The sequence below is a fragment of the Saccoglossus kowalevskii genome, chromosome 3, assembly GCF_978046115.1.
Source record: "Saccoglossus kowalevskii chromosome 3, keSacKowa6.1, whole genome shotgun sequence".
Classification (NCBI taxonomy): domain Eukaryota; kingdom Metazoa; phylum Hemichordata; class Enteropneusta; family Harrimaniidae; genus Saccoglossus; species Saccoglossus kowalevskii.
In genome coordinates, this window is record NC_140643.1 from 20860823 (window position 1) to 20925393 (window position 64571).

A 64571-nucleotide genomic window follows, 5' to 3' on the forward strand; every position below is an offset into this window, starting at 1 on the left:
TGTCAAACAAATACATCTGTATAATCTATGCGGATGAACGATTCAGAGAGCACGTGTTATTAACACTTTGGTCATTCTGTTATGGTACGTTGAATATTAAATGTTATTTATGGAAACCCTAAGCCATAACATTGTGCGTGTGCTTTCAATAATTAGGCAGTTGAGGCTTCACACTATTCAGAGCTCTGTCACAAGTGAAAAGTATTTAGAGAAATTTGTATATAATAGAGCGTTTGATTCATGTGCCAACTATAAAACACCTATTATAATTGCAGTGTAAATTGTGCAAACGTTCATAATAAAATGGCTGAAACAATATTGAAATATTAATTACAGAACTTTCGAAGAAATACTTTGATAATTTGAGTGATTTTCTACACTAAATTTAACTATTAAATATGACATTTTAACAAAACGTTTTACAAGGTTCTGGTGCTCACGAAACTCCTGGTATAAAATATGATTAAAATGAAACACCGAAAGCAATTAAAATTGCTAGTTGCATTTTGGGATATAATCTCTCATTAACTTATTACTAAAAACAGCAAAAAGATAATTAATAAATGGTTACTATTCATGTAGGCAGTACGGGGTCACCGTGCTGCTTTCGTGCATACTGTGCGGTATGTTTGAGAAAACAGCGTGTTATTTGTACATATTTGGTATGTGCATGTCTGTGCGAGGAAAGCGTGTCAGCACTAGTAACTGAACATTCCCGCAATGCGCCAATTATATTCATAAACTGAAACAGTGTTTGTATCTTGCCGAACAGTGCAGTACGCACTAATACTGACAACTATTAAATACATAATATATGATTGTACATTTAACATTTACTACGTATAAATAAACAATTGAATTAGACTTATGTATAGGGCATTAAATCACATCCGAATGGGAATGTATGTACATTTATACAAGAAGGTTTTACGTTTTGGTACAGGTTATCTAGAATCTGCTCTGTTACTTCGGGATTTTAAACTAGAAAAACTGTCTCATAATCCAATGAACTATGGGTAACCCAGAATAAAAAAAAATGATTACTTTATTTCACCAACAGTTCCAGATGTTATTACTTTGGTGAGTCTTTAAATTGTTAGGGTGTAGTAAAATTTTATCACCAGACTTGCACCCACCTCCTTTAGCGATGCGGGGGTCCCTCAATCACACAACTGAGATTAAGGCGATGTTCCACACGATGTATATTGTTACCATTTATTTGTGTAACAACTTAGGAATATTGCACAAAACTTTAAACACATTTTAAAGATTACATGGAGATTATGAACATTGGTTTGTTATTATGTATTTAAATTTGCAACTTATAAATAAACTCACATTTTGTGTTTTGAGTAATTTGGTTATATTTTGTAATTATTAGTAAGTATTAAGAATGGAACGATCTTTTCAGGTTGCGTAGTGTATAACAAATCCACCTTGATATATATGTTGTTAGTTCAACTGTCACGTCCCGTCACAATAAAATTCTCAAAAACAGTCAATTACGATCATTTGGAAGATACCGACATTAGCAATCCCTGAATTCGAAATGTCAAAATACGAGATGCGTTAGTCAAAATTCAATAGGTGATTTTCCGAACAATTGCGAGATCTCGCGAGATGCATGAAAGACGCGCGTCGAACGTCTGCCGCAAAAATCGAACGATTTGATTTTGAATTAGAATTTCTTTATTTCGCAGCTTACATTGACCGGCCGATCTTCGACAGAGGAATATTGCTTCCGAATACCCTTACTTAATCGAAATTGCCTATCATCAAATGTGGACAGCACATTATTAAGCATGGAAATGTCCCCGAAATACTTTCGCGTTTGTCGAATCCCACGCGATGTTTGACGCGACTACGACGCTATGACCTTTGTTTGTCCTGTTTTTACGTTCGATTTCACGCATAACGCGTGATACTCGCAGTGAACGGAAAATGGTCTATTGATTTATTTATATATATTATATTTACATATATATGTAAATATAATATATATAAATAAATTATATATATATATATATATATATATATATATATATATATATATATATATATATATATATATATATATATATATATATATATATATATACGTGGACAGAGAAATTAATTAATTTCTCTGTCCACGTATGTAAATCTGCTCTACAAACTCATCGTTTAGTATCGAGCACTACCACCTGGAATAATCGACTACCTTCATATATATATATATATATATATATATATATATATATATATATATATATATAAATCAATTGAATTGTGACTAACGCATCTCGTATGCAAAAGTCGAATATGTCATGAAACAAATGTACTCAACATATTCTTAACTCCTGCAAACTCCAAACATGGATTAGAACTTTGTATAAATAATCGCATAATACATATTAATAAAACTATATATATCCCATCACCCTATCTAGACTGTCACCTAATCTACCCTACAACAAATGTGGCAGACGGGCGTAGCGGACTCGAAAGACGAAGGTTTATTCGTCCATGGTGGATGACATTCATTATTTTGAACCACTCCTACCCCCGCACGCTCCTCAAACTGCAAACATGTGTATACCGTAAATATACATGGGAATACGTCCATGTACTTCTACGAACTTAGTAAAGAAAGTATTGAAGCCAGGAAATACGATAATAGCGAAATCTGGTTAAAAGTGCAACTCGGTTAAACAATTTATGATTTGTTCGTTCAGTAATAAATTTATGATTCGCGGGTACTACGTTTAATATGTCAATAAAATCATTTGATCTAATTTCTAATGTACGTCAAACGGAAATCAGAAATCAATGTGTTTGACACTGCAGATAGTTCATAAAAATCGTCATTATTTTCACACCATCTTCGCAAACACTTCAATAGTGTGAAAGTCCATCAGGTCTTAGATTTTAGGTGCGGCATACGTTTTATGTCGTAATCCTATCGCGATTTTAATAACACACTCACATACATTTCCGAACAGAACCTATGCGAGACGGGGTTGGTTTAACGACGTTGAAAGTAAATCCGTGGGAATGTTGACTTGGTATCGGCAAGTCAAGTAGAAGACGTACATAAACTTTAAGAAGTGTACAATAAATGTTATACGGGGTATTTCGCCTCGAGTTATCTCACTGATGTCTGGCTAGCGACGATCGGAAAGTGAACTCCCGCAAAGTTAGACGATCCATGACGAGATCTGAATGTAATGTGGCATATATATATATAGCCTTGCATTGGTAACATTACTGGATCGAATTATCAAGTGGTTGATGGGGTAGATAATTCATTGATTCTAATTGGGTTAAAAATTGAAGATTCGAAGGAATTATATTATTATTTAATTTCCTGAATAGATTTATCTAGAAAATAGAAACCTGTAGTAGCTTAACCTTCAATCAGGAGTATGGAGGTAGACGGAACCACACATGTTACTTTTTCTTGTTAACGATATATGATTGATGTCCGTTATGTAATAGTAAATGAGCATGATTTCTAGATGTGTAACACGTCATCGTAAGAGAGGGGCACATGCAGAACAAGAAATAGAACAAATAATGATGATACAATTGCACACGTGGTGTGGGAGATTCCGGTTACGTAATAACATATGTCCACTTAGTGTGTGCATGAATTAACTGTTTTGCTGCGACAGTTATTTCATGGCCACACACTAGAGCTTGTTGCATCGGCTACCTCTAATAAAGTACAAACACTGACGACTGCAATATTGTGCAATATTGTTTCAACTGGAAGTACTTGAATCAAGTTAACAGCACTACTGACTATAACGCCACAATTAACACCGCAAACGTGCATATTCGGTCTGCGAAGCTCGTTATTTTAGTACCAAGCACCCACTTGAACGCATAATGCCACCTCGCAAGTTAAATTTATGTAAGATAATAATACATTACATATGCGGAGTAATTTTCATCGTGAACATTCGTGTGTTCAAACACATGAAAATAAAAGACAAAGATACTATTTACAGTTAATAAATATGGAATAATGACACTTGAATTTACCGAACGTATTCGTACATAAATAATAAATATCGAGTCATGATTCAGAAAGCACTAAAACCGCGTGATCAATTGGATCTTAATTCAGTCACAGTGGTAATTACTTTGAAACATCGATCATAAGAATCCTTATGGCAAAACTCCATATGCTCGATATATACTTCATGTACGCCGTCATCCAATTAGTATTGTACAACACAACTTACCGTACATTGACTTCACTGGCGGTCGCTACATCTATACGCAACAGAAGGCAGATAATAAGCAATAGATTGGATTGAATTGAGTTCATCATTTCACATCGGTATCTAGTACACACGCGGGGTTACAACATCAAAGTCAACAGTTCATTTTCACCCAAATGGTAAATTCTACGAAAATGTGCTAAACAAAGATGTTATGCCTATGAACGTAAAGACGACTGAATCACTGCATTTGGTATTGCCAACTAGGCACTAATGAATATGGAAATTACAAGACTGAGCTTTTTTATACTGCAGTGTTCGGGATGGCCATCCCAAATTACGTTATAAAAAAATGGTTCCTTAGCAATGCCGCCTACGTCGCCTGCTCCCAAGGTTGAGCACTGCCGTAATGGTCACCCACCACGTCATTCGACGTGACCGGTCACATTTTACGACACCAAACAAATACTTTGGTTTTGTGCGTGCGATTCAAAATTTAACGATGTGTCCTGTAACTCCTAGTATTACATGATTATCAGTATTGCAATGGTTGCATGATAAAAAGTTCCATAATGAATGAATAAAAAAGGACGTAGAAACTCGTTGTTTAACGCCACTCTAACATTAGTATATAACAATGTAACCTAATTATGCTTAATAATTTAGTACTATTATGGTTTAAATTTATTTTTTCTATAAAGTGTCCTTGGGGAGACCTTGAAATTGTTAAAGAGTATTGTTTATAATAAGTTTTATGTTAAGTATATGTTTTAAAACACGGGCCTAACGGTTTAATATCTACCTTCTTAATAAAACATGTTGTCTTTGGAATATATGATACTTGTATACACACATACACACTGATACATTTGCCGTCTCAAAGCAGTCATTTATCCAGAAAGAACTGTTGAAAAGAATGAGAATGAACCGATTAACGAAAAACGTACAATGCCAGTCACCATATGAATGAAAAAAACATGGTAAAATATAATTCTTAAATAAGTCAACTGTAAAATTAGCCTAGTTTGACCCTTTCTTATTAGAATCCATCAAATCTCTCGTACTGTAATTATCATCCTGTGCTTATCAATTTTGTTTTTTTTTCGAAAAAGGTGCATCCATAGTTCGTCTCGATTAATGTAAGATTAAGTTAAATATCGATATAAATCGGCTACCTTAAGCTAACTGTGATAGATTTGTCGCCAAATGTCACCGAACTGCAGAACCTACCACAATTCAGAACGTGAATTCATTTTATTATCACTCGGTTGTCCTGGGATGGGACAGTTCAGTTATACGTCTAGTACGTGGGAAGACACACATCATGAGGTCATAACCGTTCAGTACATATGTTTCTATTTATATAATGGTATCAGTTCGTCTAAAGCTATATTGATATTACATTGACAGAGAAAAATCGCGGTGATTAATATATTGCCGAAAATTTCCATGAGGATGGAATCAAATCTATACCATCAGTCTATCGGTGCATAAGCACGTACTCGTTAACTACGAACATACTAGTTCCGGTTCAGAAAGATTTATTATCTTCTGGTGAAATGAACTCCACTGTTGTATGTTTCACACGTGGGCCAAGTTGATATATTTCTGTCTAGTAATTGAACGTATTTGGTGATCATCATGATATGCTGACCTTTACCGTAATTAAAGATAAGATGTATGCATCCTAAATTACAAACGTTCAAGTTGTAACGACTTTCCAAAATTCTCAAACAAGTCTGCCGAACGAAAAAATCAACTTGGGATGCGTGTGCAGTCGCTGGCGGTTTGTTGTCTACTGACCCCAGTTCGCCAGAATAATTACATATTAGTTTTACGACTTTTTTAAAGTGCGCCACGTACCAGATTTTTGCTGGTATGTGTATCTGCGTGCATAATATTAAGTCGTGGCGTAGAAAAGAAGTGTTGGTGATGAATTATCGGTTTGGGACTAACATAAAAATGTTAAAATGCAAGCCAACCATACTAATGGGCAGCAAATATTCATTTTGTATTGTAATCTGAATATCTCGTTTCTCCGTTACACGCTGACATATCAAATGATATGGATTTACGTGTCACTCTTGCATCAACGACAATGCTAGTGTTATTTTGCATTTGGTTTAAATATGTATGCCCTTCAACTTGTATACACGTGTATCCTTTTCCTTGGATTGTCATTACAAATTGTCCAATATAGTAATTATTCTCCTGATTCACAACTATGACACATGTTTCTGAACTTCTGCATAACTATTTAGTAGGATTGTAAACCGCCTATATTAAAAATGAACATAAAAATGGCCCAGACCATATAAGAACCCCCATTTCAAATCCAAAAACACGAAAACGTTTACAAAATTCAAAAATAATTTTCAACGTTACATTCAAAATATCATCTAGGCCATCAGCTTGGGGGAAATGTAGGATGTGTCTCCCTTATAATTTATGAACTTTAAGTCTGTTAATGTAATTTCACGGAATATTCCAAATACATTAACTTAATATCCATAACTGAGCCTGTACGATGAATGTCACACATGGATGTCACTTCAAACGTCAAATAAAGCTTAGATTTGAGGTGCAATCGACTAGTTCTAATTGATATAATGACGATTGACGTGGTATTAGAAACTTAACAACGAGGTATTGATGATGGGAATATTATTCATGAATATGAATAATGGGAATTGTATTTCATAACAAAAAACTAACACAATATTTTGGTCATTTTCTTGTTTGAACGTTAAAACGGCAGTAAACAATCTCCTACGATAAACCCAGCATTACCGAATCAGAAACTTCCCATCCGGCTTCCAGATTTGCAACATTAATCGGCATTCTTGAAAGAAACAGTCTAATTTAAAGTTTATTAAATATTTTCCAATGCATTTTTTTTAATTATTTTCGTCAACGATTTCTTGCCAATTCAAATAATTATTTGTTTATATTGATACAATACAAACATATTATATTAACCAAGATATATTGACCATATTTTTTTAATTAGTCAAATCTAAGATTTAAAAAAGATGCACTGGTAAGAAGATATTTCTTTATTAAATACTATAGATCAACAATTAATATTTTAAATTAGTACTTCCCAAAATATTCATCATATTAACCCAGTATGTCATAGTAATTATGTATGAGTTGATGCTTGTCAATTTAACATATCAGTAATAAGTTGAGGTTACCTATCTTGTATAACGCTCTGACAAATACTGAAACACAAACGCTAGTAAATCTATCTAAAAAGTATGCTTGACTGGAAAAAACGCTGTACTACTTACGAGTCAATATATTCTGATTGCCTTGGTTTGCCATATCAGCTATGACATAAAAACTCTCATTGCACACCGCACTGATGCTTGGACTGACATGCGCCACCAAGTGGTAAAAAAGCTAAAACATGACATTTGTGAATGAATGTAGTCCTGGACGCTCTATAAACTTAAAAATGAATTAGTTCTTGGGCGTCTTACCGATTTTTTTATTTTTTTTGCAACGCGTATATTTAGTTCTACGTCTTTTTTTTAACATATTCCGTTCGGCAAGAATGGCATAGTTCCTTTTACAATTCGCCAAGTACTGCTTTTCGTCAAAAGAATTAGGTGTACCTCAAAAGTATGACACATGTATACAGTTTGCTGTCACAGTAAATTTAAGTCTATAATATCCCCGCACTCGAGTTTTTGGTGGCAAATACAGTTTTCCGCTATAACTTGTGGTGCACTAGTTTTTTTGTTTTCACTTTTGGGGAAAGAGATCATATAAGTCTAGTTACACAACATATTTTCGTTATGTTTTTGTCATGTTCGTACGTCCAGTATTTCTGACGTTCTTGATCGTTTTCTTAAGCGAGTCAACAACTTAAGGGTCACGTGATCAAGTGGCTGCTTTCGTCCATAGAAACGAAAAATTTTCACTTACATATAATGCTAGTTCTATTAAAAATCACATGTTCTTGATGTATATGCTGTACAAAAACGCCTCTGGTTTGTTTGAACAGTACTGCTTTTACCAAGTGTCTGTCATGCGATGCCTTGAGCTACGAACAGTGGCATGAAGGTGTAAGAGCTATGTCAATAAAAACTACTTTGTAATTTGCAGTAACGCGATCAACGTTTTCTGTAGATTTTTTTTCTGGCATGTCAATAGCCCATTTTCCGTTCACTGTGAGATCCCGCGTTGTGCGTGAAAATGAATGAATAACCAGGACAAACAAAGATCATAGCAACAAAACATCGCGTGGGACAAACGCGAATTTTTTTTGGAATATTTCTACGCGTTTTAAAGAGCGGTGGTCGTCGCGCAGAGCGTGTTCAAATTTCATGTAAATAAACAATGTATTTTACACGCGTTGTATACGTCGCTATGAGTCCAATATCGAACAGGACACGGTGCGACGACCACCGCCCTTTAATGTACTATACACATTGGATTATGAAGTAAAGTTATTTCAATACAATTTTCCCATTTTCAAAGATCAGCTTTTCGAAATTGGGCCCTAAAAACAGCCATGGCATGTCGTTGCTTACAGACAATCGCTAACTCATGAGCCTCTGGGTTTCAGCGTGCGGTTTTCCTCGTCGTTTAAGGTCTCAGGCCACTAATTAGTCTATCACATCTTATGGTTATTGTTAGCCAATGGATTTTCTATCACCGCGTTTAATCTGAACCGCGATGTATGAGGGCGTACTCCAATTTTGTCAGACATGTGTGTGTAGCTTTGTTAATTGACAAGTATCAGTGACCTGTGGATCTGGGCAACTCGCCATTAGACACTTCCAAACTGGGTGCGTTTCTTAGAATATTGAAATTAGAAAGACTGACAAATCTGTATGTTTTGTTTACATCCATTTAGTAGGAGTTTGAGCTGGCCAAAACGTGTTTTACTGGCAAGAATTCTATTACATACATGTGGTTTCAAAAAATTAAAACAATAATTTGATCTTTGTAACTCTTTTTCGTGGGGAAATTCACCCAAACGTTAACATTGTCGACTATGGAGTTCTAATTAGTGGTGTGAGACCTTAAATCTTAATTCCCGTGCTTCCGCAGATGAGAACCTCGCCGCTTCAAAATCAAAAGGCTTGATTTTTGCAGCAGACGTTCGGTCTGCGCCTGTCACGCAATATGCGATATCTCGCAGTGGACGTAAAGTCACCTATACTTTGGAGAGATTATAGGTCCATTGTGGAATTATGAACTAGTCTAGGGAAATCCTATATAGGCTTGATCAGAACATAGCATAATAGCCTATAACAAAAAGGACTACAATGCGCACCACCCAGACCTACTTCGGCATTTCAACGGAGTTGTATGCATGGTGTGTACTACCATGGAGAACATTACATACAGATCATTGTTCTGGTGGCACATAAGAATTAGTCGATTGTTTTATTAAAACTTTGATACATAAATGTTACTTTGTTTTCACATATCTTGCCATCTAATTACTGAGAATAACAACATGCTGAATACAATAAATATGCAGCCGAATTTACGGTTTTATTGGTTCTCTGTGAAACTTCCTGCTCATGAAAGGTTCTCGGGTCGTCTACACAAAGATGGTCTATAGTCTAATATTAGATTAGATATACTTATATTGAAAGTCCCACTATTTCAACAAATGATAGACTGTTCCATTTTTTTCGCCATTCCAATGTACATACCTTCTAACAACAAAATGGTTAATAATTTCATAAGATAATATAAAATATTATACATCAATATTCCATTATTATATCCTGCCCGACAACACTATGAAACACCTTATTTCCATCGACGTCACACGTAATGCATATTGGTTTATATCATTGGAATATACACCAACTGCGTTTTGAAAAAATAGCATCAAACAACGTTACAAACCTTACACTTTTATAATAACAAAGACCACCTTATACGAATGCATTTGAAGTTTTATTTACGATTGGATACGTGAGAATTTGTACTCGACATTTCATCCATTTTGTTATAATCAAAATATACGAGTTGAGTTGAGTTGTTCCTCTTTAACCAGGCCAATCATCAACTAACTTTACCCTGGGTATTCACTTTTGGTTTGCCTTAGCTCATTAAATTAATGAGTGTATTTCCACAGTGTACATGTGGTTTGTCCATTAATATAATGCGTTGAATTCAGCTTACAGCCCACACCCACATAAGCATAATTGTTTACGTACAAACAAAATACCATTATTAGTCAGAATCGGTACATTTGAAGTAGATGTATAGAGTAAGAGTGGATTAAAATGTAAAACGCGTACGGGTTCATACGTAGTCACGTTCTTTGCATTTATTTTTATTTATCATATTCTGTAAACTGAGAATAAATAATGTTTGAATTGATTCATTGCATTAGAGTTTGTTTAAAAAACCAACCAGTTATCATTCGCCGCCTAATACCGGAAAAGGGTCGCAGACAATGCTCTTTGTAAAGATAATTGTTATTACAAAGTCATTGGATCGCCGACATGATAATCCACGATCTCACGTTTAGTTAGATGTGCTTCTATATAATTCAAAATAACAAATGGTTAGAACGTTGTCGGTTTCCAATTCCAGTGTACACCGTACCGTCTAACAACGAAAAGTTGTCCATTGGAATTCTGAAATGAAAAATGTAAATTATAATATACATATTGCCAAAATATATTTAAACAAATATTGAACATTTTATACTGTTAATTTAATTTCCTATTCCGGGTTAAAATATACTTATCACTGAAAAGCGTTTTTAATCAAGATAGACGATCAGAGTTACTACATATGTTTATATTTCTACTATAACCAGGTCGGTCGTTAACTCACTTTACCCTGGGTATTCACATTAGGTTTGCCTTATCTGATTATATTAATGATTGTAATTACACATTACACAGTGTTAATATTGGATAATGTATATGTACATGTGTTATATACATTAATTTAATGTGTTGAGTGCAGTGTATTCTACTGTATCCATCCGCCGACACATTGTTTACTGACAAACTACTTACCAATTTTTTCATAATCGGTATATTTGAAGCAGACTTTAAGTTGAATATAATGTGAAACTGATTAGTGTTCTTTTCAGTTTTTTTTATTTACCACACACTATAAAAACAGTTCGAAAGTAGACGTCTATCACTGGTATCCGCAGACGAGTTTCAGTAGGTACGTAGCTCTCTAATTAATATTTTCATGTTTTTGTTTTTTCAAGATTCATTTCTAGTTATAACGGTATTTCCCTACGAAATACTCAGTTAGATACTGTCGTTTCTTTCCCAAATAATCACTATGACAACCTGGCACGCCGTGCAAAGCCAACAAGTCATATACGTTAGTTGGCGGGTGAATAATGAAGTATATCACAGCTTGTTTTTTCCACAACGTACGACGTAGCCAATTATGATTTTATTTCCATGTATTACCTTTAATTTTCATAGCTATGGAGCTGATACCATTTCTATGTTTGCTGTTCACAAGCATCATATTAGGTAGGTTTATATACGTGTTCTGTAGCCTGAGCTTTTGTAATAAGCACCTGCACGCTGATTTGCATGTCAGTGAGTTTAATGCAACTTTCGGATTCTGGATAGAAACATTCACAGATAGCACATTTCGGACTATCACGTACATCCTTATTTTCGTTTTATTATGATAAGCTTTTATCTACCAATCACATTCTTGTAACGTGAAACTTTACCACCTGAACTTGGTCAATTTAAGTTTATGTCGTTATTCTTGTACCAGTAGTAGATATAAAGTTGTATGCAGCCTGTTTAGCCATATTGAACCCTAACCCACAACAGGAGTGCCAGAGAAAGAGCGTAGTCTATTCAATATATTATTACTAGAAACTAGTATCGATAAATAATGCCAGTACTATTTATGTTACCCATTTAGCATACGCGACTCAGAATGACTGTGACCTCAATATCGACGGCACATGCTTCTTTATGCCCGATGAAACACGGGGATGGAATGAAGCTCGTGCTGAATGTCAGCAACGCGGTGGTGACTTGGCTGTCCTGGAGAAGGTGAATGTACAGAGAGCCGTCAACAAACTTGCCAGAAGGTAATCACCTAGAAATATCATAACTCCTGTCAACCATTTCGATCCAGTGTTCTATAGTTAGTGTATATGCCATGTAATTACAACATTGTGATATTGTTTTAAAAGATTCCCTATTGGTTGAACAGTAAAACGCGATATGTCACTGGTCACTACATACCTAGATCCATTCTAGTTCGAACAAGATAAGCTTTTGCTAGAAAAATGTTGACTACTGTAACCAGAACAATAATGGCCATAAACATCCACAAATCTATATATTCGTAGAATGCATTTGTCCTGACATTTTCGCTAACAGAGTTTTATCAATAGTTGTTTGAATTTGACAAACATAGAAGCAAATTCTCTTTAAAACCAACTCGTGCCTATTTGTAATAATAAGTAATAATGAAGCCGTTCTTACACAGTGTACAGTGAGAGTAAAAAATCGTGTCATTGTTTTGTTTTTTAAAAAAAGCCAAAAATTGTGTGTTTCTTATCATTTCAGAGATGTGGAAATTTGGATCGGTTTACGGGACCTGGCACTTGATGGTCAGCCATGTTGGATTGATTCAGAAATAATTTATAACATCAATAAAGCTTATCCTTGGGCAGCATCTGACGGAAACACGGATGACAAGGACTGCGTTTTAGCTGCGAAAAGCCCAAAACACGTGCTTGAGTGGCGGTATGAAAGCTGTGATGATGAACACAATTACTTGTGCGAAATTATGGGATCGGGTAAGTAACAACCCTTAAAAAAATCCGTTCTCGTTTAGCGGTTAATTGCAGTTTACAGGTATAATTTTTATTTAATTTTCAGACGATAACTATGCATTGAACTTGATTAACGAAGAAAAAAATAAAATCGAGTCTGCAAGACAGGTTGAGTTAGAAAGACCAGTGACGAAGATTTTAGAAATCAATACCGGTTTAGGTATGTGTTAAGTTAAATCGTAAGAAAAATATAATTGAAAATCGTATTGAAATATATTTGCCGTCCGTTATGTCCATGATAAATAACACATTATTATCCATATTGTACATACCAGATCTATTCGAAGCTGACATCAAACTGAACGACGATGAGAGGCGAAGGAGAGACGAAGGATTGTCAATCATGGATGAGTAATTAATTTTCAAGTTTTTCGAACCAATTTGCATGAATGCAGCATGGAAATGGACACCCCCACTAACAATCTGTTTAATTGTTTGTCTTTAGAAAACGTGGTGCGACGTTGAACAGTAACAGGTATTGGCCTGCTGCAACTGTTCACTATGTGTTCGACGATAACTACTATAATCCTCTCAGTAAGTTGTTATCAAAACAAATTTATTGCGATGACGTAGTTTTGAGCTCTGTATCATGCATCTTGTGATTCTAACCAATTACCAACTGTTATTATTCAACAGGCTATGCCAGTAAACAGGAAGTGAGGGCCGCCCTGGCTGATTTGGAATCTGTAACATGCTTGAACTTCGTTGAGGGGTATGCGTATGACCACATACGCGTCGTCAATGAAAACGGGTAAGTGCAAATATTGGACTGACGTATCATTGAATGATTCGCGGTTATCTATTTTCTGTACGGGCGTGTATAGAGACTGAATGTTTGGTTTATTATCATATAAATATAATATTATTATACATCAGTCACCGTAACGCCGTAAGTTACAACGTGCTGCAATTTTGCGGTATCTTACGGAGTATTTTCATCCTACCATATAAGGAAATGCGAATTCCAAATATGGAATGATTACGCGAGTAATCGTACTCTCATGATAATGAAAATAAACGTGGCTGCTACCAGGGTTTGACCATTCTCGCCGCCAGAGTTTATTTTCGCTTCGAGACTCAACGAAATATCTCTCTGTGTAGGCTTGCCGTAAAAGAGGCCGTGGCGTACGACGATGGGTTTGACCAGACTCCGAACAAAGAAGTTTGCTGATTCTGTTCTAAACTTTTTGGATTTCGCCATTCCCAAGATGTATCATTGGAGGAAAAGATGTATAATAATAAGGTTATTACGAAGACACCTCTAGGTATGCACTCAGACAGTACACCGTCGATTACGTCGCACGCGTCGGTCGATACTGCCGCTGTACTGCCTTCGTGCATACTTCGAGGTATCCTCGTAATAACGTCATAGTATTTTGTATGGCATATAGGGCACAATACTGAACAGTGAAATGCGGACAATATGTTTTTTTTATTAGTAATCATGTAATAAGCACCCATAAATGGCTAAGTAAATTCCAGCTCTGCCAGATGACGTGTTTTATTATTGTACGATGTTTATTTTGGATTCTCATCTCTGTATATTTGTTCATTGCATTTAGATGCTGGTCATATATCGGCAGGCAAGGAGGAACACAATATTTGTCACTACAAGATTCCTACTCTGCATCGTGTATATTCAGTGGTATTATTCAACACGAGTTTTTGCACGCTATTGGTTTTTGGCATGAACAATCTAGACCAGATCGCGCTAGCTTCGTTACAATAAACTGGGCAAACATTTTGCCAGGTAAAAAAAATACGAGAATGAACTGCTCGGAAATAGTAAAACTAGTACTACTGTGCACATATAGGATTTCTTTTTTATTCTGCCTCCGCTTTAAATTTAAATGTTTATTTAATTTTCTTGAGCAGGAGCCGAACACAATTTCAACACGGAGGCAATGACAGTTCAGAACACGTATTACGACTTCGGCTCTGTGATGCACTACAGTTTATACGCTTTTGCTATCGATAGTAATATTAAAACAATAATTCCAAATCAAACACCAGTCATCACTCCAGGCCAGATAGTTAGCGTTAGTGTTACAGACGTCGCGGAAGTAATCGGACTTTATAATTGTTGTAAGTATACATAGTACAAATGTGTAGTTATATTTCTACTGAAACGTTTTTTTAAAAAGCGTAGTACGTACGTACGTACTATGTATTTCTATTGTTCGCGTCGTATTTACTTCGCACCGCCACGTGTGGATAATCGTCCTGTGCCCTTGCCTGTAGATATGGTAGTTCACGGAGGATGGTCTACTTGGAGTTCTTGGTCGAACTGTCCAGTAACATGCGATGGTGGCCTACAGACGAGAACACGGCAGTGCAACTACCCTCCACCCTCAGTTAATCCACCCGGACTACCGTGCATTGGAGACAGCTTGGAATATCGAGATTGCATGACAATACTGTGTCCATTGGAAATCGGCAAGTAATTTATTCTTACATGTTTTCGGACTCCCCGAATATTACTTGTCCTGTTTTAGAAGCTGTGCAATTAAAATTAAGATCCTAACACCATCCAACTATGAAGAAATAATTTCTCCATGGAAAACGTGCAAAAATACATATTATGACTATAACCCATTTTTAACTCTTATTTCTCGTAAAATAGTATGGTAACCACCATTATGTTTCATAATCACATTTGCATCAAACTATACTACTAAAAACATGCAAACCTGCGTGAAGTACCCATGAACATTGAAGTACCATGTGTTACGTGTTATTTGATAAAACTCATTGATTAAACTTCGAACTATGTTTGTGTATTACACATTAGATTACCAACATCGAGGTTGCTGGTCTGACATGTATTTTCCATCGCTGTTGGTAACACTTGAATTGACAGGAAATCCATATTTAGACGGGAACTATTGGTCGAGAAGCGAACCAGGCAGGGTAAGTGTTGTGTAAAACTATGGTTATTTGCATCCCTTTATTACTCTAGACATAATAACATATATATTTTCATTGCAATACAAGTAAATAACCTTTATGATTTGTTTGTATATACAGAAATGTGCGAGAGCAGCGGTACATGCTAACTATCAATACTTTGCTATGAGATTTGACGGGAGATGTTATGCCACCTCGAGTGCATGGCTGTATCAATCCCAGGGTGCATCAACGGACTGTGTGGAAGGATTTGGAACGACCAATGCTATCGATGTATACGAAATTGAAGGTAATAATAGTGGCATCATAAAAAGTAAATGTTTAGAAACTGTAATAATGTTCAATTTGTACAAACTTGAACAACAATTCTATAGGTGTCGACTGGTTAATGCAGTGGGTGGAATAAACAGTCCTGCTTTGATTTTCGTTGGATAAAATTCCACACAAGGCAACCACCATTTCACATCACCGTTCTATGTATTTGTACTGTTCTGTTCTGATATTTAGATATCCAAAAACTGTTGTGGTCAAAGTCATTTTAGTATTTGTTCTAATTTTATTATTTTTATAGATTGGGTGTGTCCCGATGGTTCGACTTACTACGGTTTCTGTTACTTGCCGCTCTCATTTACCCCACACGTCACCAGCTACTGTCCCTCGAGCCACTATTGTGTGACTATTGGAGGCACTTCATACGCCCCCGTGTCGATATGCTGTAAACAGGGTAAGCTAGAATAGATATATATACGGACAAGACATAGTTGTTGAGTTGTCATGATTCCTATAATGTTCATGTTGACTTTCTTTTGCAGAAATGTGTATCGACAACTGTGACGATTACATATATTCACGCGATTGCTGGTGTGACACCGCATGCGTATACTACGGAGACTGTTGTTTTGAATATGCAGATCAATGTTCAGGTAAAAAAGCCTCAAGATATTATATTTGACAATTGCATAAATGGGTAGCTCGATGTTGATTTATTTTTTACTTGTATAAGCTATGTGTTGTGACATGCATTATTATATCACAATATTTTACACTGTAGGTCAGGACATCTGCTGGGCGTCAGGTGATCCACATTATTATACACTTGATAATCTCTACTACGACTACCAAGGCGATTGTGACTACATCCTAACAAAAAGCAACAACAACGATTTTTCAGTTACTGTGAACAACGAGTTTCACAATTCCTACCCGCTTTCATGGACTAATGATATAAAACTGAATATTTATAATCACGTAAGATGTTAAAATATAATTATCATAAATCGAAACTGCAACTGTTAGGGATGACGTCAAAAGACCGATGTCTGATAAAAAAAACTTGCTTTTAAATTAGTTTGGGGGTGGGGGGGGTTGACCTCAAAAATTACCATCCTACAAAAACGATTTTATTTTTTAATGAAGTCAAAAAAATCTTGGAGTATTTGTAGTTCGTTTCTTTTTCTATCCATGCATGTACAAAAATAACAGAAAATGAAAAGAAAAAAAACACCCAAGACGAGAAAATGGTTTAGTCAGAGTCTAAATATGTGCGTCAAATGAGGTAAATTTCAGGGCATGGACCTAGAACCAACTGCTATGCCATACTACTGTCCGATTATCAATTTGTATTTAATGGTGAATATAGTCTGACATCATGATAAATATTTATCAATTAAGTTTCAGTGGGGGTGGGGTGGGGGCGGTGAAAAAACTGAAGGAATTAAGTTTTTTTTATCCTACATTGAACTTTTGATGTTGTCCCTATAGCTACATCAACAAGCCATGTATTTCTGCGCCATGTGTATATTTATTCGCATTTTCATTTTTACAGGAAATACGATTGCTGCCATATAAATATGCTACGGTTGATGGGTCGTTTGTCAATCCACCTGTGACTGTCACTCAGTTTTTGAAAATTGAATTTGCTGGGTATTGGTTGGTGAGACACATTTAATTACAACTCGTCTTTTGATACTTTGATCGTAGTTTGATACTTTCAAGTAATTGTATTTATATATGGTCATGTACTATCATTGTTTCCCATGTTTTAAGATTGTAAGAACAGGTCATGGAATGATTATATATTGGAACGGATATTCCACTGTCTATGTATATTTGTCAAACACACTACAAGGAGATGTAAGTGGTCTGTGTGGTAACTTCAATGGCAATCCTTCTGATGATTGGACCAAAGCAAACGGAGTATTGGTAATTATGATACGATCAGGTTAAACCAATCCGATTTACGAACGTAACGTATTCACCATACGTGTTTAATTTATGAATAATGCTTTAATTTCCACAGACATCATCTGTTAACGATTTTGGCGACAGTTGGGCAGTGAGTGCAAACTGTGCCCCAGCACCGTCTAAGCGGTCAATTGAAGAACATTTTCAACGGAACACTGCCCAGGCAGAAGAAATCTGCAATGAGCTTTTTAACTCTGGTATTGTAAATTTAATAATATATCTCAGGCCTTTATTTTCCTGAAAACTGACTTATAACAATTTAACATAATTTGTAAGGTCAGATGTAATACAACATTTCAACTACTACTTTCATATATTTTTTTTCAGATAATATACCGAGCTGTTCCGTTACACTTCCTGGTTACGAAGATGTTTTCAAACCCGCTTGTGAAATGGATGTGGCAGCCGCTTTACCTGATGATGACACTGGTGGATGTGACCTTGTCGCCAGCTATGTTGATATGTGTCGAGGTGCTGGGGGAGAAATTGGTAACTGGCGATCTGGAACAGTGTGTGGTATGAGTGTACATATTTCTTATTTGTTGACACATTTCCTAGAATAAGTGACACTATAATAGTATGCATCTTCAAACATTCCACAAATGAATTAGGTAAAATTGTTGTTATGCAGAAATTTCATGCGAAGACGGCAAAGTCTACAAGGCATGTGGCTCTGCTTGCCCTCCAACATGCGAGACCCCTGAACCGTTTGGTCCCTGTACGGAAGATTGTGTAGAAGGTTGTTTCTGTGCAAATGGTACTATCATGGACGAAGGTGGGATATGCAAGGCCCAAGAACAATGTGGGTGCTATTGGCTAGGCGTACTTTATAGGGTATGTGATATGTTGGTCTATGTTTAGACATATTCTCGAAAAATGGTTGTGTTGTTATAAATACTGACGCTAATTATGATTTTACGTAAATATGAGTTTGTAGGTTACATTATTATTCTGTGCTTCCAATGTTTACTTTATTTGTTATATGTTTACTTTTTTAGTTTGGTGAAGAGATGCCCAATAACGAAATATGTGCATGTGATGATAGTAAGTACACGATTCAGTCATGTTTCACAAATAGGTTACATAACATTGCTAAACAAAATCAGATTATTTTGATTTGACCTATTTATAAAGTATGAAATGGTGCCTGTTCATTTGTGCTTGAAACACGAGGAAATGATGTACATTTTGTCAGAATCTCGGTAGTAAAGAAATTAGATATCAAAGCAAAAGCTGCTCTGCTGTCTCCCACATGATCAGCTTATTAGCAGTGCGCACTACAGTGGCAGTGAAACTTCCATTTGATAATAACAAATTTATTTTCTGAATTAGTATTTGTCTATGCATTTGGTTTTTACATTTGTGCTGATTATTTTGATTTGTGTTTTATGTATGCAAGATGCAAGATTCAATTTTATGGACTTCTATTACCAGTGATTAGGGTGATTTGTTTAGACGGTTTAACGCTTGCGGTGTGGATCGTTGGATCGTTGCTCCCGGGATTCCATCGAGATATACTTACATAACTCAGTGAATCACAAGTCCTTATTGTGCTTCTGTTTTGTATTATGCAGTTCCTGATACTGTGTGTATTGGTTGCCGACATTTTGAAATAAACACCGATGAAGTGAATTTTGCGAAAGCAAAGACTATCTGTCAATCCCGAGGTGGGAGGCTGGCTAAGCTGGACACACAACCTGTCTTCAAGGAAGTACGCCAATTTATGTTTGCGAATAACTATGAGGATGAGGTGTTTACTGGCTTCTGGTTCGGTCTGGATGATATCGACTCTGAAGGAGAATACGTCTGGTGTGATGGTACTTCTCTGGACGAGCAACTATTTACGAAGTGGGGTAACGGTCAACCGAACAACAACGTACAGAAAAACCCGGATGGTCAGGACTGCGCTCAGTTGTGGTAAGCCCCATTTAAGCATGTTCGTCTCATGATATTTTATTATATAAATAGGATCCCAGATCGAATATTAAGCTCAAACCAGCCATATTACAACCAGCTATATTACTACCAGCTATATTATTTTCAATTGGGTGTCTAAAGCGTGTTTTTGTTTTCAAATTTAAGGGCACACCATTTATTGACTTGGGACGATGAGTACTGTGGTGATAAGAAGGGATATATCTGTGAATATGGTAAGTGATACTATGCTGTATGTTCTCGTAATATATGGAATTTCTAATAGTACACTCAGAGCATATTTGGAACAAACACAAAACAGTCAGTGCTTTGGGATTAAGTGTAAGTGATTTTAAACAGTCTTCATGGAGCTGATATCATGTTTAGTTTGCATGAGCAGATGGTAATTGGGTAATTTGCATAATGATGCTAATTCAGATTGTCTATATTTTTCAGATTACTGTCTGGATGAACAATAACAATGAGTATACTACATTAATAACTCGGAAACTCACTTGCATGCTAAATATATTATATAAATCACATTGTAACACTTAAATCAGGTAACCCTATTCATCAGGGTTATTTATCATGTAAAATGTTCGCTCTATAATAAAGCTGTGTCATGAATTCTCGTGTGTATTTTCATTCATTTCCGGCAAGGTATTCTAAAAATGGTGGAGTGGACAAATTGCAATACACGAATGTCATCGGTTTTTACCCTGATACGACAATGTATATTTATCAGTGACATACATGTTACGATGGACGTATAAACACTGAATCCAACACATTGACTTAGAATCGTATCAGATACTGAATATATTTCTTCAAACGACAGTTTTATGACAGGGGCAGTAAAATTCAGATTACTGTGTCTGACATTGCATTGCCCTTTGTTTAATCTCATTATGGCATATAAAAGTGGTTGTGTAACCGAACAACTTCAACTCTGTAACTATCAAGAACATTTCAAAAAAAGCTGCTGGGAAAATGTTTAATTGTGTGTTATAATCGTGTGTCATACCTCATGTTTCAAATATGCTTGAAAGCCATGGATGAATCGAGTACGCTCAAGACGACAACATTTTTTGTATTTTATCATTCATAATATACAACGTACGTACATCTATACACTCCCTATAGCATGTCTTCTTCATCCACATGGGAATAATATTAGAAAGGAAATTTGGCTCAGTTTAGTACTCGTTTGGAAAAATAACTGTCCGTTATTACAATGGCCTAACAAATACTTAAAGCTTGCTAAAATGGTCGCAAATCTTAAAAATTGTGGTCAAATAAACAGATTGGTTGCTCGACCGTGAAAATGGGGGGGGGGCGCATACCTGTATAATTCTACTATGACGTAACCCCAGCATCGATGGTTTCTAAAGCCAGAAACTTCGAGGGAGAGATAGTTCTCAAACCACGGTATGTGTGAGGCGTTGTCATTTAGATTGACTACAGAATTATTACTGTCACTTGCACCTCCAATTGGTAAAGTGTGAGAAGCGCACACTGTTCGCAGTTTGGCAAAACTTCATGTTCTCATTGGTATTTGTGATATTATTTGTTTCTGCCATGTAGATAATTTTTTTGTTGACCTTTGATAGTTCTCACTACTTGTCAGTGGGAATTTGGGTTCACGTCATTAAACTGTTTTATTTCAAAATTCCACACCACCACCACGTCGAAAAATATCTGTTATTGGCGAGGATGATATCAAGTGTAGATGAGCTGCGAGAAAGTGTCAGTTTCTCGCTCTAGTATACATTTGTTTGCAATTCATACTTTTCGGTGTAGCGATACTTTACGAACAATATTCCTGTACACTATATTTTGTTCACAAATTTATGTACAGCTCAATAAATTAATAGAAAATTACTTGTATATTTTGTATATGCAAACAAGATTCAACAGCATTTTACAATTTGTGTCATTATAGTGCATATGTTTTCATTTCCAACAAATGTGTACTCTTGCACACTGAGCATAATTAACTAAAAATGAAAACAACGAATAAGTAAATCATAATGATTATGACAGTGTAAACAGCTTTAGTAAACAATGCAACATTCAAATCCCAAACTGATTTTAAATTGTATGACGGTCCACCGACACACGGCGAGCTGAATATTCACTTGGAGCAAACAAATATTTTCTAATCAATTGTGATGTGTTCCAAATAAGAAGAAATATTTTATTTCTGCTTAATTACAGTAACTTAAGAGTTATTGTGCATTATGTTGATACATAGTGATGTATACTTACAGCTATGGCTTCAATATATACCGTGGACGATTTTGGCCCGATCGTCACCCGCACAAGCAACCGGAAAAAAGTTACCGGTGTTCGGTCGAACCGGGGTCGAACCCGGCCGTTAGAAAAAAATCGTCACTCCCGGAATAACCACTCAAAATAACGACCAAAACTGGAACTATTTAAGCCATAATATAATCATAAAAATCATAGATGATTTTTGTTGCACATGACAATGATAAACTTACCAAAAAGCGGTGTTTTTCCGGTCGTTTCCATTGGTGTAATCTGCCATTTTATTTGAGTGTGTTCATGACCTGACGCTGACCGGTGACGTCATCAGGAGCGCTATAGAAGGAGGTCTGTGATTCGTTGACTAAACAAGTCAAATTGAAGGAGGTCTTGTTGAAATCTCGTTTATGGAAGGCCAATTGTTGTATTATTCATTAAAAATATGTGCAAGAATTTACATTCATATTTAAACATTACATAGTTATATTCATAAAACCTTCATTTGTATTCGTAGAATCTCCATTTGTATTTGTAAAATCTCAATTTTAAACGCTCCATTTGTATTCGTAATAAAATTTGCATTTTGTTTTGTGAAATTTGCATTTATATTCATAAAATCTAAATTTGTGTTCATGACTCACCTATTTGTATTTGTAACAGAGGTGCTAAGTGGGCATAGAGGGCGCTGTTTGGTAGAAATGTATATTTGTGTTTGTAAAAACTACATCTTATATTCGTCAAACTCCATTAGTGTTTGTAGAATCATCTACGTATGCAACAAGTGAACACATATGGCGCTCTTAGTTAATACGCGTGGATTCAACTAGACTTTTTTTTTGTGTAAAACAAAAAAGAAGTCCCAACTTTGCCAGTCTAGAATTCAACCTGTAGGTTTCAACATTTCGACGACCCATCCTGGTTTCCCAATTTTCAGGCGCAACAGGTTTTAGCCGTGGTTTGGCGTCATTTTTAATCCGAATAAGTCTTGAGCTTCGTTTGTCAGAGTACACTGCAGCGTATAGAGTATAGACCGGACCAACGGTACAGTGCAACCCTATAAAATAATCGTTTCTCTTTACGACGGCAACCATGAGTTTGCTTGATCGAATGTTATGAACTTATGGCAAAGTCCCTTTATCGATATTACGGTGACTCAGTTAAAAAATGATCAGGAAATACTGGATGTACGAACACATTGATGTGTGTGATTTCGTGCTATCAAGTTAGAACCCGACTCATGAATGCAAATACCCAGAATTTATTTATTTTTGCAATAAATTGTACTTTCGGGCAATATTAGTTTGAATGGGGTCACCTGTCTAATTTTTGGAAATGATGGTTGTATTTTAGTGTCTAGTTGCCATTTGACAGTATTATATCGCCTTGGTGACATAGGCTGAACAAAAATCATACAATGTGAATGATGGGGTACTTTTTTGACCTCAACTATTTCAAAAATTTGGGTTTTAAATCGTATCAAAACAATTTTTTTTAACAATGCGCTCTATAGAATTGTTCTGAAAATATCGATTTTTAAAAACTATTAGAACAAGTACCTCAAAATACGTCACTGCAACACACAGAGTAATGTTATTTTATGGTAACATGATAGCTTCATGCATTTACTAATAAACCAATGAACATTGTCATTATGAGTGGGGTTCTCCACAATACGATATCGTCCAGCAGATTCTATAGCGCTAACATTATTATTACACAAGGTTTTCTAGCCAAAGTCCCTACCGTGCTGCGCGATTTCCTATGCCGCGTGCATGATATCATAACTCCCCATAATGTCACTGCTATCGTGACGTCCGCTTCCTATATTACAATACCATCGTGCAAGGCTTTCCTACCAACTTGAAGGTCTCTATTATGTCATCGTGTTACACGGTATCCTAAATGCGCTATATTGTGCACGGCAGTATAACATAGATTTCTACGCTAGAATACTTATCGTGCAATGCTTCCATTTCTATATCCTGCTATCGTGTTGCAATTGTATTTCCTATCAAACACATCAATACTTACACTCATATTTAATACTCGGTACATGATACTGCAGTTACGAAACTGGACAGAATGCACCAACATGTTACGCCGTTGACACCTGGCATCTTAGACGACTAATGAACTTCTTTAGTGATCTGAGGTGACACCGTGTCGCTTTTGGCCTGGCCGCTCGAAGCCGGTGACGGTGTTAAATTCAACTTAGTACCTTGATATTTGATTTATTGTTCACGATCCATGTGGGTAGGTGTCTAAAAATAAATAATGTCTAATCAGGTCAGGCGTTTTGTGTTACGTGATTTACCTTATATGATGACTTGTTCTTGAATACTGAAACAGACAACTCTCGTATTTGGCTTAGACACGCACTTTGCCGTGTTTCCAAGACTCAGTTATTTTAGACCGACTCCCAGAGTGAAAGTGTGTATTATATGCCATTCTACATATGTATTCGTCATGTTCTGCATAAAGTTCTGCACATCCACCCACCGTTAGTCACGATACTCATTTCTGACAATGCGATGCATTATAGCTCACGAAATTACTATAATCTCAGACTAATATTAGTCTGAGCTATAATGCACAGTACTATGATGCATCTTCGCATAGTAGGTATACTGAATTACAAATACAAATAAGAGTTTAACGTATACAAATGGAGATCTTACGAATACAGAATTAATGGAGATAAGAGCCGTACATTGTGACCGCACAATACATAATATTCTTAAAACCATGGAAAGTCGTTCGGGACACCCGGTGGTGTTATGAAGAGCCCATAGAAATTTGATACTACCATCGGAAATGCAACCCGGAATTCTGTCAGTACCATTGGAAATGTATGGAAAGTCGTTTGTAAACCCTGGCGACCATAGTTACCTATTATATTCAAAATAAGACATTCCCAAAGGCTACAAAGGTGTTACGCTACATAAATCTGTTTATATATTAATATCATAAATTTATCGAGTGGGCATCAAACATATAAAAATACCAAAACCACGTGTCGACAAAGCAAATGATTCATTACTCACGTGACCTGCCATCTTGAATTTTTCAAGGTATAGTATCTTAGCTTACTGCCTCTATATATTTGTGGAGTGAGGGATGAACGGATACGAAATTGTGTGAGCAGACGATGGCGTTCTGCATACATGTATGTTTGAAAGCACAATAACTGACTGTCATGACGTCATACTAACCAGCTACACTCCAGCTAATAGGTGATTTTCCGTACAATTGCGAGATCTCGCGAGATGTATGAAAGACGCGCGTCGAACGTCTGCCACAAAAGTCGAACGATTTGATTTTGAACTAGAATTTCTTTATTTCGTAATTCACATCGACCGGCCGATCTTCGACAGAGGAATATTGCTTCCGAATACCCTTACTTAATCGAAATTGCCTATCATCAAATGTGGACAGCACATTATTAAGCATGGAAATGTCCTCCAAAATACTTCGCGTTTGTCGAATCCCACGCGATATTTGACGCCACTACGACGCTATGACCTTCGTTTGTCCTGTTTTTACGTTCGATTTCACACATAACGCGTGATTCTCGCAGTAAACGGAAAATGGTCTATTAAATACAAGGTGTATTTAGATACAGTGCCACCATCCTCGACCCACCCACAAATTAGTCAAGTCGCACACACAATGGTGTGTGGTTTGTGTAGTACGTGTTAGCACAAATATTTTTGACTCACAAGCATTATCACCAGTAAAGAAATATCAAGACAGGTGTGCTATGTATTACAAAATGAGTTATATGAAAAAAAAAAAAAAAAGTCGTACAAAAATGTATTTAAATGCCAAATAATTTGTCACTGTAGTAATTTATATATCCAAGTATGAAATAAGTCTCAAGATTGGAAAATTCAATTGTACAGTATTTGTTGACCACAGTTTATGAAACGTCAACTGGACGACTTTTATAATATAGAAGTGTGTTCCCAGTACCGCTATAGTCCTACCGAACTTCCGAACAGGAAAAATATTTCGCTTATCACAAAATAGATGTGGGCGACGTTCTTACTGAAGTAAAAAAAATTAAGGTTGGAAACCCTTTTATAGTCCATCTTTTGATTCAGGTGTTGAAAGAAACTTGAAAAAAGACCCATTTTCGAAAATCTATTGCACAAAATATGATACACACCCATATAAACTACACAATAGTCGTATCCGCGGTCTATAAGCCATCAAAGGCGTCGATGTTGCTATGTCACTTGAAGTTTGTGTGGGCATTGTGGGTGTAGACAGTTTGGAGCATTTGAGTCAATCATTATTAAATATTATTAAATTGTTTATAAACAGAGGTAAAACTTTCTGCCTTCACCGTATGTGGAAAAGATAGTGTGGTGTCACAGTACTCGATTCGGATAAAGTCGATGTACAAAAATGTTTGCTTTATGGCGTTTTATCAATGCTTACTATAGCAAGGAGATATATCAAAATTTTGGTCCGTGAAATATGAACAAATAAGAATATACATGTAGTGACTTAAAATGTAGTTGTTCGTGTCTGAAGTATTAAAAAAATGTATTATATTATTATATTTATTGTTTTGTTTTTCTCAAATGACGAATTGTACTCAGTAGCTTACATCGTGGTCTTTGGAAACCGCTTTCGTGCCATTCTATGTATAGTATTCAACAGCGTTTCAGATAGACACATTCAAATAATACAAAAATGATTAATTATAGAATTCTATATTTAATTCCCTCACAATTTATTAAACACCATAATGCCTTCGATGAAGGTGCTTGTACAGCTACAGTGTAAGCTTTATCATTTTCTCCGACCGTGCTGGCTCCCGCTGTGGGTCTACTCCTTATTTCGATGAGCTTATATTTACCACATTTCATATCTTTCTCGTAATTTTAACAATCACTGGTCACTTATTCAAAATGAATAAGCTTGCTGATTGGATGTTGTTGAACTAGATTTTATTAATATCATTTGGAACTCATAGTCACGGTGATGATGACGAATCTTTTCTGGAATGATCAATTGGAATGATATCAATCATTTTGATTTATGAACATTCATATTTATAAAAAATATATATATTTATAAAACATCCTCGGCTTTATACTTTCCACTGTATATTACGAAAATTATTATGAATACATTAATTTGGTGGTCGACTTCCGGAAGAGACAGGCGTGATGCATAATTGTAATGGTTATGACACCCTCTAGGATAATCACAAGTTCAAATTCTTTGTCGCAAAGCTTTGCATAACTTCTGAACAGTGCACGTTTTCATACAGCTAAAACTGGAACACGAACAGGCACAAAGAATGTGATAGCGCCATCTCGAGTACTCAATATATTTGTCATACTTATCAACGGTGGCGGCAGAATTATGTTAAGCTTTCGCCACACTTAGGGAGTCCAGATACGCGATATCGTATTACCAAGGCATCTAGGGCCCACCCAGTTATTCATATCAAACTTCCTAGACTACTTCCTGTATTTATGATGTAAGTGATTCATTTAGAGATGAAGAGCAGAACGGGTGTGTGAACCGAAATCTTATTTCCGATAAAGTTTACAATGGCTGTCGCGTTAGGATTTAAACTTACCCGTGTTATTGGATTTCTGGCCGTTTTAAGTAAGTACAGTCTATAAAATTGTATTTAAATCGTTGCCAGAAACCATCTTTCACAACTTAATGGGCTTGTTTATGTAAATCCACATTTGTAGTTGAAGTGAGACCGTTACCCCTCTTAATACGGCTTTTTCCGGAGAAGCAGTCCGAGATCATGGTGTGTGTCTGTTGCGTTTTGGCTAGCGTTAGCAATGAAATAATGTGAAGAAAAAAATAGTTTCGTGAATTTGTGCTCAGAGACTCATAAACAGCTGATAAACATCTCTGACCGTGGCACCCGATCTACACATGTGGAAACCATTAAATACCATACTTATAGACGCAGAACAAGCGGCATCAAGGCCGAGGCAAATTGTACACCAGACGGTTGTATAACAGGACACACTATAAGGTCAGTTCTGACAGTTCAGGCCTGTTGAAAGTGAAGGCGTATCTTTGCTCTTGTATATACAGAATAAACTGTACATACTGAGTGATCCCACTGCGAGGACTGAAATGTAATACGGATGTTGGGTAGTTGAGACAATGTGAGGCATGTTATTGATGACCTCAAGCCAATCGTATCACGCTGGAACTCTCATCTACTTGACACAATTGGAATTATAAGATGATAATTTTCTTTTAGCTTTAATGGTATATGTTGCTTTATCTTCTACTGACTTCAAACTGAGTTTACAGGAATTATAGCTGCAATATGGTCAATATTTTCTGAATCCTTTTTTTAAAGAACTTTATATTGTTTGTTTGTTTTTTGTCTGAATCAGACCTTCCAAAAAATTGACATAATGTTTAGGGAATTTTTAAGAACCCAATGACAGACCCAGAGATTTGTTTTAAACAAGGGAACTGTGACCTGTCTGATAGTAATTTTGGCTCCAGGGAAGCTATAAAATGCTCTGTTTTAACTTAGAATTATCAAAACTCCATACCCTGGTAGGGAAAACCCTATCTCCCCCACTGGTGGCGCCACTGAATTGCAGTGCTCCCTCTTGCAGTTTTTTCCTAGAGAAACCCCTGCATGTATTTTATCATTTGTCGCCATGCCAACTGACTTTATCCATTGTCATGGTGATCTGCAAATATTATAGAGTTGGAATGCAACTTTAATTCAACTGGGATGTTTATCAAAAAAAAACATGCAAAAATAATTAGCTCTAGCAAAACAATCAGTATGACGCAGAGACACTTAGTGAAATAAAAAAAATGATTTATCTACTTATGCAAATTAAGTCTTCGTCTAATCTAACCAAGCATCATAATTAATCTTCTATTTCTCTGGCAATAAAATTGAATAATTTGACACTTCTAATGCATACCATATTATTAATTGCAAAGCCCAAAATAATGAACAATATGACGTTGACTGTGAGTAGACGTACAGAAACAGTGTATCTCAAAAGCTTGCAACTATTTGGCTCCATCATGTCCCTTATCTGGCTTTATATGCTTAGGCCAAATAAAATAAGCCATGTGTTATCAGTAACCTGACTCACCATTGTTTTCTAATAAATCAAACAGTTGTTTTTAATTTAAAAAAATGAATTATTTCTATGCAAATTATCTATTAGCTTAACTCACATAAACCTAAGAGTGTGTACTCATTGGAAAAGAATCAACTAAAAGAAAATAATCTATGCAGTATTCTTTTAGGCCAATTGTGCCTCATTATTTGCAGACAATCAACTATGTATATACATATTTATACATTTGAAAGTTCTTTAATACTTTGATAATCATCTTACTTACTTCACCATAAAGCCATGCAACATAAATTTGAATTAGTATGGCATGACTGCTTATGTCTTGCCCCTTGTCATCTGCAACATGTGTTATAATGATAAATCAGAATCCAAGAGATCACAGAAGTCAAACAGTCTGTAACATTGTTTAACTCTCGATAGTTGAGATGTGTGACACCAAACTATATAACTGCAGTAGTGACCTTTGACCTTAGTAAGATATTCTTAAAATATTCTTTATTTTTCGATGTATACCAGTTAACAGTACAGAATGAATTTCATGTTAAAACAGTTTAATGTGATTGAAGTAGTTTTGAATGAAATTTAAGTGTTTGGTAATGACTGACACAAACCGCATACAGATGTATTATATCAATTAATTTCCAAATCGCCTTAAGTGCATGCTTGTTCCTGGTGTATATAACATATATTGAGCAGCAATGTTTGTTATTTATGTAATGGTTTGTAACAGTCGAAAATTACAGTTGTTTACAAAGGGTGAAACCTAATATCAAAGTGATGAAAGAACCATCTAACCATTTTAACCAGAAAGGAAAAAACAAATCTTCCTTCATTCCCAAATAGTAATTCTGTGCCATAAAAATTGGTTATCCAATTGCTGTTCTGCGAATTTCACACTTTTCCATTGTACTGAGTTACTGCTGGGAAATCGCCGCCATGGTAACTGGTTAACCATGATATTGATTGGCTGATTTTCCAAATAATGGATGACATTTTTCACATGCACTATATTAAACTGATAGTTGCCATAGCAACGAGTATATGATAGACTAATTCTTCATGAAATAAATATAAATAGTAATGGCACAATCTTAGGAGAAAGTCCAGATACTGTGGAAAGTGAGTACCTATTGTAGAGTAGGTGTCAGTTAACAAATAAGCTAAACATTTTGTGCTATTGTCTAAAAACAAAAAATTGATACATAGATTGAGTCCTTGGTGAAACACTCTACCTGCCAGATGGTAAAGTTCGTTAAAATATTTCTCACAATTTTTGATTCATTTAAAGTATAAGAGTTATATGTTCACAAAACTGAGAAACACTGCCAAAGAAAAAAAATATTGCACAAATTTTAAATTAAAAAAAATGTTCAGCATTATAAATAAAATATCAAACATCAGAATTTTCTAACCCATCTTATCCCATACATGTAGGTTACAAAACAAAATATGATGAGATCTTGTTACCATAGCAACTAGTGGTGAATTTGTCAAATATTGTTCTTTTCATGGACTATTTTTGTGATCAATTAAGTAGTATGGTGATAGGAAGTTTTTTATCTGGATTTGGGGGGAAAACAGCAGTTTATTCATTTATAATAGAGTCTAAAATTGTTGCGAACAGCAGGATGCGCATATAATTCTAATTATTCTTTTGTTTCTTATTGCAGTTACATTTTCACTACAGAATGAACCCAAAGAGTGTGAGAACTATTTTCAGTATATGAGACATCTTCTAGTGCGATGTTTTATAAACTCCCCAAATAACAAATTATATATGCGTAATGATGCAGTCAGTCCTGAACTGGACGGTCCGCAGTGGATTATACAAATACCGGATGAAGGAGAAGATAGGGAGAGAGATGTGTACAAGGTAATTCCGACATTTTTAAGATGGTCTCTCTTCTTCATTTATTGCAAAATATTTTGTTTTTAAAAAAAACGGGAAGGATACTGAGTGCATGATTTAAATTAATGATTTGATATTGTGTTGAGTGAAAGCTAGATTCCATCAAATAAATAAATATAAAAAAAAAAAAAAAAGGTAGAAGAACTTGTTTCCAATTTTTAATGCCTGATTCCAAAATTAGTTCTGTTATAAGTTTTGTCTTCGAACTTTCAAATACCAAGTTACATGAAAATTTCCATGTTCATCCTTAAAAGATGAATGACTGGTTGAATCTAGCAACCAAAGACTATTCAGAGTAGGTCACCTACGTGCTCTATTCTTAGAGGGCTACATGGTAAATGTACATATACAAGTGTACTATGTACATAGTTAAATAAGAATGATTTTTAGGGCTTTATCCAACAAACGAATATTTATAAAAAAAATGTTTGACTTTGAAAATTTGTCAAAATACTGACTATCACTTCAAATAGAAATTTTACTCATGCAATCAACATAAAAATGTGAAGAACGCTATTTTCAGCGTGATGAATTCACGTTTATTTTGAACCAACGTGTTGATTACAAAATAATGTTTTGAAGTTCCCATCTGAAATACAGTTGCCTTAAAACAGTCTTATCTTATCTCTCAGTTTTTTAGAAGCACTATAATGCACAGGTAATGAACACTTAGAAAATGCTAATTTTGATTGGTCAAGTTCATGATCATAATATGACAGCAGTTACTTTTGCTGATGACAGTAGTTATTACTTCATTGAAAAAAAATGTCTTTGTTGATAGAAAAATTGAGTGTCATACATGGATCGCATATCAAAGCCTGGACGAACATGTTTGCTAAACGATAGCCATCACATCAATGAAAACAACTAACAGTCATGTTTCTGAACTCGTCACGGAAATCTTGGTGATTATTGATCCCAGTACAATCACTGTAATGTACATCAGACATGGATATCTGCAGTGATGTCAGTAACACTACTGTCACATGTATTAGTTGAAATCAATAAACTTATTAGTATTAGTATGTATAATTATTACCTTCCTGTTCAATTTACCTGATTTACGCCGATAACTTGTCAGGGGAGCACGATACGCGGCAATATTCATGAACTGATTGGTTTGCCAGGTTTACGTTCACTATATGACTATCTTATTGGAGTGAAAAACTTGCATTTTGTAGCGATTTCGCGTGATTTTTAGTCAAGCTTGTCGCGTTTTGAGACATTCGTTCTACGATTGCGTAGTTCGTCAACCTGAATAATCTGAGAGTCGTGGGCTTTGCTGTGTGACGGCATCGTTTTGTTTAATTTTGTTACGTATTCTTTGTGTTTTGACAGTATATTGACATATTGTGTACAGTGTATTTGTTGAAAGACAATGGTTTGACATAAATCTATACTCAAGCAGTGTGCAGCTCTGTGTGCAGCTCGTTTCAAGTGTTCTACATGTAATGCGAACTGGAGCGCAAAGTAGCGTATAGCTGGGCACAGCATGGCACAGGATGTTGTTGCAAAACTAATTTCTTCATCAGGCTGAAGCTGTTGAAATTAAGTTTATCAAAACTACCATGAAATTAAAAAGGCATTCATAATAAAACTTGTATATTTGTGTTCATACATGCATTCAGCTCTACAAGCGTAAACTGAAGTTTGCTATGATTGAGTGCTACAATTTCTGTTTTTAGATTTATTCGGTTTAATAATACAAATGTACACCCCAACAGCGGTAGACATAGTTTTAGAGACCCTCAGAGCCCATTGTCAACCTTGGTTTCGCCTTGATTGATAATGAGCTCTTCGGGTCACTAAAACTATACGTCCACCTCTGTTGGGGTGTACATTTGTATAATGTTCGAAAGAATTAATTACTCTAAGTTATTTTTTATATGTTTTACATCTGTGTTATGATTCTCTTTTTCAGATTGGTATTGCATGGGAGTATTTATTGAATAGTGGTTACGTATCAAGAAATCTAATGGAAGAACAAAATAATTTAACAATAAATATGGTCCATGGAAACCATTCAAATACTGTGCTGTCTATACAGGTAATTCAAGGATTCACACCACAATTAGAGAGTTTGTATACCAGGCATACATACTCTGGTGCACTAATGAGTGCTGATGTATTTTCGACTCCTGTGTGCCAATGTAGCATGAAATAGATACCCTGTATGTACATGTATTTGTGTTGTTAGGGTTGCTGAAATCTGTGCATATTAATAGCATGATTTGCATAAATTACTGAATTCTATTTGTTCTAACAGCTAACATAAGATTTCAATGAAACATGCTACATACTTTGGATACTAGTATGATTTGTGTGAAATCTGTGAATATTATTTCTGATTTTGTTTAAAAATCAGTTAAGAAGAACTAACAGTATAGATTTTAATTAAAGAGATAGATCTAGAAGCTCTCAGATAATTCAAAACTCCATGTATATCAAATTAGCATATTACCATATTCAGCTACTCTTCCACTCTTCCATTTATATGTATCTACGTTTTCTGTTATTTTTATCAACTTCAATTCTGTGAATCATGCTGCTTTTGCAGCTTGCGTCTTGAATTACAATTAAAACCATCATCAGCTGACAAGTTTCTCATTTAGCGGCCTATATATATTTCCTATATCGATTTCATGGCTCAAATCATTATCTCAGCTCAAGGAAGCTCTGTCTGATATATATATAAATATGATACCTTTAAGTCTTATGTAATTTTAAAAACTTGAGTATGGATAGTGTGTGAATTAAGTCAGCATGTCAATAACAACAGTTAACATGGAATGTCTAAAATGTAAGCACTCGCTGTGAAAAAAACTTGGTGCCACTTGATTCTTGGCTACAGTTTATGAATTATTGGGTTTTTATGTTATTTTAAGAAGCGCTGATGCTGTTGTATTAATGTCTAGGATTTAGTCTGAATGTTGTTGTTTTTTGTCAGTGAAGGCTTTTAGCAGGCAATGTGTTACAGCAAATCTCAGAAGTATTGGGGCAGCCAATTTGCAAACTCGCTAGCAAATTGGCTAACTGCTTGGGTTTTGACTAAACAGTAGGCTTTCGAATCTCGCTGGCGCCGTCTTGTGGTCACGCCCACTTAAAACGAATCTATATAACAGTAGGGGACGATCCTCATACTTTAGAAGCTATTCGGCAATGGTCTTACAGTTAGATGGCGATTTCAATTTCAAATATACCAGGGAAAGTGTTCTATGCTCTTCCGTATCCACACAAAAACGCCGAATGAGGTCGATTTTTTCAGCGGTTGGCTTAATGTTACCCCAACGGATCGTTTGAGTGTGAAAGTTTGTTATTTTCTCCCTAGGAAACTGTTTCTCAACTTGTCTATTTAGTGTCAAGCAGTGTTCAAGAAGGTTAACCTCATATAATAAATATCGGTAGATTAATCTCATTAATAATATTATCACGCCAGCTGACTGTGGCCATTTTCGGGCTCAAATCAGTGGGGATCCAGACATGTACCAGCCTGAGGATGCGTAAAAACATTGCATGTCCCCTAGTGCAATATAGACTCGCCAAGAGTGGACGCGATCACAAACCGGCGCCAACGAGATTCGAAAGCCAACCGTTTAGTCAAAACCCAAGCAGTTAGCCAATTCGCTAGCCAGTTTGCAAATTGGCTGCCCCAATACTTCTGAGACTTGCTGTAATAGTGGTGTGATAATATCTAATAACTAATATCTAATAGTGTAGCTAGTATTTCTCTTCTGTCTAGCACCCCTATACATGCAGTCCAAAAACGGGGACTCATGGATTGATTACTGTGCATACATCCGTGAGTCCTAGTGTGCATCCGTGCTGACTGGTGGCCATTTTGTTTTAGGGAATACGGCTTTAGTGCCATATCTCTGACATTGCTTTGACTGATTACGTTCAGATTTTATATATTCATTATACATCATGTCATAGATAAACAAATGGTATTGGTTCGACTATCTGATTCAAAATGGCTGAATGGTGGCCATTTTTGTGCTAAAAAATCATCAGAAAATCAAGCATTTCGATTCTGGCATTCCATGTAAAAATCTCTGTCTTTTGTGGATGGATTTCGTTCAAACTTGGTACATACATAAAAGATTATGGGTCCCTGTTTATTTTGTTTTTCAGATTGGATTTAAAATGGCTGACTCACAGTCATTTTCTATTAATGAATGTGATTCTGACATACTTTGACTGATTATGTTCAAATTTTATATATTCATTGTAGATCATGTCATAGATATACAGATGTATTGGACTATTGACTATGTGATTCAAAATTGCCCACTGGTGGCCATTGTTGGCTTGTTGTTTTCTTTTTGTACAGTTGTTAAAAACACAACTGCATTATTGTGCAAAATCCTGTGCTCAGTGAATTCGAAAAAAAAAAATATAAATTTTTTTATATTGTTTTCAAATTTGACATATTTCTGAGAAAATATTTTAAATAGTATTACTACATTCAGTGTCTGTTATGTGCATTTGACTGTATTCAATATATGGCATTTCTTCTATATTTGTTTGAGATACAATACAACATTAAAAGGAAAAAAATAAGTAAAACACACAAAAAAATAAAACATTAAAATGGTTAATGGGGGAATAAAAATTAACAACAATTTATGACTAGGCTATCGATAGACAAATTTAGTATTTACAAATCTATTCTATGTCTCAATATAGGTCAAAGGGTATATGGTGATTACCTTGTCATGCAATGTATAGAAGATATGTTAAATACTCTGTTTTCATGATATATGACAACATTTATTCAAAACTTTATGGACTTACTAAATATTCTATAGTTGGTAGACTTTATGTCAGCCAGAAACAGACATAGCACAACACACTTAAGACAATTGATCATATTTTATTAGCTCCGCTGTCGACTTTGTCGAGCGGGGCTTATCATATGAATGATTGTCCGTGTCAATGTTTTACTTTTTAGGGGCCCAAGCCTGTAGGGCGTGGCCCCTATTCTTATTGTTCGGTTTTTTCTTCATCTTCTTTCTTCTTTCTTCCGTAACTTTTTTCGTCAAGCCGTTTGAGAAAACCACTGAACGGAATGGTCTGATAATGCTCTATGCTGTTAGTCCCTAATGTGAACTGGTGCAACATGCTTTCAGAATTTTGGTTGGCCAATTAGTTTGGCAGCCATATTGGATTGAAATAAAACCGGAAGTGGCTGTTTGACCACTTTCTGAGGGTCTAGGCGTCTAGATTTTTTTATGGTATATAGTACAATTCATGTGTAATAAATATCAGAAATAAAAACTTTAGCGGTCATGTGACTTTTCCCGCCATTTTGTTTTTCCTAAGAACGGCAAAAAACACTTTAAAATCTTCTTCTTCAGAACCGCCAAGTAAAATGTTCTCATATTCAGTGCTTAGCTTCTACATATGGAGCAGATTTAGATTTGAGAAATTCATTATGATTGGTCACGTGGTTTGGCCGCCATTTTGGATTTGTTCTCAACAGGAAGTAGTTTTTCACTCATGCCACACGTGAGCGATTATTTTCAATATTGCTGCATGGCATCTCTATATCAATCTCTTTCAGAAACCTATAAAAGATTTCAGATCAGTCACATGGTTTGGCCGCCATCTTGGAATTTGAGGAAAATTGACCAAAAGTTTGGGCATTTGTTTCTCAGAGGTGATTCAACGAATCTACTAGATGTTTTTACATTTACCATGCCTGGCCTCAACTCCATATGGAAAAAATAATATATTTTCGATAAGTCACGTGGTTTGGCCGCCATCTTGGATTTTGTGAAAATTGAAATTATGCAACTACATGTTTTGTATTAGTCCGATTGGAATAAAATTTTGTACGTGTATTCTACTCTTTAGATACATTCTTTCCCCTTAATGGCACATGGCTAGGTCATGTGGCTACGCGCCCATGGGGTGGGGGGCTTCTAACCTCATTAATATGCATAGCTGTTATATCTCAAGCACTGTTGCAGTTAGGAAGATGATTCCTGTGTTATCATGACAACAGTGAACAAGCAATTTCATTAAAATAACAGATTACCATATATGGTCATGTGAACTCATTAATATGCACAACTGTTATATCTCAAGCACTGTTGCAGGTAGGAAGATGATTCCTGTGTTATCATGACAACAATGAACAAGGGATTTGATTAAAATAACAGATGACCATATATGGTCATGTCAACTCATTAATATGCATAACCATTATATCTTAAACACTGTTGCAGTTAGGAAGATGAATCCTGTGTTATTATGACAACAGTGAACAAGAGATTTGATTAAAATAACAGATGACCATATATGGTCATGTGAACTCATTAATATGCATAGCCGTCATATCTAAAACACTGTCGCAGAGCAGGACATGTAACTAGTGTCATTATGAAGACATTGAATGAAAGATGCAACTGACATTAGAAATGACTATATATGATTATGTAATCTCATTATTAAGAACATGGCTCATTATATATCCTGAAAACCATATTTCGATAACCAAACCAGGTAAATACATGGTACCAACTTCATTTTGACCTCATGTTACTGATAATTCAAGCTACCTGATTGTCTAACATGTGACCTCATTAATTATGAAACAGAATCTTGTCAGCTTGGGCCCCGGTGACGCCGCTTGCGGCTTTAATTTCGACTTCTTCTTGAAAACTACAAGCCTGAATGCTTTGATACTTGGTGTATATGTACCTTGGGTAGACCTCTCTCAGATTTGTTCATTTCATGATCATATCTTCAATTCTCTAATTTTGGTGAATATTTTTGTCTTTTTGGTAAAAAGTGATATTTTCAACTTCTTGTTAAAAACCGCAAGTCCAATTGCTTTGAAATTACATATATAGGTACTACATGTGGACCTCTTTCAGATTTGTTCATTTTGTAATGATATCTTCAATTCTTTAATTTCGGTGAATATTTTTGTAATTTTTGGTAAAAAATGATATTTTCGACTTCTTGTTAAAAACCGCAAGTCCAATTTCTTTGATATTACATATATAGGTACTACATGCGTACCTCTCTCAGATTTGTTCATTTTGTAATGATATCTTCAATTCTCTAATTTTGGTGAATATTTTTGTAATTTTTATTAAAAAATGATATTTTCGACTTCTTGTTAAAAACCGCAAGTCCAATTGCTTTGATATTACATATTTAGGTACTACATGCGTACCTCTCTCAGATTTGTTCATTTTGTAATGATATCCTTAATTTTCTAATTTTGGTGAATATTTTTGTCATTTTTGGTAAAAAGTGATATTTTCAACTTCTTGTTAAAAACCACAATCATTTATGGTGAAAAATGATTTTGAATTCTTTTTGAAAACAGCAAGTCCCATTGCATTGATACTATATGTATTGTCCATTTTCCAATGATATCTTCTGTTCTTTAATTGAAATGTGCATTGCTAACAGCAGAGCTATCTCAGGCGACAGGCTGCTTGTTTTATATACATGATATAAAATTACGGTAAAATCTGTATTAGTAGTCACGACTTCTATTAAAATGGTAGATTGTAACAGACGATATCCTTTCTCTTAGAGCATGTACGCATATGAAAAATGGTGAATTTTTGTTTGAAAAATTGTTCAAAAAGTATGCATGCGAGTTCTATTATGAATGAGACTTCTAATACAGATATTACAGTATTATTAAGATATTCTGATTTGACTTTTTTAATCAAGACATTTAACACATCTTGATTTTGTATAGTAGTTTAAACCTGTTGTATATTTTTCTTCCAAGGTACAACCAGTATTACCCGAAACTCAGCCAGGTGAACGAACGCTGTCGAACACATTCCAGTACAAATACACCGACATACCAGTTGTGTTCACAGTTCGCGCATATGACTACATCAACATTACGATGTCTCTCAGTAACTCAGTTCATCAACATATCCCAATTCTGAACATAGGGAATTCCTGTCCAGGCTGTGTTGAGATGTGGTCAAGACTCTCAAAATCCAGCTGTGATTTTGAAAGCAATTATGATTGCCTAAATGCGTACTGGATATGGAAGACAGAATCAGAGGAGAACGAATCAGCCGGACTACAGTGTCATTCATTGAACAATCTCCTGCCCACCATGGCGCACAGATACAGTACTTGTTTTGGTGAGTGTTGTAAACCACAGTAAGGTCAAATGTCAAATTCCATTTCTTACTTGGGGGGTTGAATTCTAAAACCGGTTTAACCTTCAAGTCACATGATTATTAACTGACATTGATTTAGAAATAAATTTCCTACCCTAGATTTGTATAAAAAATTATTATTAGACTTGTAAATTATTTTTAAATTAATATCTGTAATGTTCCTCAGAACTATCTTTACCAGCTCTCATCCAACATTTCACTTACTGATATGATTTTAAGTATACGAAGGATTTAAGGATTGGATTGTTGTCCAATAAAATATCTATAAATTGACATAATGCCAAGATGATGCATACAGCCTTGCCATTCAATTATATTTTGTACCAATAATCAACAAAATGAATTTTGTATGGTGACAGATATAAATATGAGTTGTTAATTGCTGTTAGTTTATAATCAATTCTATAAACCATTGTTAGGTGACTTTACTATTTACACAAATACAATAGAATTAAAAGTTAAGCTAATTATCCCATGCAAAGCTGGTAATAACCGGATCCACATGCTGTGTAATCCGCAGTCATAACTATTAGATGACACAATATCATGACTTTTAACCACAGTATGTCGTTGCTTTCACTGATGCCAAAAATGCATGTATGTTGCATGGTAGGTGTAAATAAACAGGATGTATGCTGATATTGTGTAATCGTGTGTCACTTCGATATCCTAGTGTGATAATTGCTTTATTACATAGTTGTACTTATAGGTGTGTCACTATGATATGCCATAGTAAGATTACTTTTATGGGCGTGTCAAGTTGTTCATTGCCTCAGTCTCAATCCATATATGTACTACTGTACAAGGCACAGTTATAGATAGGTTTCATCATCCCCCAAATATTTTAATTTTTCCCTTCATCAATATATATACCACAGTTTGGTATTATTTTTAGAAAATGTGTTGGTGTTTAGAAATACATTGTATGGGTATGTTTGGGGCAATATACAATTTTTTTTTACTTAAAAATGTTCTCTTTCTTGTTGATATACATAAATGAACACATTTAATAGCTATTTAAGATTTTTGTCCTAAAAAAGCAGATTTAAATATTATATATGATGTTATGAGGTTATTATTATACATCTTTTCCTCTCAGGGATACATCATGTGAATGTCGAAATACAAAACATTTGAACAGAATCAGCGAACTTTCTTTGTGTGGAGTCCGGCCAAACCCTGGGGGCAGCCATGTTGTTTTTCATTATTAGAGAACGCGTAATATTCCATATTTGAAATTGGGATTTTCTAATATGATAGAATAAAAATACCCTGTAAAATACCAAAACTACGACACTCTGTAACTTATGGTGTTACAATGACAGATGTATAATAGTGTTAAATATTGGTAGTTAACTTGCACATAAAAATTTATCTGAGCACCTAATATTTATGAAACAAGACAGGACTGTTCCATGGAAATTAAACCCAATTGTAGTACCGGTAAATAGATAACTAAGTCTTCATGAGATTATACTTTAAATATATTCTATACATATTCGTGTCTTGCACAGCACCACCAGTTATCGATTACGTCACCCCTAGTACAGCTGTTGTTATTGGTCAGAGTGTAACGTTGATTTGCACTGCTACTGGCAAACCAACTCCAGATATACATTGGTACAAAGAAGGACAAATGCTGACAACTTATTCAAATTATTATCATGTACCAGATGTACAGGAAGAACATCTTGGCAAGTAAGTGTTTCTTTTATCTCATGTTTCTGTACCATAAGATCTTACTAAAAATAATTGATGGGACAGTAAAAAATACACGCATTCTTTATACATGCACAACTTTTTGAACTCTCTAGGCCATTAACAATTATATTGAGTCGGATATTTTTAACTCCCTTGATCATCAACAATTATATAGATCAGACTTTGAACTCCCTAGGCTATCACCAATTATATAGATTTCAGTATTGAATTCTATCTTTGTCAACTGTTGTATAAATATATTCATCTCCCATCAATTATATTGAATCTGACTGAACTCTCTAGGTTGTCAACATTTATATTGAATCTGACTGAACTCTCTAGGTTGTCAACATTTATATTGAATCTGACTGAACTCTCTAGGTTGTCAACATTTATATTGAATCTGACTGAACTCTCTAGGTTGTCAACATTTATATTGAATCTGACTGAACTCTCTAGGTTGTCAACATTTATATTGAATCTGACTGAACTCTCTAGGTTGTCAACAATTATATTGAATCTGACTGAACTCTCTAGGTTGTCAACATTTATATTGAATCTGACTGAACTCTCTAGGTTGTCAACATTTATATTGAATCTGACTGAACTCTCTAGGTTGTCAACATTTATATTGAATCTGACTGAACTCTCTAGGTTGTCAACAATTATATTGAATCTGACTGAACTCTCTAGGTTGTCAACAATTATATTGAATCTGACTGAACTCTCTAGGTTGTCAACAATTATATTGAATCTGACTGAACTCTCTAGGTTGTCAACATTTATATTGAATCTGACTGAACTCTCTAGGTTGTCAACAATTATATTGAATCTGACTGAACTCTCTAGGTTGTCAACATTTATATTGAATCTGACTGAACTCTCTAGGTTGTCAACAATTATATTGAATCTGACTGAACTCTCTAGGTTGTCAACATTTATATTGAATCTGACTGAACTCTCTAGGTTGTCAACATTTATATTGAATCTGACTGAACTCTCTAGGTTGTCAACATTTATATTGAATCTGACTGAACTCTCTAGGTTGTCAACATTTATATTGAATCTGACTGAACTCTCTAGGTTGTCAACATTTATATTGAATCTGACTGAACTCTCTAGGTTGTCAACATTTATATTGAATCTGACTGAACTCTCTAGGTTGTCAACATTTATATTGAATCTAACTGAACTCTCTAGGTTGTCAACAATTATATTGAATCTGACTGAACTCTCTAGGTTGTCAACATTTATATTGAATCTGACTGAACTCTCTAGGTTGTCAACATTTATATTGAATCTGACTGAACTCTCTAGGTTGTCAACATTTATATTGAATCTGACTGAACTCTCTAGGTTGTCAACATTTATATTGAATCTGACTGAACTCTCTAGGTTGTCAACATTTATATTGAATCTGACTGAACTCTCTAGGTTGTCAACATTTATATTGAATCTGACTGAACTCTCTAGGTTGTCAACAATTATATTGAATCTGACTGAACTCTCTAGGTTGTCAACATTTATATTGAATCTGACTGAACTCTCTAGGTTGTCAACATTTATATTGAATCTGACTGAACTCTCTAGGTTGTCAACAATTATATTGAATCTGACTGAACTCTCTAGGTTGTCAACATTTATATTGAATCTGACTGAACTCTCTAGGTTGTCAACAATTATATTGAATCTGACTGAACTCTCTAGGTTGTCAACATTTATATTGAATCTGACTGAACTCTCTAGGTTGTCAACATTTATATTGAATCTGACTGAACTCTCTAGGTTGTCAACAATTATATTGAATCTGACTGAACTCTCTAGGTTGTCAACATTTATATTGAATCTGACTGAACTCTCTAGGTTGTCAACATTCATATTGAATCTGACTGAACTCTCTAGGTTGTCAACATTTATATTGAATCTGACTGAACTCTCTAGGTTGTCAACATTTATATTGAATCTGGCAGTGAAATCCCTAGATTCATTACTGCTATAAAAAAAAACAGTCAATATACTAACATGACGATTTTACTTTAAAGTGAATTATTACACAAAGATATTTTTTGTTTAATTTTTAATTACTTTGTATATAATTTATAGGAATCACTAATTTTTTGTTGCATGTGTAACCTAACTTAACATAGTTAATCATCACTGTATGGTTACCATGGCAACAACTTGCAGGATGAAAAGTAGAAGTAGAACAAGTGAAGTTGAAAAGTAGAACACTTAATGTAAAGTAGGTTTAATGATTTGTGGAACTTTGCTAATGCTTTAAAAAAAAGAAACAAAAAACTGTTATATTCTGAACTATGAACAAAATGTTGTTCTGCTCAAAAATGGTTTCCGAAATCTGCTCTACAATTTAACCCTGTTTGACCTAATGACCTGCATGTAACTCTGATAGTGGATACCATTAAATGGTTATACAATCTGTGATTCTTTTTTAGCTATATGTGTGTAGCTGATAGCATGGTGTCTCGGGTCAACAGCAGTAATCCTATTACTATAAGTTTATATGGTAAGTGGTTTGCAGGAGCTACAGTTTCTGATGTTTGTTTATTCACTATTTTGATAGTACAGACATTGTTATTAAACTTCTGAGGAACTATTAAGTCGCAAAGTGTGGTCACAGGTAAATGAGCACCCTCAATGTTCATTTCACTAAATTACTTTGTTTTTATATGAATGACCTACTCTACTCAATAAACTTTAAAGTGTTTTTCTTTCCGCATCACTTTAGCAAGTAGGAACATCTACTATTAATCTGAAATGAATTAAATTAAAACTTATTTCCAATAAAATAAAATTAAATTAAATTAAATGCTTTTCTTTGTAGACAATGAATGTGCTTTACATGCTGAGAAAGAAATGAGGTTTTTAACAGAATGCAGTCAAGTTGGTGAAGTGAGTGAGCAGAGTGGTGGCCTACCCGGCGTCATAGTGGTACCACATGATACTACAGTCATGACCATAAATATTGATAATACAATGTTTTATACACCGATTGAAGAGTACAGTTACACAGACGATGGTCACCTTGATGCTGATTACGAGTATAGTACACTTTGTAACTCAGACGATGGCAAACTTGTTTCATTTCAATTGGAGATCATTGACATAACGCAATTGTACCAGTTTGCCCGACTGACATCGGCTCCTTTGAACAGTGCTGTGTTGGATTCCATCCCGACAACCAGATCAATGGTTGGTAACCAAGATTCAATAGAAACTACTGTGAGTACAGAAAGCACTTTTACTAGGTTTACATCGGAAAGAAGTGTTGCACGTACAGGCATGCAAGGGGAAAGAAGCTCCATTCATCCAATCACTGAGCAACTAACTTTATCAGAGGTTCACAGCAGTGAAGAGTCTGGAATTGACGTTGAATCAATCGTCTCTGTCTCTGGACAATTGGTCACTGTTTTGCTGCAAAATGCTAGCCAGCACTTCACAACAGAAAGCATGGAAACAGCTATCAATAGAGATGTGAGTAAACACAATGTCAATAGTGGAACGATGGCATCAAATGCACCTGAGGTTAGTGACCTCCAAATACCTGTGAGTGTGATTGGTTCCCCTGAACATGTCATAGAAAACCCAACAAGTCAACCAGGAGCTAATTCGGACAACGAAGATGTCGACCGTGAACGAAAAAAACGGGATGACGACTCTTATCCACCTATACCAAGCTACGAATTCTTGCTCTCCGAGGAATTTTACAACATATATATTCCAGCAGAGTGCTCCTCAGAGAAAGTATCTTTGCGACTAGAATCAGGACTGAAAATCTACAAAGGGAACCTTTTGAAAATAAGGTTGAGTCGTCTCGACGACGGATCGCTTTATGATAATCAGTGTCAGTCGTGTATATCATTAGAATATCGTCAGTTTAAAACATCTTGTAATGTTAGTGAAAATGGTGATTGTTTATCGGGTTACTTCCAGTGGATGAACTCTTTGTCAAGGGTTAAAAATCATGGATGTTCCGGTGTTACTTGGTATAATGATGAATACCAAGTCTGCCATAATGGTGAGTTCATATTTTTTTGTTATTGTGATATGAAAAATCGTTTAGTCAAACTGGTCGTCAAATCATGAATATATAAATATAAGAGTAAAGCTGTAATTATGCAAAATGACAAATGGGTTAATGCGAGAAAATGGATTGAGATACAAATCAATGAAATTTTTGTTTATCTGTGGTTGAGTCTATTTTTTGTGAGAGTAACTTAAAAATAGTAAACCTAAAAAATCAACAGAAGATAAAAATTTAGTTGAAAACTGAATGTGGTAGGAAAAATAAAATTTAGCTGAAAATTTGAGAAAACAAAAAGAGTTAAAGAGTTTTCAACAACAACAAATTTTGCAAAACATCTGGAAAAATTCTCAAAAAGTAGTTAGAGAATTATTTACCCTACCAGATTAATGAATCAACTTTGACATACATCATGAGAGTCATATAAATATTGTCAACCTGTATCAATACCATATAAACAACCTTTCCAAACATGAATGGATTTAAATATATTGACATTGTTAGAATCTTATAGCTAAGAAATTACCTTGCTCAGATGTTGATATTTATGTCTATCAGTGAATTAAATCACTACTAAAGAGAAAATAGTAGATTGACATTTATTTTAGATGAGAACAATTCTACTAACACTAACTCTCATTCTTTTCTCTCTGATTATCCTTATCTTTTGGCTTTCTTTAATTCTCAAATACTTAATTTTTATACTTAATAAAATCCTAAGATTATAGTTTTTTTACTATTTATTATATTTTTGGTGATTTCCAATCTATTTTCACTTTACTATTTCTCTTTTGCTCCATTCTTTTCTTGTTCATATCAGTTCTACCCAACGCCTCTATTTCGTCGAGTTTGCAAAATGATATACTGCAGCATGAATACACCATTTTAGAATGTCAGATCAGTGGTCGTCCAGTACCAACTATACAATGGTTTGTCAATGGAATTGACCAAAATGTACAGCTGCCTCAGTTCAGGTAATCTCTAAACACCAGTATATATTACTATATTATTCAGTACTGGTTTTTTCATGCAATCAAATTTAATCATGCCATTTACTATGTTTGCAAAATTTCAGTGCTTTTAATTGTACATAAATTTGTATCTCAAAAGCTAATTTGATCAATTTTTATTAGTATTTTAGCTTCACTGTCATCAAAGATGACATATCTGTTAATATAAGTGATTGTTAGTTATTGACAGCTGTCTGTCCATTCAACAGCTGTCAACAACTCTATTCTTGACTCTGTCTTGAAAATTACTTGCTCAATTGTTTGGATGGACCTCTATTAGATTTGTTCATTTTGTGACAATTGCTATTTTGAGTGAAAAATGCCATTTTTGGCTACCAACTCAATTGCTTTACTTGGTATAGGTACCTTGGGTGGATCCTGCTCGATTTGATAATTTCAAGACAACACCTTCCATTCTCTATTTTTAATGACTATTTGTGTAATTTTTGGTAAAAAATGTTATTATTGACTTTTTAGAAACACCTTGAATCACAGTGCCCTGTATGTTTTTTAGTAAGAGTAATGAAACGTATAGTTCTAAAGTACACTTGATGTATCATAGTGGTCTGTTTTATTAGTTCCCGTTCGGACGAAGTCCGAAAACGGGGACTTATAATTCGGTCTTCGTCCGTGCGTCCGTCCGGAGTCATATCTCAGAATCCCTTGGACCGATTCCGTTCATTCTTTGCATGTGCCTAGTACTTTATCTGGGACATATGCACATGCAGTGGTTTAGCGATTCGATTCAAAATGGCCGACTGGCCAAAATGGACATGCTTTGTCAGTTTTCATTCAAATTTGGTACATAGATTATACATGTTAGGATACATGTCCATGACAATTTATTTCACAATTGCATCAAAGATGGTCGACTGGCAGCCATCTTGTTTTTTGAAAATGTTGTATTTTGGACATGCTTTGTCAGTTTTCATTCAAATTTAGTACATTGATCATACATGTTAGGATACATGTCCCCGACCATCCGTGAGTTCCTGAGTCTGTCCGTTCGTCCGTCCGTTCGTGCGTCAGTCTGTCAATAGTAATATTTCAGAATCCTGTGGACCGATTCCGTTCATTCTTTGCATGTGCCTATTACCTTATGTGTGACATATGCACATGCAGTGGTTTAGCGATTTGATTCAAAATGGCCGACTGGCAGCCATCTTGTTTTTTGAAAATGTTGTATCTTGGACATGCTTTGTCAGTTGTCATTCAAACTTGGTACATAGATTATACATGTTAGGTTACATGTCCAGTACAATTTATTTCGCAATTGGATCAAAGATGCATCTTATTTTGTTTTTTATGCGGTATCTTGGAAGTGCTCTGTCAGTTTTCATTCAAATTTGGCACATACATGTACTTTATACATGTTAGGATGCATGTCCATAACAATTTGTTTCAAAATCTGGTCAAGGATGGCCGATTGACAGCAATCTGACTTTTTGGCCTTACTACTATATTTCCATAATTTATGTACCATTTTCATTCGAATTTGGCACATACATCATACATATCAGTGTGTTTCATAATCAGATCAAAGATGGCCAAATAACGGCTGTTTTTATTTTTGGCCATATTACTACTACACGGAACACATGTTTTGATGTAAATAAACAATCTGTTGTATACGCCACTTGTTTTTTGTAATTTGATTCAATATGACTGCCCAATGTCCAATTCTTGTGTAAAAGCACTAAATCATAATTTTTTACAAATCCATCTCCTATTAATGGTTTCAATCTAATCTCAATGACTTCATCAGCATCAAATTGATATGTCAGATCACAAAATTTGGCACGGGGACTGTGTCATTAACAATGACTTGTTTTCATTACCCTGTACGCTTATTGAAGAATGCTTTTCCACACATTTACCAGGTTTTTAGGTATGCAGACAGGTAGCTATCATATAAGATGTTCTGCCTCCAATATGTTTGGCACATCATGGTCAGATGCAGTCATAGTCACTGTGTTCACCGAAGGTTAGTATATAGTGGGGATTATAATATATTATACTAGACGAGTATAGTATTATAAGTAGTGTCTATTTCACTGTTATTACACTGTCTGAATTCATCATAATTTATTTGTATTTTTCTCTTGTCTATAGCGTACTGTCCAGCCGAAAAATTTAATGGCTTTACATGGCCAGAAACTATTGCAGGTCAGCAAGCAGAGTCATTGGAAAGGTGTCCAGCTGACAAACAATACAGTAAGCATGTCTAATCCAATCATTGCATTACCTCAAAATAAATAGAATTCTGTAGCATAGAAGAAATAAAAATCGTGATGCAGTGAAATACACACACAAAATTAACACTCTCTTAACTCATGCTTGTATATTTTTCCTGTTCTAATTTGTAGGAGGACAGGAAATGGCATCTAGAAAATGTGCAGGAAACTTTACAATTGGTGCATTGTGGGAGGAAGTTGATGAACAAGACTGTGGTAAAGACAGCAATATCAACTTGGTACTAGAACAATTGAGTGAGGTAAGTAGGATTAATATAACTTTGTAAGCTGTTGTTGTCATCATTGACTAAGACACATACCAGTGCACTATTGATGTAATGTTATTGTTATAATTGACCAACATACATACCAGTGCACTATTTGTGTAATGTTATTGTCATCATTGACTAACATACATACCAGTACACTATTGGTGTAATGTTATTGTCATCATTGACTAACATACATACCAGTACACTATTGGTGTAATGTTATTGTCATCATTGACCAACGTACATACCAGTGCACTATTGGTGTAATGTTATTGTCATCATTGACCAGCGTACATACCAGTGTCCTAGTGATGTAATGTTATTGTCATCATTGACTAACATACATACCAGTACACTATTGGTGTAATGCTATTGTCATCATTGACTAACATACATACCATTACACTTTTGGTGTAATGTTATTGTCATCATTGACTAACATACATACCAGTACACTATTGGTGCAATTTTATTGTTGTCATTGACCACCATATATACATGTGCACTATTTATGAAATGTTATTGTCATCATTGACCAACATACATACCAGTGCACTATTGGTGTAATGTTATTGTCATCATTGACCAGCGTACATACCAGTGTCCTAGTGATGTAATGTTATTGTCATCATTGACTAACATACATACCAGTACACTATTGGTGTAATGCTATTGTCATCATTGACTAACATACATACCATTACACTTTTGGTGTAATGTTATTGTCATCATTGACTAACATACATACCAGTACACTAGTGGTGCAATGTTATTGTCGTCATTGACCAACATATTTACATGTGCACTATTTATGAAATGTTATTGTCATCATTGACCAACATACACACCAGTGCACTATTGATGTAATGTTATTATCATCATTGACTAACATACATATCAGTACACTATTGGTGTAATGTTATTGTCATCATTGACCAACGTACACACCAGTGCACTATTGATGTAATGCTATTGTCATCATTGACCAACATACATACCAGTACACTATTGGTGTAATGTTATTGTCATCATTGACGAACATACATACCAGTACACTATTGGTGTAATGTTATTCTCATCATTGACTAACATTCATACCAGTACACTATTGGTGTAATGTTATTCTCATCATTGACCAACATACATACCAGTACACTATTGGTGTAATGTTATTCTCATCATTGACTGGCATACACACTAGTGTACTAGTGGTGCAATGTTATTTTCATCATTGACCAACATATATACATGTGCACTATTCATGAAATGTTATTGTTATTGACCAACATACACACTAGTGTATTATTGGTGTAATGTTATTGTCATCATTGACCAACATACATACCAGTACACTATTGGTGTAATGTTATTGTAATCATTGACCAACATACACACCAGTTCACTATTGATGTGATGTTATTGTCATCATTGACCAACATACACACCAGTTCACTATTGATGTGATGTTATTGTCATCATTGACTAACATACATACCAGTACACTATTGGTGTAATGTTATTGTCATCACTGACCAACATACATACCAGTACACTATTGGTGTAATGTTATTGTCATCATTGACCAACATACATACCAGTACACTATTGGTGTAATGTTATTGTCATCATTGACCAACATACATACCAGTACACTATTGGTGTAATGTTATTGTCATCATTGACCAACATACACACAAGTGCACTATTGATGTAATGTTATTGTCATCATTGACCAACATACATACCAGTGCACTATTGATGTAATGTTATTGTCATCATTGACCAACATACATACCAGTACACTATTGTTGTAATGTTATTGTCATCATTGACCAACGTACACACCAGTGCACTATTGATGTGATGTTATTGTCATCATTGACTAACATACATACCAGTACACTATTGGTGTAATGTTGTTGTCATCATTGACCAACATACATACCAGTGTACTAGTGATGTAATGTTATTGTCATCATTGACTGGCATACACGCTAGTATACTAGTGGTGCAATGTTAACTAGTGATGCAATGTTATTGTCGTCATTGACCAAAATATAGTTATGTGCACTATTTATGAAATGTTATTGTCATCATTGACCAACATACACACCTGTGCACTACTGATGTAATTTTATTGTCATCATTGACCAACATACACACTAGTGTACTAGTGATGCAATGTTATTGTCGCCATTGACCAACATATATACATGTGCACTATTTATGAAATGTTATTGTCATCATTGACCAACATACATACCAGTGCACTATTGATGTAATGTTATTGTCACCATTGACCAACATACATGCCAGTACACTATTGGTGTAATGTTATTGACATCATTGACCAAGATACATACAAGTGCACTATTTGTGTAATGTTATTGTCATCATTGACCAAAATACATGCCAGTGCAATATTGGTGTAATGTTATTGTCATCATTGACCAAAATACATGCTAGTGCAATATTGGTGTAATGTTATTGTCATCATTGACCAACATACATACCAGTGCACTATTGGCCCATATATCCCAGTGCACGATTGGGCCCATCTTACTAATTGATAGCATATTTCATATTATAACATACATTAATTTGTAATTGTAGGTAGAAATCACTGATGATAATGTGAAGAGAGTTGCTGATGAACTATGTGACTTAACAGAGGATTTTCTCAACCTGACTGTCGATGGTGTTTCTGACTCTGCTGATGTTCTTGTCCATATTGTGTCTGGAACAAACAGCTCACTCGTATGTTGTAATTTATGTAGTATTGTAATTGTATTTTGTCTGAAATATACACACTAGAGTTGATTAAGGACCCATAATTTCACAAATGCCAGGGTGAATTCTTCCAATGAGCTTTCAACTGCTTCAAAATTTAAAACATTTGAAATTCTTGAAAATCTGATATTCATAAATTTAAAATCTTCCACCTCTAGTATATATAAGCCTAATAGTGTTTAAACTGTGATCACTGAAATAAGTCATACATAGGGATGTAACAATAACAACAATGATTGTCCACATTTGTCCACAGGTCAGTAATGATTTATTGAACTCTGTTAACAACCTAATGAACGTGGACCCAGCTGTTTTAGGTGAAAGTCAACAATCTACGAAATCATCCATAAAGACGTTACAATCGTTACAAACCTATCTAGATGAAGTAGAGATGAGCACCAGTGAGAATTCTCTGCAGGAAGTAGCAACGCATATTGGATTCCAAGTATTGGAGGATGATACATCTTCTTTCTCAAATGGTGTTGGATTTGTATCAATTGCAGATGGTTCGTCATCGACAAACTTCTCTGTAAAAGCTGTAACCAGTCCAGTCGATATTGATGAGAACATGACTGATGCTTCCATTAGACTGCCAGCTAGCATACTCGAAGACTCGCCCATTAATTCCAGTAAGTTTTAATGGGCATGTCTATAGTGGTAATAGATCAGTGATGAAAATCAGACTCACCAGTGGTATAGCACTAATAGTTAATTAGTACCGGATAAGTGGGAGACACGTCTGTAGTATTACCAAAATTATTTCTCAGTGTCTGCAATATAAATGTGTACGATTTCGAACTGCTTTATTCAGCTTTACAAATTGCATCATGGGAAAAAGTGTTATAAAATAGTACAGCAGGCAGAAAATACTTTGTGCTGCATTCATCAAATAAAACATAATACACATCTTGCATTATTGGTGATTAGCATATTTCTTTTTCTAGAAAAAAAATATATATATTGCAAAAAAACTATATTGCAAAACAACAAATGTCGTAATTCTTGTTTGAAACACACGTTTTCTTAAACACCGAATCTAACAGATATGCTGTATTTGGAATACTGTTAATTGATCTTCATCACTAAGGCAACATAATTAATTTTTATAAAATTTTAAAAGTTTATAATCACAAACGTCTAGTAAAATTCAGGACGGAAATGATTGACAATGGAAGGTAACCATCACTAATTGCAGTTTTAATTTAAATCAAGGCGTCTGAACTTCATATTTTATGAAGTGTTAAAATGAGTTTAATATTATTTGTTTTCTTTTCTAATTTCTAGAGACCAGGTTCACATTCATCATTTTCCAGAGTGCTGCATTATTCCAGTCATCTATTTCTTCCTCATCAGCCAATAATGACTTGGTTACCATGGTGAATTCTCGTGTCATATCTGCAAGCATAGCTGGACGGCAACTCAAGAACCTTAAAGATCCTGTTAAAATTACTTTGTTACCAGTTACGGTATGTTAAGGTTTTATAAACACTATCACCATTATATTTATTACTGTTTTTTTTCTGTCTAATACATTGGACATTGTTCAAGTGTTTCATCTTTTGTATTAAAGAGAGAGTATATACAGAGAAAGTGATAGAGATTTGGAAATGGCACATGACTATGTGTGTATATTTAGGAAACAAATAGTAATAGCCTGTTTCAAGAAATAGGCTTACTTTGCCATGCAGATTGTGAAGGCATTGCTAGCTTTTATCCATGTTTAGCTCCGCTGTCGACTTTGTCGAGCGGAGCTTATCATATGAGTGATTGTCCGTCAGCGTCCGTCGTTCGTTGTCGTCCGTGTCAATGTTTTACTTTTTTGACTTCTTCTTGAAAACTACAAGCCTGAATGCTTTGATACTTGGTATGTATGTACCTGGGGTAGACCTCTCTTAGATTTGTTCATTTCATGATGATATCTTCAATTCTCTAATTTTGGTGAATATTTTTGTAATTTTTGGTAAAAAGTGATATTTTCGACTTCTTGTTAAAAACCAAAAGTCCAATTGCTTTGATATTACATATATAGGAACTACATGTGGACCTTTTTCAGATTTGTTCATTTTGTGATGATATCCTCAATTCTCTAATTTTGGTGAATATTTTTGGTAAAAAGTGATATTTTTGACTTCTTGTTGAAAACAGCAAGTCCAATTGCTTTAATATTACATATATAGATACTACATGTATCAGATTTGTTCATTTCGTGGTGATATTTTAATTCTCTAATTTTGGTGAATATTTTTGTCATTTTTTGTAAAAAGTGATATTTTTGACTTCTTGTTAAAAAGCAAAAGTTCAATTGCTTTGATTTCACATATATAGATACTACATGTGGACCTTTCTCAGGTTTGTTCATTTCGTTATGATATCTTAAATTCTCTAATTTTGGTGAATATTTTTGTCATTTTTGGTAAAAAGTGATATTTTTGACTTCTTGTTAAAAACAGCAAGTCCGATTGCTATACATACTATACATATTGTTCATTTTCTAATGATATCTTCAGTTCTTCAATTGAAATGTGCCTTGCTAACAGCGGAGCTATCTCAGCCGAGAGGCTGCTTGTTTAATTATGTGTGGAGTCACAGTATGTCATATAACTTTGCTGACATGGGATTTCCATGGGATAGGACAACACAGTAATATAGTAACATAAATGTTGTTATACTTTTCGAAATGTTCATGGAAGAGGCTTTCTGAAATTTTCATTATATTAAAAGAAAACTGAATTCTTTTTATTATTTCTAGAAAACAGACTAAAAACAAAAAATCTAGTTTGCCAAATGGTTTGATAGATTGGAAATTGGATATTATGACATTATGCACATAATTTTATTTTCAGATTCGATTAAAAATGGTCGATAGACTATTATCACTGTTACTTTCAGCTACTGTTATACCACCTACAATGTACCATTACCCAGCCAATCAGGGGACATTGTGAGATTCAAAAAACAGGACCTATCCAGGGTCTTGACATCATGGATAACTTTTATTATGTACTTTTCAGTTGGGAACTGGAAATCTTTAAGGCTAATTAAATACATTTGGGTTTTTTTTAATAGTACTACTAAAATACAATAGAATTTTATTGAAGCCATCCAATTACTTGCCATTTAATCGATATCGCAACTGAGGCATGACTTGTGTGTCACGGTCTAAAAGAATGTGTTCACACCAACATGATGATATCCATGATATCGCAGCTTTCTAGATCAAGTAAATTGTCCAAAATGCCATTATATACACTGGCAATTGGTTTATTAATATTAATTCATAGTAAGTTATTAATTATCGCATAAAAGGAATTATTAACACTGATGACAGAAAAAAAAACATATGCACTTTTAAAAAAAGCACTTGCATGTTTAAAAGTAATGGATGCTGCAACTTGCTACAGTACTACACATTACTGTGGCCTAATTAAGTATTATGTTTTGATGGTCAAGCACATATGTATGTGTTTTGCATTGACTGATCAATGCGCTTTTGATCAACGTGCCATCGATGGGTTGTTGTACTGTCACTCAATTGTCACATCATTGATTGTCAGACCAATGAGGGTTGGCCAAATGAGAAGCTAGACCCAGTGCTGCAAACATCTAGTCAGCATGGCCTGTACTCAACTCTGAATAAATGTAGTTAGTTCTTCAGATTCACATATTGAAAACACCCTAATTTTATTCAAGATAGTAGTGTCAAATGTTATTTTAATACCCTTGTATGAATTGTTGTTAGTTGCTTAATTGTTCTGCATCAATTAACATTTAGCAACATTGATAATAGTAAATTACACCAATATATGACCATGACTCTTTGTATCTAAATGTGACAATTGTTAATTATTAAAATATAAAAATTGATATGATAATTAATTACTTAATTTTAAAAATATTATTATTAAAACTTACAATAATGACTTTTATTTACTTCATGAATACAACATGTTAATAATGCAAATATAGATTACCATTGAAGTCACAAATGAATTAAATATATGTATAATAATTCATTCAATAATTATAGATCCTGTTCGAATGCAAAGACCTTTGGATTGACCACTGTCTGGTTATGTGGGCACACCCCCCCCCCCCTGTCGCTCACATAGGCCTGATGTTTCGGATCTGAGTAAATATGGCCAATTAGAAAATATATCTGTGCTCAAAATTCATTATAATCTAGTATATAAACTCACAATATTGTTCTTGAACAGATACCATCCGAGGACGTGTATGACAGTACTCAGTGTGTCTATTGGGATTTTGATGCAAATAATGGTTATGGTGATTGGTCCAGTGAGGGCTGTCATTTCGATCATGTTAAAAACCAACGAGTTGTATGTCATTGTTATCATCTCACAAACTTTGCAGTTCTCATGGTAAGTACTCATAAACATAATTTACATAACAATTTATTATTTCAAGAAACATTGATGAACTTTCAATTGATTCAGGTTGAAATTTGTGCATATAATTTTAACCATGCTGTTCTCGTTGAAGATGTGTGAATTGTATGCTGACTTGCATATATTAATAAATTTTAACAATGTGAAGACAACTTAAACGCTGCTCCTTTAATTTGAATTCAACACTTCTTATCTAGAATGTTGGTATGCAAAATGTCTTAAAGTTCTTGAGCAGTAATTTGCATATTTGAATTATTACAGATTGGTGAAACCTCCACACTGTTAACAATTTAAATTCAACACTCATAATCTTGAAATTCTTCAAGATTGTTCACTGCATGTATCATGAAACACCAGTTGATGACATTTAATACATTAAACAATAAATTTGTGGGTACGTTTCTACAAATAATAATATTGACCTGGACAAATGCTTATACTTCATTAATTTCATTCAGTACCCACTGAACTATTTCACAATATGTGATTCAGCTTGTTTAAAAAATGTTTGACCTTGTTGATGAAATTGCCTATGCGTTGTGGAATTTCAATCAATTTATGAGATGAATATTTCCAGTTTGTTTGTCATGTCTTAAATATTTGTCTCTAGTACCTAATGTTTTTGACAAGATGTATGTATACTGGTGTATGTAATAATCAGTGTTTTGATACTCTATCCAGGATATGCAAAGAAAACCAATGGAATTAATCCATATGTTTGCATTGGATGTAATCAGCAGAGTGGGTTGCCTTATCTCGGTAGTAGGATTATTGATAACAATGTGTACATACATCGCATTCAGGTAAGTAAATTAAGGACACAAATAATGTGTGTATTACATGTTATGTGTGTACACATTTTATCTAAGCAATCATAGACCTCAGCCGTGAACTTCTTGAATAACTGCATTATTTTTTGTACTGCAAAATACATTGCATGGAGCTACAAAGGTATTCTAAACTGTGTACCAAATTTGTGTATCAGATTTTGGTTTGAAGAAATACCAGTTTATTTGAATAAATTACTGGTATGTTCAGTGTTATTCAAATTGGGAGTCTTATAAATCAATATGATAAAGTTATGCATCTTTGATATTCATGTATTGTGATTGAGATTGAATGATATTCAAATGACATCATCAATTAAACTTATTCTGAACAATGGTATTACAGAGTCTAAAATCAGATTTTATTGTGAAAACAGAAAATTCAAAAAACAAAAACATGTAATACAAGAATTCAGAATAGAATTCATACTGTTCACTACCCCATCAACCTTTTCTAGAATATATATAATAAGTTTGTTTATACTCATTCATTTATTTTATTTCAGGAAATTGAGAAAAACAAGGCCACAGAGAATTTTGATAAATTTGTGTATTTCCCTGCTCTGTCTACTTATTGTGTTTCTCTGTGGTATTGATCAATCACAGAGCTACATTGGTTGTATCTCGGTGGCTGTACTGTTACATTATTTCACCCTGACAACGTTTATGTGGATGGCGGTAGAGGCATTCAATATGTACCTAGCTTGTGTTCGTGTCATGCCAATCTACATAAGTCACTTTATGTTGAAAGTCTCTCTTGTAGCTTGGGGTAAGTCACAGTATAATGCTGGCTTAACAATGATTGTTTTTAAATGAGAATAAGCTTCTATAGCTGATAAAGATGCTGTCATATCAACAGCAGATACATAATTAAGTCAAAGTACTTTTTATCTTTCATCCAACAAATAATTTATTTAGATTTCCCAAAACAGATTTTTTTAATCTCAAACTATTGTAGAATCCTTGAACTTGACTACAGCTCGTCTTTTTGATTCAGTGTGATCACATGGCTTTCGAAATTCCGAAATTGACACAATTAGGTTTTCGTAAAGTACAGAATTTACAAGAGGATTAATAGTCTTCCTCACATATACTCGATACTTTGTTATTAATTGTTATTTATATAATTGCTAACACTTTTCCTAATCCTCGTTATAGTGAACCTCAGACTAGTAATACATTAGTCTGAGAGTGAACATGGGCATGTGGCTTAATTGTCATTGTTTTTCTCCAATGCAGGTTTACCATTGATTCCTGTTGTGATATTGCTTTGCTTAGATGTGGATAACTACCATGTTAGCGAATATGACTTGTAAGTATTACATCATTCTCATTGCTATCATACTATTAGTATTATATATGTCCCTTTGTAAGTCTGACGGAAAGATAATATATACATATGCAGCAGTTTATTTAATTCATCCAACATTATAATATAAACATAATGCAGCAGTTTATTTAATTCATCCAACATTATAAATAGTTACTATAAAGTTTATCACACATTTATCGTATTCAATGAATATACATATGGTTTTATTTCAGTTGTTTCATGGCGTTGTATCCTTTCTACTATGCTTACCTCATACCAATAGGGATTATCTTGTTCTACAATATATCAGTGTACATTATGGTTATTAAAACACTATGTCAAAGATCCAAAGTTACCGCAGTAGACAAACCTCGTCATCAGAGAATTGGATGGCAGATTCGAAACAGTCTCTGTATTCTGGTGCTACTAGGTTTGACCTGGACATTTGGATTCTTCGCTATAAGCGATGCTTCGCTCATATTTCAGTACATGTTCTGCATCTTCAACTCTCTGCAAGGGTTTTTCATCTTCGTTTTCTACTGCCTTGACCAAAAGGATGTGAGAGATCAATGGAAAGCAGCATGTGCTTGTTGCCACGATAGGCAGAAGAAAAACAAGTACCGCATCACTGGGTTTGATCTTATTTACCACAATCCAACTTACTCTGGTTCTCATAGGAGTAGTTTTACATCAACAAAACAGTTTACTATCTCCTCAGCAAGGGATTCTGTCTGTCACAGAATATCCCCGATGAGTCCACCTCCTAATTATATGCAATAAGATATTGTAACTTTCTATCTAAACTTTTCCATTTTCAGTGATTTATAACTTTAAGTTGAATATGTTTAAGATACACGGTCAGCAAGCAGGTGTCGCCAAATTGGCAATTCACAAAAGGTTTCATTGAAAATGAAATGTCTGATTTATATGAGAATTAGTTATAAATAACTCCAATAGCTTCAATTCAAGCTTTGAAGATTAGTTATAAATAACAATCGATATATAAACAAATATTATATTGTGCATATTTTGTATTCTTCTATGATGCATACTTCACATGAGAAACACACCATATCAATGTTTTGGTTGTAAATGATATTAGTCTTTCAACGCGTGGAAATTAAAGTGTCAAGTGTGTTTTAATGTGCTGAACTCTATACAACTACAACAAAGTCTTTATTCAAAACACAAAAACCGTACATTAGTAGTTATTTTCAGTAGCACTATCACATTCTCCTCAATGGGAAAACCTATTTGATCTATATTGTAACATTTTGAAATTTGGGTGCAACGTTGTATTACCATTCATTTTCATTGACCGTGTACCTTAAGACACTATTTGTATTTTCTAAATGCAGCCTAACACAAATTGTTTATTTTATCTGTTGATTTATGCAGTTTATCCTTATACTAGTTATACCAATAGAATGAATATCCCCAATGTTCACAAAATGTGCGAATATGTCATAGTACAAGCTTGTAAGAAGTGAATCATTCCATGCTACAAGTAACAGCTTAGGAAAACAAATGTAAAAGAACACTTTGTATCATAATACATCATATATGATACTCACTGAATCAAAATAACATCTGGCTTTATTCTAAATAAGTAAGTAAGCCAAGCACATGATGTGATGCAACATATTATCTGTATGTTCAGTGTACAGTGTGCCACTCAGTATTATGTTGTGTATATATATCATGTATATAATGGTCTAAGGTCGATATACTAGACACCTCTTTTTCATGTAAAATCGTCTCATTATTTCTTGTTTGGTTTATATTGTAAGATATATTAATTTAATTTTATATATTGATACTAGTTCAATAATTAAGTAATAATTTCATGAGTTATCTAGCAGTACAACACACTTTATTGGCTCATTAAATGCCAAAGTCCATTTGTGCCACCTTTTGCATAATTTATGTTAATTGATCATTACCCGTAGCCAATGGAAAATTGTATCCTTTAGGTTCAAAATTAAAACGCAGCAATTGTGTAAAAATATATATAAATAGTAAGATAATATATAAAGAAGGAATGTGATGCACAAAGGGTTAAAAATGTGTATCACAAAGTGACGTAGATGATTCAGTAGTCACGTGAGTTATACATAGAGAAATATACCAGTATTAGGGGAAATATACCAGTATTTCAAAGTGCATCACTGAAGTCAGTGGAACACTTTGTATTATATGTCCCTGAAACCCAGTATTATTGTTTTTTATAACTTTTTATTCAATATCTACTTAATTATTTAGCTTCTGTTGCGAAATTTGTTAATGCCATTTACATTGTTTTATTTAAGAATTGTCTGTTTATTGAATACACTGCTTAATAGTATATTAAACACATAGATGTGAATAATTATAACGTCTGCACTAACTAAAATGTTTAACTTTAAAAATTACGATTTGGTGACCTTTAGTGTGTAAATGAAATATTCTCATAAAGTGATGAAATATTATCAAAGAGCGGAGCTGTTCGTGTGATTGTGATTGTCCGTCATCGCCCGCCGTCCTACAGTACATCTTCTGTCCGTCCATCAACAATTAGATTGGTATCTTCGTCTTGTAAACTACCAGCTTAATTGGTATTTGGTATTTGATAATTGGTATATACTAGTATGTACCTTGAGTAGACCTCTGTCACATTTGTTCATTCAGTGACAATATCAGTTCTTCAGAATATGTTTTTGAAAGCGTTGGATTCTCCCAAACAGTTCTATCGTGAAGAGTTATTGTTTATTGTTGGGTCAATAAAAATTCGAACAATAATAAAAACGTCAGATCTTTACGATACCTATTTTTTAAATGGAGATTGATTGATTCGTAAATTGAACTTAATATAGAAGAGTGTTAATATCAATTGTAAATAATTTTACGCACTCAAATGTAAAACATCATCAACACGGACATGTGTGTTCGGTGTTATAATTCAGTCTCCGTCTGTCCTTTCGTACGTCCAGAATTATATTTCAGAACCCTCTGGACCAAATATGTTCATTAGATGTGCCTAGTACTTTATCTGGGACAAGTGCACATTCAGTGGTTGACTGATTCAATTCTAGATGGCTGACTGGTAGCCATTTTGTTTTTATTGAATATATGATATTTTATGCACGTTTTGTCAGTTTTTGTTCAAGATTTGGTACACAGATTATACATGTTTGGACACGTGTCTATGACGATTCGTTTCGTGATCAGATCAAACATGAACGGCTTGTAGCCATTTGGTTTTTGAAAATGTAGTATCTATCTATATATATATATATATATATATATATATATATATATATATATATATATATATATATATATATATATATATATATATATATATATATATATATATAGCATTCTTTGGCAGTTTTTGGTCAAATTTGGTACATGCATTATACATGTTAGGATACATGTCTATGACGATTCGTTTCACGGTCGGATCAAAGATGGTCGACTTGCAGCCATTTCATTTTTGACTCCCATGTGCGAAGCACAAAATGGGAGTCTTTGCAGTTAGTGTGTCTGTATGTGTGTGTGTGCGTGTGTGTGTATGTGTGTGTATGTGTGTCCGACTGTTCCACTGCTATCTCAAGAACCATACATCGGTTTTTGATGAAACTTGGTGCATAGATGCTCTGGGCCAATGCGCAGATTTGATTAGGTTTTGGTAAAAATCCATGCTCGTTAATTACCTAATTTGCATGATAATTAGCTAATTTTTAGCTGTTCTATGACTGTTCCACTGATATCTAAAGAACCACTCATTGGATTTTGATGAAACTTGGTACATAGATGCTCTGAACATGTGCGCAGATTTGATTAGTTTTTGGTAAAAATCTGTGCATATTAATTACCTAATTTGCATGATAATTAGCTGATTTTTAGCTGTTCTATGATTGTTCCACTGATATCTAAACAACCACTCATTGGATTTTGATGAAACTTTGTACGTACATGCTCTGAACTAATGCTAGGTTTTGATTAGTTTTTGGTAATAATCCGTGGATACTAATTACCTAATTTGCATAATGATTAGTCAATTTTTGGTTTTTCCACTGATATCTCAAGTACTAATCATCGCATTTCAATGAAACTTGGTACATAGATGTCATATGACACTGCACAGACCTGATAGTTTTTATGGTAATATCAGTACATATTAATTACCTAATTTGCATAATTAATTTTCAGCATTTGATATAAGTACTAATCATCACATTTCAATGAAACTTGGTACATAGATGTCATATGACACTGCACAGACCTGATAGTTTTTATGGTAATATCAGTACATATTAATTACCTAATTTGCATAATTAATTAATTTTCAGCATTTGATATAAGTAGTGAGCATTACATTTCAATGAAACTTGGTACTTACATACTCAAGGACTATGCAGAGATTGATTGTTTCCAATAAATATTTGTGCATATTAATCACCTAATTTGCATAATGATTAGTCAATTTTCGGTTTTTCCACTGATATCTCAAGTACTAATCATCGTATTTCAATGAAACTTGGTACATAGATCCTTTAGGACTATGCAAAGACCTGATTAGTTTTAGGGCAAATAATTGTGCATACTAATAAATAATTTGCATAATTAATTTTCAGCTTTTCTACTGGTATCTAAAGTACTAATCATCACATTTCAATGAATCTAGAATTATGCAGACCCAATGAGTTTCTGGTAAATATTTGTGCATATTAATCACCTAATTTGCATAATTAACCAACTTTCACACTGATATCTCGGGTACTAAACATCACATATCAATGAATGTACATGGATGCTGTAGGACAATAGACAGACCTGGATAATTGTGGGTTAAAACCTGTACATATTAATTACCTAATGTGCATAATTAACCAATTTTAAGCTTTCACACTGATATCTAAAGTACTAATTATTCCATTTCAATGAAACTTAGTACAAAGATGCTCTAGGACAATGTACAAACCTAATTAGTTTGGGGTAAAAAGCTGTTCATATTAATTCCCTAATAAGCATAATAATTCATAATTTTTTGGTTCTAATCACATTTCAATTAAACTTGGAAACATAGATTTTCTGTTACATTGCGCAGACCTCATTAGTTTTACACTCAAATCTGTTCATATTAATTTTCTTAATTTGCATAATTAGTTTTCAGCTAAGTAATTTCGAATTATATTTATTGTGTCTCCAATACTCTCAGCACATGGGAATTCTTTCTAAGCTTTCTTTGATTTGAAAATGTGTCTTATGCATGCTTTGTCAGATTTTGTTCAAAATATACATTATACTTGTTTTGACGATTCTTGCTTTTTGACCATACTGCTATATCTCAATCATATTTAGCACATACATTATACATATAAGAATACATAGTCAAATCAAAGATGGCCGACTGTCATCCGTTTTTACCTTGCCCGTACCATCAAAGATGGAAAGGAAAGGTATATTTAGGGAAAAATTTTGTCCGGCGTTGTCGTCGTCATCGTCGTCGTCGTTGTTGTTGTTGTTGTCGTCGTCGTTAATAATAGTTGATGTGTGCATAATAACTTTACTAATTCTATTCCAAACTTTATCAAACTTGGTCACCTTATTCATCAGTATAAAGTCTTCCCTGAGTTTGAACAACAGATGTCCTGTATGAAAATATCATGCAAAAATTGAGAAAATCTGATAAAATATTTTGACTGTTTCTACTTGACTGATCACTGGTGATACACATCAAAGGTCACTGATCTCAGTGGAAATATGCATTGTTGTATGTGTTCAATGAAGCAAATGATTTATCTTGTAATAATATCCTTGGTAATGTATCTCAGAATCCCATACTGGGTTTCAAAACCAACTCATGGAGAGATTGCACAGTCTGATACACATTTGCAAACCTACCAATAAAATCTTTACAGAAAACAAGATGTCAGAAAATCAATATAAGCACTGCTATGAACTGGGTGCCAAACTTTGATCAAGATCTGAAGCTAATAGAAAATCTGTTAAGTCAAAAGTTATCAAATCAAAAACAATACATAAAAAATACATTAAAAGCAAAACATTTCATCCACATTTTAAAAAGAAAATTATTCTAAAATATATGTATTCTGTATTTGACAAACAGTTCATTCGACAAATGAAAACTCACAGGAATATGTTTCAGCTATTAGAACAGAATGATAGTTTTTATAATACTAGTTTAAAAACGCACTTCAGAGATTGCAGTGTTTGAAGATGTAGTTTCTCAGGAGGCAACAGTACTGTTGACTTCTCCCTCCACTGGACACTAACTATTTAAGTTGATTTGCATACAAAGCAGAGCTTGCAACATGATAGCTATTCATAAAGGGTGTTTTTTTTACTTTTCATATAATACAGTAGTCACACGATGAGGCAGTTCATATTTGTCTCAGTGAATCATTCATTTTTGACAGACAT

General features: G+C 34.5%; 2 protein-coding genes across 2 annotated transcripts; both read left to right on the top strand.

Annotated features, from left to right (window-relative positions):
- The first annotated feature begins 11324 nt into the window (after positions 1–11324).
- Positions 11325–20724, top strand: LOC100366837 (uncharacterized). Its single transcript, XM_006823421.3, has 25 exons — positions 11325–11372; positions 11645–11695; positions 12105–12276; positions 12761–12993; positions 13076–13189; positions 13305–13380; positions 13475–13563; positions 13666–13780; positions 14592–14779; positions 14905–15114; positions 15271–15465; positions 15821–15939; positions 16057–16225; positions 16508–16660; positions 16749–16859; positions 16988–17184; positions 17762–17869; positions 17983–18138; positions 18236–18377; positions 18508–18696; positions 18812–19014; positions 19179–19224; positions 19755–20097; positions 20263–20330; positions 20551–20724. The coding sequence occupies exons 2-25, from the start codon at positions 11647–11649 to the stop codon at positions 20571–20573; spliced, it is 3468 nt and encodes a 1155-aa protein (XP_006823484.1). The 5' UTR covers positions 11325–11372; positions 11645–11646; the 3' UTR covers positions 20574–20724.
- Positions 20725–27852: 7128 nt separating this feature from the next.
- Positions 27853–60510, top strand: LOC144363018 (uncharacterized). Its single transcript, XM_085497355.1, has 19 exons — positions 27853–27993; positions 31142–31344; positions 33302–33427; positions 39110–39509; positions 41063–41246; positions 43703–43773; positions 44092–45285; positions 46112–46265; positions 48182–48285; positions 48414–48515; positions 48668–48795; positions 51421–51564; positions 51854–52226; positions 52882–53063; positions 55812–55976; positions 56685–56806; positions 57337–57599; positions 58070–58142; positions 58376–60510. Exons 1-19 carry the CDS (start codon positions 27936–27938, stop codon positions 58920–58922), a joined length of 4593 nt encoding a protein of 1530 aa, XP_085353481.1. The 5' UTR covers positions 27853–27935; the 3' UTR covers positions 58923–60510.
- The last annotated feature ends 4061 nt before the right edge of the window (positions 60511–64571 follow it).

Bases quoted from the DNA above. Each gene is read 5' to 3' on its own strand.
- LOC144363018 (XM_085497355.1), top strand. From the start codon at position 27,936: ATGGCTGTCGCGTTAGGATTTAAACTTACCCGTGTTATTGGATTTCTG. The intron at 43,774-44,091 runs GTAAGTGGTTTG...TTTTCTTTGTAG, and splicing joins TATTACTATAAGTTTATATG to ACAATGAATGTGCTTTACAT. The intron at 45,286-46,111 runs GTGAGTTCATAT...TGTTCATATCAG, and splicing joins ATACCAAGTCTGCCATAATG to TTCTACCCAACGCCTCTATT.
- LOC100366837 (XM_006823421.3), top strand. From the start codon at position 11,647: ATGGAGCTGATACCATTTCTATGTTTGCTGTTCACAAGCATCATATTA. The intron at 15,940-16,056 runs GTAAGTGTTGTG...TTGTATATACAG, and splicing joins CGAGAAGCGAACCAGGCAGG to AAATGTGCGAGAGCAGCGGT. The intron at 17,870-17,982 runs GTGAGACACATT...CCATGTTTTAAG, and splicing joins AATTTGCTGGGTATTGGTTG to ATTGTAAGAACAGGTCATGG.